At 32.7% G+C, this 57992-nt stretch overlaps 1 protein-coding gene across 1 annotated transcript; it reads right to left on the bottom strand.

Moving 5' to 3' along the window:
• Positions 1 to 20450: 20450 nt before the first annotated feature.
• On the bottom strand, positions 20451 to 45704 carry LOC124973032 (eukaryotic translation initiation factor 2 subunit 3, X-linked-like). The gene is made up of 12 exons (XM_047537245.1): positions 45608 to 45704; positions 44927 to 44990; positions 43814 to 43941; positions 43602 to 43723; positions 38477 to 38571; positions 36115 to 36273; positions 34995 to 35129; positions 34794 to 34888; positions 34322 to 34466; positions 31427 to 31596; positions 28690 to 28862; positions 20451 to 24671 (listed from the first exon to the last, which is right to left on the bottom strand). Exons 1-12 carry the CDS (start codon positions 45674 to 45676, stop codon positions 24608 to 24610), a joined length of 1419 nt encoding a protein of 472 aa, XP_047393201.1. The 5' UTR covers positions 45677 to 45704; the 3' UTR covers positions 20451 to 24607.
• Between the last annotated feature and the right edge of the window lie 12288 nt (positions 45705 to 57992).

Genomic DNA, 57992 nt, shown 5'->3' with positions numbered 1-57992 from the left:
GAAGTACAATCCATCCTAAAGCAAAATTAGTCTGCAGCAGTCAAACTGGAAAAAGTTGTTTCTAGGATGCAATGGCAGGACAGAGATATAATAGATGGATGTTCCCATTCCTAAAGGGAGCTATTAAGAAGAATGAATTCTCAAGTCTCATTACAGATCCAAAATCTAGCATAAAAATTAAGGCTCAAGTTTAATCTCTGATTCAATATTCTCTCCTATATTTGAACCACCTACCAGAAACTCAAAGATCTGCTTTATTTTTTCTTTTTGTGTGTGTGAGTCAATCCAAACTAGTAGTGTTTCTACTGCTTTCTATCTGGATCTATAAGTTAGAAGCCTTGTATGTTTAGCAAATTTGTAGCCAGTCACATCCTTGATATTATTTCCAGAACATACTTTCTCGCGTCTTAAAAAGTTTAGAATTTGCTTACATAAGCTGAGAATTTTCCAAATCTCAAAGTTCTAGGTCTTTAACAATTTTGACTTCATTTCACCTGCCTTCTCATATTTTACATTACACAGCAAAAAAACCTAGGCTGCAACTTCAAAATGTTTAAAAATTTGTCCAGCTTCTATCCAAGTACATCACATATCAATTCTAGCAGAAAACACTAGAATACAATTCAGTCAAGATCGTCACTAGTTTTCAACAAGATTTGCTTTTCTTCCAGTGCTGAACAACAGGTTCCTCATGGCCATGTAAGAAATTCACCAGAAGCACTTTTAATATCAACATTTCTACCAATAATCTCTTTAAGGTAATTTAGGGTTTTTCCTATTATATATGGAAGGATGAGTGTATAAAATATCTCTTACTATGAACAGAAGTCAAACTTTTGAAAGCAATTGGTGTATGCTGAGTTATGCTGTCTCTTTTATATAACCTTTGCTTTCCATCAATTATTTAATATTGGAACAAATTTTTAACTTATTTTTGTGTAGAAGACTTAATTGCATTGTTTATATAACAGGTTCTTTGTATTCATAGGTTCTACATTGACAGATTCAACCCATCAGACTGAAAATATCTGAAACAAAATTCTATCATGGCTTTTTTCTTGTCACTGTTTCCAAAATAACAAAGCATAACAACTGTTTAAATAGATTTACACAGTAGTAGGTATTCAAGTAATCTAGAGATGATTTAAAGAACACAGGACAGGATATATATTGATTTATGCAAGTTCTATATTGTTTTATATAATAGATTTGAACATCTCAACAGATTTGGGTATCCCCAGGGAACAAATCTGCTGACAGCCACTTTTCGTATCATTTTCTAATACTGCTTTCTCTGTATGCATTTCCAACTGTATTTTTATACAAGGACCTTTCTTTTCTATGTCTCTATCCTACTATACAACTAGTATTTCCCTATATAATGTAACTATGTTCTATTATAGCTTTAACTTATTTGGAAAATTTGATTGTTTCCAAAAATGCCTTGGTTATTCTTAGAAACTTACTAATTCTAAAACTAAATGCATAAATATTACAGGATATCCTAATGGAATCTGAACTGGAATAGTTCAGTGAATTTAAAGATACATTTGAATTAACTACTAACTTAATCCTTCCTATTGGGTCTGTTTCTCTGGAGAACAGTAATACAGATTTTGGTATAAAGAAATGAGGTCCAGTCAGGCATGGTAGCAAACTACTGTAATCCCAGCAGCTAGGCAGGTAAGACATGAGAATTTCAAATTAAAGCCAGCCTCTGCAAAAATGAGGCCCTAAGCAACTCAGTGAGACTCTTGTCTCTAAATAAAATACAAAATAGGGTTGGGGATGTGGCTCAGTAGCTGAGTGCCCCTGAGTTCAATCCCTAGTAACATCCTACCCCCTCCAAAAAAAAATGAGGTCCAGCCTTTAACAAATATTTAAAAAATGTAGAAGCAGCTTTGGAATTAGGTAAAGAATTGGAGTTTTAAAATGTTGATAGAAAAAGCACACATTACCTTAAAGAGGCACACTGGCAGAAATATGGATGTTTAAAGATGTTTCTGGTGAATTTTTGGATGTATCTGAGGAATATGTCATTGGGTAGTGAAGGAAAAATAAACCTGGTTAAAAACTAGAAAAGAACTGGTGAACTTGAAAACTTGGTTATCAGCTGAAGAGATTTGTGAACATTTTTAAAGCTATAGCCTAGGTTCTTTTTTGCTACTTATTGTAAGTGAAAAGACAAAGTCAAATCAGACAAAACTGTTAAACAAAAAGAACTTTTTGGCATATCAATAAATTCTGATTTTCTTATCTTTCAATAATGCTAGGATCTTCATAAAAATCACCAACATATTTAATTAGTTATATTACCCAATATAATTTTCCTTACATATTTTCTAGTAATTCTAGTCATTTAATGTACCAAAAATGTGAGAGCACTTGCCTTGCATTTGTGAGTCTTTGGTTCTATCCCAAAACATTTCAAAGAAATGAATTAGTTATTATTTCTGCATCTTTATTTATATTTTTCTATTTTGAGATACTTCCCCTGGTTTCCTGTAGTTTTTTTTTTTTTTTAATTGGATTTTTTTAGTTGTAGATGGATACAATTCTTTTATTTATGCGGAACTGAGGGTCAAACCCAGTACCTCACACATAAGGGGCAAGTGCTCTATCACTGAGCTACAACTCTAGCCCTTCCTTAATTTTTTTAAATAAATCTTTGAGCCTGTTTCACCAAAACACTTACTTAGCAAATTCAATGTCCTCTTCTTAAGGACAGGTATGTCAATTTGTCTATTTTTTGTGTGAATGAGGTACTTTTATTTCTTGGCATCTATCAGTCAAATTTTTGTTGCTGTGACAAATACCTAACAAAAATAATTTAGAAAAGGAAATATTTATTCTGGCTCTGTTTCAGAGTTTCAGTATATTCTTGGTTGGCTCATTTGCTCTGGACGTGAGGTGAGGCAAATCATGGTGGAAGAGCATAGTGGAAAAATGCTGCTCATGGCAGTAGGGAAACACAGGAAAATACAAAGTCCCCTAAAGCATGCTGCATGACATAGCATGACACATTTCCTTCATCCATGTTCTACCTGCCTACAGTTTCCACCATATTCCAGGAGTACATTCTTTTATCAATGGATTAGAGGAAAATAATAAATATTAAAGATTAGGCCAGGCACAGCAGCATATGCCAAGAGACTGAGGTACAGAGACTGAAGTATGAGGATCACCAGAGTCCTAAAGTTCTAGGGCAGCCTAGGCATCAGTCTTCTCAAATTAATATATAAATAAAACAGTGGAGATGTATAAAATAAAGACAATGAAATACAATTAAGGAAATGGAAAAGTAACTATTTTAAAAGAATATACAAAGTAAATTAACAGCTTACAGTACTAATAGAAGTAGGACTCAGACATATAAGGAATAACAGAACACAATAGAGATGATATAGACACAAAGATACAAAATCGATATTTTTAGTTTCTTTATAAAAAGTTTTTAAACTCACAGACTGGTCATTATAAAAATTAAAACAAAGTAAATCTGTTAAGTGGAATCAAGTAGAAACATAAGAAATTAAAAATCAAAAGGATGGGTATGATAGTTGATGGGATTACAGGCATGTAATTACATGCCTGTAATCCCATCAACTCTGTAGACTGAGACAAAAAGGTCAAATATCAAGGGTTACCTGGATAATTTTGAGACCTTGTCTCAAAATAAAAAATAAAAAAGGATGGGAATGTCTCTCAGTCTCTCATTCACAGAATGGCTTGGATTCAATTCCGCAGTACCAATTAAAAAAAAAAAAAAAAAAAAATCAAGCATAGGCCTGTGGTTTAGCTCTACATTAAATAAAAGCACCTGTTTTGCATATGCAAGGCTCTAGATTTGATTCCCAAGCACCATTTTAAAAAGACACACAAAAAACTTTAGCTTAAAACTGAGTATGCTAAATAATTCAATAAAAAGTCTGAGTTATCCTTGATGAGAACTAGATCTAGCATTCACATGAAAAAAAAAAAAAAGGAATTGTCATTTGTAAGCACATACAAACCACAAATTTGAACAAAATAATATAGCAACACATTACAGAATTATGACCAGGAAATTCATTATAAAGAAAATTAAACATAAGCATATAGGAGAAAGTCTATTATTATCTTAATTCAACATTCATACCTAATAAAACTTATTGTAAACTAGGAAAAGAGAAAACTTATCCTATAGTTATAAAAAATCTTAAAGGTAGCTCAGTGTCATAGCTTGTAAATTCAATCTTCAGTACCAAAAGAAAAAATAAAAATTACACACTAAAATCTACAAACTTTCGCTGAAGAAAAATTTTAAGGACTTATAAATGGGAAGCCATCTTATGCTTACAGGTTGAAAAACTAACATTAAGACAGTAATGCAAGCTAAGTATCCCTAATGTGAAAATCAGAAAAATCTGAAAGCTCTTCAGCACTGAAATGAAAATTGAAGTGTAAAATCCCACAACAGAACGCCCATGATGGTCCAAGTAAAAAAAAATGATGGACTGAAAATAATGTACATATACTTAATTACTTATAGGTCGTGTGTGTGTGTGTGTGTTTGTGTGTGCGTGTGTGTGTATGAAACAAATTCCAGGTCAAGACCTGACTCCCATCCCCAAGATATCATTATGAATATTCAACAAATTTCAAACTTTCGAAAAATATAAAACTTACTGTTCTAAGCACTTCAGATAAGGAATAATTGACAGGGAATTCCAACAGAAAACAGATTTGATACAATCTCTGTCAAATATTTTGCATACATGGAAAAGTGGATTCTAAAGTTTTATTAAATATTACAAGATTTAAAAAAGGTCAGTGTTTTTAAAAAGGAATACAAAATGCAGAAATCAAACTTCCCAATTTCAAGATTATAAACCATACTAATAAATGTGGCAAAAAATAATTCAGATAAAAACAGAACAGAAAATCTAAAATTAAACTTACTGTCAACCTATTTCTTATAACCACACCATAGTTAAATGGATGTAGTGGTGCATGCCTGTAAGACTTGGGAGCCTGAGGCAAGAGAATCATAAGTTCCCAGTCAGTCTCAATAACCTGAAAAGATCCTGTCTCAAAATAAAAAATAAAAAAAGGTCTGGGATGTAGCTCAAAGTAGAGCACCCTGGGTTCAATTTCCAGTACTGGGGTTTGGGGGCAGGGCGGGGGGAGGGAGGGAAGGAGAAACAAAAACACAGACTATCACATAAATATCCAATTGGGAAGGGTACTCATACTTTCAATAAATGATGCTGAGATGACAGGACACAGACATAAAAAAATATGAAGTTGCAGATGAAAAACTGACTTTAAAAGACAAAATTATCAAACAAGATTCAATAATCCTACTCTTGGACATCACTTAGATTGAACATTTAACTCCCAAAATTCATGTGTTAACATCTTAGTTCCCAAAGTCATATGTTAATGGTATTTGGAGGCAGAACTTTTGATACATAGTGTCTTAAGGACTCTGCTGTCATTAATATATTAATAGATTTTTATGTGAATTTGTTATAAATCAATTCCCTCTGGCTTGTTCTGGTTTGCTATGATTCCCTCTACCACGCTATGATATGGCAAGAAGGCTCTCACTACATGCTGAACTGATGCTTGCACCATAATCTTGGACTTCCTACTCTTTTCAAAACCAAGATCTAAATAAATCTCCATTCTCTACAGATTACTTGGCCTCAGAATTTTGCTACAGTAATTTAAAAAAAATGATTTTTCCAAAAACATGGAAAAGTGGAATACAGCGATATTTCCATCCTATGTCCACAGCAGCACTAGTCACAATAACCAAGAGTTGGAAACAACTTAAATTTGTCTCTTGACAGATGAAAGAAAATGTATTATTATATAAATATAATGAAATATTATTCACCCTTTAAAAGAAAGGTACCACAATCTGGAAAAATCTTGATGGGGTAGTAAGCAAAATATCCTATTTGTAAAAAAGATGTAATTTGTCAAATTCATAGAAACAAAAATAGAAAAGTGGTTACCAGGGAGGAAATGGAGACTGCGAAATGTGAGAAGAGGCAGATGAACTTGGAAATTCTGGGAACTGCATGATAGCAATGAAATGAACACTAGTAAATAACTGAAGTTGCCTTATTTATATACTAAGACTAACTGGAAAACTAGATTTCATTCCTTCTCTTATTCGATAAGCAAAGGGCTATTGGAGATACTCATCTTCTATCCTTCTACTCCATATGATGTAACACTTCCTTGCTTTAAGTTCCTTACTATCACCGGCTCTTTACACTGCCTGCAGTCCTTGCCTACAACAAAGCTTGCATCAACAGGAACAGAAAAAACCTACATCACCAAGACAGGGACACCATTACCAATTCAGGAGTAGCTGCACAGTGAAAAGCCACACCCACTGCTGTCAGCTCCACACTTGACTAAGCTACTAGATTTCTGTATTCTGAATACCACATAGAGACAGCGGGTGTCCTCAACTCCAACGTAATATGCACTCAGTCTTAATCATTAATTACAAAGAAACTATAAAAAAGCCCAAACTGGAACCAAAACCATCATTGCATAACTGAATTGACACCTCACATCTTCAGGAAAAAGATACTATAAAATGTTAATTTGGGAGCATAAGAAAGACGGAAAATAAATAATACTTCTAGAAGAACACAGTAACTTTCTAACAACATATTCCAAAGAAATCCATATGGGTGAAATGCCTGATAAAAAAGCTCAAAGAATGATTATGAAGAGCTCAATGAAATTCAAGAGAATACAGGAGAGTTAAATGAAAATAGGAAAACAATGCATAAGAAATTAAGCCAAGACAAGGGGATCCTGAAAAACAACTGAACAGAAAACTTGGAAATGAGCTCAGTGAGTCAATACAGCCAGAATGGAAAACCTCAATAACAGACTCAATCAAACAGAAGAAACATTTAAACTTGAAGATAAGACTTTTGAAGAATCCTAGTCAAATAATGAATGAATGATTGAATGAATGCCATCATTCAAGACCTTTAGGATACCATTAAATAAACAAGCAGTTCCATTCTTAGAATACACAAAGGAAATGCACACAGCATAGAAAAGCTGTTCAATGCATTAATAACTGAAATATTCTGCACTCTTGGGAAAGTTATGAACATCCAAGTATAAGAAGTTCCAAGATAAACCAGAAATTATCTTTATTATGGCATATTTCAGTTACACTGCCAAAAGTACAAGACAAAAGAAGAATTCTAAAACATGCAAGAGAAAAATGCCAAGTCACATTCAAGGAAACTCCCATTAAGCCAAAAATAAATATCTTAACAGAACCTGTACAAGACATAATCCAGTTCCTGAAGAAGGTTAATTACAAATCAGGAATGCTATTATCTAGCAAGGCTATCTTTCAAAATGAGTAATAAATACTGATTTTCCAAGCCAAGTGAAACACTAGGGGTATTTATCACTAACAGATGAGCTTTGTAAAGGAAGCTAAAAGGAATTCTATATTAAGAAATAAAACATAACTATCATTATAAAATTCTATGTCAGTATAAGTGCTTCTAGAGGAAGGAACATACTCACACACAAATCCCAGAAAAGAATCAATCTTCTCACAATAGTAAAATATCAAATCACAATGATGAGTAAGAAGGGAAGAACAAATATTTTAACCAATCAAAGGAAAATGAACAACATGACAGATTCAATAAATACCAATCAATAATAATCCTGAGTGTAAACAAACTAAATTCTCCAATTAAAAAATACAGATTGGCAGAAAGGTTAAAAACAAAACAAAATAAAAATACCAGTAACAACATCATTAGTAAAGATACCAATAGACTGAAAGGATGGAAAATTTATTCCAAGCAAAGAGAATCTGAAAGTCAGTAGGAGTAACATACTTTTGTGTATGACAAGATACTTTAAGACAAAAACTTAGAAAACAAAGAAGGTACATGTGTATAAACATGTATATAAATAAAATGCATCATTCTAATAAAAAATAGGTTTCTGAAAGGATAAAAATTGACAAATCCTTAGCTACAAAAACCAAGCAAACAGTCTGGGCTTAGTGGCACATGCCTATAATCCAGCAGTTTTGGAGGCCTAAGCAGGAGGATGGAGAGCCAGCCTCAACAATCTAGCAAGGGATTAAGCAACTTATGGAGACCCTATCTTTAAATAATATATTAAAAAGGCCTGGGGATGTGATTCAGTGCCCCTGGGTTCAATTCCCCAGCACCACAAAAACAAAACAAAACAAAACAACAAAACAAAGCAAATAAATAAGACCCAAATAAATAAAAGCAGAGATTAAAACATACACAAAAAAAAGACACCAAGGAAAGATAAAGATCATTAAGTATTATTTTGAATAACTGGGTTACCAAGTTGGAAAACCAAGAAAAAAGTGATAAATTTCTGGATACATGTGGTCTTCTACATACAACTGAATTAAAAACTTAATAGGCCAATAACAAGAAATTAGATAAATTAGTAATAAAAGACATTCAAGAAAAGCACTGGCTTTCCTACTGAATCTTACTAAACCTTTAAAGTAGGAAAAATGTCAAGTGTTTTCCAAGTATTCCAAAAGAAATGAAAGTAAGGAAATCCTTTTAAACTTATTTTCTGAGGTCAACATTTCCCTGATATAAAACCCAGACAAGGACAAACAAAGAGTACAGATCAACATGTTTTAAGAATACAGATGCAAAAGTTCTCAACAAAATACTAGTGAATCAAATTTGATGAGATTTCAAAAGATTATTTACCATGATCAAGCTGGTTTTATCCCAGAGTCGCAAAGATAATTCAGCAGTATTCAAAGTAATAAAAGAAATATAAGACGTCAACCAATGAGAGGAAACTGAGGGGAAAAAACCATATCACCTCAATGGATACAAAAGACCAGTTATTGGATTCAAAATTCCTTCATGAGTCATGCAAAGTGGTGTATATCTGTAAACCCAGTGCCTCAGGAGGCTGAGGCAGGAGGGTCCAAGTTCAAGGTCAACCTGGAAAACTTAAGTTCTCAACAACTCAGTCTATTTTGAGACTTTGTCTCAAAATAAAATACATTTAAAACGGCTAGAGATGTAGCCCAATGGTAAATTTCCAGTTAAAAAAAAATCCTTTCATAAAACACTTTATAAACAAATTAGATACAGAAGATCACATGTTAACATAAACATAATTAATAAAAGGTGATTTAAGAAAAACTCAGCCAACATTATACTGAATAGAGAAAAGTTTTTTCTCAGATGGGGTACAAAACAATTGTGTCCATTCTTACCACTCATATTCAGTAGGGTACTGCAAGGTTTAGCCTACACAATTAGGCAAGAGAAATAAATTAATGGCAACCAAGTAGAAAAGAAGGAAGTCAACTTGTTCTTATTTGCAGATGATATGACTCTATATAAATATAAACATAAAAACTGCACCAAAGACTATTTGAAAGAAAAACTAAAGTTGCACGATATGCAATCAATACACACACAACATTTGTTTTTGCTGGTTTTTGCAATGGGGACTTTCCATGCTGCTCAGGCTAGTTGTCCACTCTGGTCTAAAGAAATTCTTCTGCCTTGTCCTTCTAAGTAGCTTGAAATACAGTCAAGTACTACCACTCCCAGCTACTGAGATTTTTCATTCACCAATCAAAAACTTACTGAAAACAAGAAATCATGAAAGCAATTATATTCACCAAATAGCTACAAAATTGAATAGCTAAGGAATAAATTTAACCAAGGACATGAAGATCTCTACAATGAAGGTAACAAAACACTGACAAAAGAAACTGAAGAAGAAACAAAAAACAGAAAAGTTGGAAGAATTAGTATTGTTAATGGACATTCTATGAAAGTAATTTACAGCATAGTATCAGCTGACTCACAGATCAGTGGACCAAAACAGTCTTCTGAAATATGCCTATGCCTGTACAGCTGACTCTCAGTAAGGTGTAAAAGACATACATTGGAAAAAAGATAACCTCCACAATAAATGATGCTAGGAAAATTGATTATCCATATGCAGCAAATTGAAATATGATTCCCTATCCTTCACCCTATTCAAAAATCAACTCAAAATGGAACAAAGTATATACAATATGAAACTTTTAAAAAACTAGAAGAAAAGCATAGGGTAAACACTTTAAGACATTGGTACAGGCAAAGGTTTTCTGAAAAGGACCCCAAAAGTACAGGGAATAAAAGCAAAAACAGACAAACAGGATTATATCAAACTAAAAAACTGAACAGCAAAGGAAAAACTGAGTAAAGAGATAACCTATAAAATAGGAGAAAACAATTGCCAACTATTCATCTGCTCCAGTTAATATCCAGCATATATATAGAACTCTAATAAGGTAAGAACACATCTAGTAATTTCAAGGCAAATGATCTAGACACCTCTTAAAAGAAACACAAATATATGGAAAAATGCTCAATATTTCTATTCATCAGAGTAATTAAAATCAAAATGAGATATGATCTCACTAGTTAGAACAGCTATTCCTTTAAAAATTTACACACACACACACACACACACACATAAATATACACACATACATACATCTAAAAATAGAGCTATCATATGATATAACTACTCATCTCAGGTTATACATACATAGTAAATATAGTCATTCTACTAAAGGGATATACACATAGCTGTGTTGTGTTCATCAGTCTTGTCAAAATCATGTCAGGAACAAGAACAGTTTATTCTATTCTCAATGTTTCAGAGGTTTCTGTTCATGGTCGACTAAACCTACTTTGCTTTAAGTCTGTGGTAGCACTGAATCTAATGGCAGAAATGCATGGTAAAAAAGAAGTCTATTCACCTATGGCAGTCAAGAAGGAAAAAAACAATGGCGGGGGACAGCGAGCTGGGCAGGGGTGAAAGAAGGACCAGAGTCCTCGTATCCCCTCAAAAAAACACCCCCTAAAGACTGAACTTTTCCCTCGTTTTTACTTACTAAATGTTTCATCACTTGTCAGTAAGTGCCACAGGCTTTAGAACGAGCCTTCAATACATGGGTCTTTGGGGATTATCCAGATCCAAATTACAAGAACACCATTGTATATTATGTCAATATTCACAATAGATAAGATATGGAATCAGTCTATGTGTCCCTCAAAAGATGAACAGATACAGAAAATATGCTATATACACAAATTAAAGTATATTTCAACTGTAAAAAATGAAACTCTGCCATACACAGCAAAATGGATGGAAATGGAGAGCTTTATGTTAAGTGAAGTAAGTTAGACACAGTTTGACAAATATCACATTTGTGAAAATTAAAAAATCCAACCTGCATGTAGAGTGATTATTACAGGTTGGAAAGGGAAGGAGAGGTACATAGATAAGAAGTTGGATTTTATCAGTACATGTCAACTGATAATTTTAAAAAGTATAAACTCAATATTCTATACCAGCAATACTGTTCATTATGAATAAATGGGTCATTCTAATATACAATAAACAGAACTGTTGCCAATACCTCTACCATAAAAGGCTAAGGAAAAAATTCTTCAATCTGGAACCATGGTCCATCAGAAACTAACTAATTTCAAAAAAAGTAAAAGTTATTGACACTGACTCTTCCTTCTCTTTTTATGTTATTTTTAAAGAATAAAGTAAAATGATGAATTGGTGTGAATTTTTAAGTACTTAAACATATATTATAGAATATATGAAAGTGAAATTTCCATATTTTAAACAAATAATCACAGGAAAGAAGAGAAGGTAAAACAAAATTAGGAACAACAACAACAACAACAACAAAAAACAACACAGCAAACCAAGTGGTACACTTAGGTTCTAATAGATCAATGATTACATGATTACTATGATTACATATAACATATAAACTAAAAAATTCTGTAAAACAAGACAGATTGGCAGAATGGGTTAAGGATGAAGGCAAGTATATGACTCCATAAGTGGATTTCCATAACAAGAGCAAGTGGATGGAACTGGAGATTATCAAGTTAAGTAAAATAAGTCAGTCCCCAAAAGTCCAGAACTGACTGTTAGAGGCTAATTCAAAAATAAGGAGTAGGGAGGGATTAGAAAAAAACAAAATACAAAAACCAAAAAACAGAACAGCAAGCAAAAGGGAATAAAGAGAAGGAAATGTGAAGGAAAAAACAGTGATAGAAAACTAACCTAGCTTTCCAAAGTACATATGATTATACCACAGTGAATCTTATCAGTGTGTATATCAACAAGACATTAATTTAAAAAACCTGTAAGTAAACAGCACAAAGGTCAGGATAGTAGAGGGGAGGAGAAAGGGTGGGAGGAAGAGAGATAAAGGGAACATACTAAAGACTGAATTAAAACAAATTATATTCCATGCTTTTATAATCATGTCAAAATGAATCTTACTGTTATTTTACTATATGTTAAATATGATAAAAGAACCAATAAAAAAACACTTGTCTAAAAGATAACAATGTAAGTAGACTTAAAAGTAAAAGGATGGATTCTGTACAGAAGAAAGAGAAATAAGAAAAAGAGAGAAGGGTACATTATTAACATGCTTCCACATATTTACCTGCCTCCCATTAGCCTTCCCAACCTCTAGTAATCACCACACTACTTTCAAGTTGTCTTTTGTTTTAATTTTCATATATATCAAGCAGACAATAGGAGAAAATAGGAGTAGCATGTTAATATAAGACAGAACAAAATTAACAGAGATAAGGGACAACAAAAAATGATAAAGGTCAAGCCTCTAAATATGTATATACCAAACAAAAAATTTCCAAAGTTAGTTAAGAAAACAGCAAAAGGACAGGAAAAAGAAGTAGGCAAATAGTACTTTTAGGTGGAAAATAAGAAAGGAGTGTTCTAAATATTCTTTTTAGAAAGGTTAAAAATTGTAAACTTCATTGATATAAAATGGGCCCCTCCTGGTGACAACAACAAAGGGTGCAGCTACAGCGAGTGTTTAAGCCAGTATAAATATACAGTTGGGAGTGCAGGCCATGTAGCCCATCTCGTAGAGTACCTGCCTCTCATGCTGGAGGCCCAGGTTCGAGTCCCCAGCACTCTGCGGTTGTGGAAATTACAAACAAATAAATATACAGCTGGGACCTGAGCTAAAGTAAGCAGCCCCACATCCTCACTGAGAGGCAGAGAAAAGTTGAGCAACAAGTTATACAGGATAGAGAGGAAGGAGAGGTTCTGGGGGACAGAAAAGAAAGACAGAAGCTCAAGTATTACAGAAGATCATCAACATGAAAGTTAAAAAGACACAGGGAAAAGCCTTTAAGGAATGCCCTAACCATCATAAAGTAATTCTGAATTCATTACATAAATAGCAAAAACAGGACTGGTATACTAACATCCTGATTGTCAACAGATACCATAAGGTCCATAATTCTGTTCTAGTTGTTTGTAGTAAGATCTTCTGCAAATCCTTTCAAGAGTTAATACAGAAACATTTGGTGGGATTGATGCTGTTTGTTACTAAATAAGGCTTTTCTCATTTATTGAGTTCACAAGTATAGCAAAACTGATGACACAAAAAAATTGACAAAGGATATGCAGAAAGAAGGAGAGTTTCTACAAATACTAGGAGCTTTCAAATTTCTTTAAGTTAGGAGTTAAAGTTAATTCAGCTCAACTGAAGGAAAATACAGGAGAACTCCAAGTGCTGTATCAGAGGTCTTGTCTTCTAAGGACTTAAAACCTGTTGAAACTGAGGTGGAGACTGCTGAAGGCCCAACATAGAAAGAAGTAACAAAATGTTAGAAGTGGCTTTCTACCAAGCAGCAGAAAGCACAAGAACAGAAGGTCCTCTAGTGATTCCAATAGCACTGTTAATGGATATTACCAGTATGTACCTGTCAAGGTAATAGAAAAGGGCATCTGACCTCCTAAGAAAACAGATGGAAAAATATATGAAATCACACTCCACTGAAAGTTTCAAGTGTAAAATAATGATAAAATTATCTTCCAGACAGTGCATGGAATTAGGACCTGAACTGTTATGACCTTGAAGAAGTATAACCAGGAAGAAGCAAAGAAATGGGATAAAAAAAAGTCTAGGTGAATTCACCATAACTGACTGCAGAATAAACCCATCCACATCTGCTCCAGGACAGCTGAATACACCCATTCTATGAGTGAGCTTCCACAGTAAGGGAAAATGAATTATGAAGAAGTGGGTCCAATTCAGTCTGAAGAAAGAAATGAAGTATATGTAGAGAATCTGAATGCTGAATGGATAACTGACATTTTGGAAGTGGACTTACATTCATGTAATACTGAAAACATGAGCCAAAAATACAGTCTAGCTGCTGAGGCTACCAGGACAAAACAAACAAACAAACAAAAAATCATGATGTAGCTCAGGGTTCAGAGACCAAACCAACAGAATCACCAAACTTAAAAGGCAGGGAACAGGAACAGCTATGTATGTTTTGGAAAGAAATAAAGAATATATTTTTAAATTTAGATATTGGATTTTAAACTAATAGTAGACAATGTGAGTCTCCTTTAATCAATGGACAAATGGGCTAATTTTAAACTATTTCGTGAACTATTTTCCTCTTCCTCAGCCCACTTAGTATCATAGAAAAGGGAGATTTCCCATTATTGAAGTATACTCTGAGAAGTATACTTCCAGAAGCATAAACGGAATATATTCTTATTACATTTTCAATATGACTATATCTACTTTTATTGTGATAATGGGTCTCCCTGTTTTCATCCCAAGAACTTGTCCTTCCTTACATTTTTTCCCTTTTGTAAAACAAATGAAAAATCACTATAAAATGATGTTTTTACTTGGCTCTGCCTTTCTTTAATTTGATATTATTCTACCTACCCCATAGTTACAGATGCCAAAACAGGCAGAATGGTAATGGCAAAATTTTTCCAATGTTAAACACACACACACACACACACACACACACACACTTAACTAGCCTTTTCAAAACCGTTAAACTGTAAAACCTCTCTTTTTTTAGTAAGGTAGAATATAGACAATGATGTAATTTGCTTATACTGTCAACCACTAATTTTTTTCTTATCTTAGGCTGAGAAAATAGAGATACACATAATCAAGCAATATACTAAGTACAATTATATGGAATGATTTCTCTCATCCTTATTCTAAAAATCTTGTGATATACCACTGAAAGCCTAAAAATAAAAGTGCCTGCAGTAGCACACAACTGTAATCCAAGCTTCTTGACAGGCTGAAACAGTAAAACTAAAATTCAAGACCAGTCTTAACAATTTAGGAAAATTTTATCTCAAAATAAAAAGGAGGAAGAGAATTCAATATAAAAGGGTTCCTGGGTTCAATACCCGGTACAGGAAACAAAAACAGTATAAAGTACAGGTGCTTAACTGAGGATTTCAAAGTAGGTGTGCAAATATTTTAATCAGTATCTTGGGAAATAAAATATAACAACCACATAAAAGAAACATACTATTTTCTTTCCTTAAAAAACATTGGAAGTAGCATGTGCCACTGTGTCAGACTCAAACAGTCTTTGAAACAAACAAAATTTTACTAGAAATAAACAACACGTTTTATGATGAGGGATTAATTCATCAGAATGATAACACATACACTAAACAATAGAATATAAAAAGACATGAAGTAAAAAATTGAGTACTAAGGACAAATGAATCCAAAAGTAACAGGGACATTAATACTTTATTAGACAAAACTAGACATATCAACAATGACATAGAAGACTTCAGTAATACTATCAACCAACAAGAATTAACACTCCTAGAGAACATCATTTAAAAAAAAGAATAATCTTCTCATATGCATATTTAATATTCTCTAGGAAGACAATATGATAGTATATAAAGAAGTCTCAAAAAAATTAAAAGAAGAGAAATCAAACATATTCCTTTAAGTACAATGGAATGAGACTAAAAAGTAAAAACCAAAAAATTTTTTGAGAAGCAAATGGGTAAAAATTGAAAACACACAAAAAAGAAAAACACCCACAAAGTGGAAATCAAAAGGGAAATCAGAAAATATAGGCAAATAAAAAACAGGTCAAGACACACCAAAAATTAAGGAATGCTACTAAAATAAAGAGTGTTAGACAAAATATACAGCTTTAAATGCCTACATTAAGAAAAATGATCTAAACAGACACTTCACAGAAGACGATGTACAAGCAATCAACAAATGAAAAAATGTTCAACATCTCTAGTAATAAGAGAAATGCAAATCAAAACTACCATAAGATTCCATCGCACCTCAATTAGAATGGCGATTATCAAGAACACAAGCAACAACAGGTGTTGGCGAGGATGTGGGGAAAAAGGTACACTCATACACTGCTGGTGGGGTTGCAAATTAGTGCAGCCACTCTGGAAAGCAGTGTGGAGATTCCTCAGAAAGCTTGGAATGGAAACACCATTTGACCCAGCTATCCCACTCCTTGGCCTGTACCCAAAGGACTTAAAATCAGCATACTACAGAGATACAGCCACATCAATGTTCATTGCTGCTCAATTCACCATAGCCAGATTGTGGAACCAACCTAGATGCCCTTCAGTTGATGAATAGATAAAGAAACTGTGGCGTATATATACAATGGAATATTACTCAGCCATGAAGAATGATAAATTATGGCATTTGCAGGCAAATGGATGAAATTGGAGAATATCATGCTAAGTGAGATAAGCCAATCTCAAAAAACTAAAGGATGAATGATCTCGCTGATAAGCGGATGAGGACATATAATGGGAGGTGGGAGGGGTTAGCGTTAGGGTTAGGGTTAGGGTTAGGTTTAGGGTTAGGGTTAAGGAGGGTGGCAAGAATGGAGGAAGGAAGGACTGTATAGAGGGAAAAGAGGGGTGGGAAGGGTGGGGGGAAGGAAAAAAAAAACAGAATGAATCAAACAACATCACTCTATGTAAACTTATGACTACACAAATGGTATGCCTTGACTCCATGTACAGAGAAACAACATGTATCCCATTTGTTTACAATAAAAAAAAAGAAAGAAAAACGATCTTAAATTACATAAAACCATACATAAAGACGCTGGAATAAGAAAAGCAAGCTAAATTCAAGGCAAGCAGGAGGAAGAAAACAAAAATACTGCAGTGGATATAAATGATACAGTATAGAAAAACATGAAAAGAAAAATCAATGAAACCAAAAGCTGGTTGTAAATACCTCAAGAAAACTGACACACTTCTACTATACAAGAACATGACAAAAATTACTAGACTTGATGACAGAAGGGCCATTACTACCAACTCTAGAGAAATATAAATGAAACTAAATGAAATAGACAAGTTCCACAAAGTCATAATTACTACAGTGGGTTTAAGAAAAAATATAATATCTAAATACACCTAACTAGGGTGTTTTGCACCACCCATAAATAAATAGGTCAACTCTGTGGACCCCAAACGATGTTCAAAAATCCAATTTAAGTTTATCACTGTCAAATGCCTTAGGATTGTATATGCCCACTTCAGACACCAGTTTTAAGTCCAGAACCACTGTACTTTCTAACAGACTGGCCATAAATTAGTTTTCTAGAACTCCTCAAATCCAGTAATTTGCTAGAACAGCCAAATGAAAGAGACCCACAGAACAAAGTACTGCAGACCTGGGATTGGCAGAGGGTTTCCATTCCTATTTATGGCAATTTTGTTCTACCAGGCAGGCAGGAAGTTTTCCAGGCAAGTTCAGCAATCTTTACAAAACTGGAAGCTTTCAAGTTCATTGTTGAAGAGTTTTTATAGAGCTCAATCTCTATCTATTCTTCCAGTCCCAGAGATCAATGAGAGATGCTGAAAATTCAAGTCCTCTAAATTACTTGGTCCTTTCAGTAACTAACCTCATCCGAAGACTATCTAGAAGCCTCTGCCATCTCATTAACATAAATTTAGGAGAGACAAAAAGAGGCCTGTTATGAACAGCAAAAGAGCTCCATGTGGTGGCACAGGTCTGTAATCCCAGCAAATGAGAAGACTGAAGAAGGAAAACTACCAAATTTGAGGCCAGCTGGGACCAGGAAGACCGTGTCTCAAAAGAAAAAAATAGTAAAGGGTGCAGATATAGCTCCGTGGAGACCCATCCCTACAAACCCTTACTTACTATAGGCCCATCTTTAAAACATCAGTCTTTTAAAATGATTAAGTTAAAAAAGTTATTAGGGCATTCCTTTATCCAATTAGTGTACTTATAAGAAATCTGAACAAAGAAATAACAGGGATATACCCACACAGAAAAAGACCTGGTAATACAGCAAGTTGGCTATCTGCAAATCAAGAGGCCATATGAGAAACTTGACACCTTGTACTTTGTTGTGATATCACTAGCAAAATAATAAATCACAAATCAATTAATGTACATCTCATCAACATAATAAATATCAAAAGCCACACATTCATGTAAATACAAGTAGAAACATAAGGCAAAAGCTAACACCCACTCATGATTAAAAGCATACAAGAAAGCAAAATTCAATTAAGATAATACATAACGGGCAAAGACCAGGCATGTTCCCTCTAATATTAAATTAAGAAAAAGTCATTTATTCTTAAACTTCTTAAAGTGCTTTGGAAGTTCTAGGCAAGGAGGTGAAAAATAATCGAGTAGACGAAAGACAAATTTAAAAAATCCAGATTTGAAAGAATGAGGTAAACTATATTAGATAACAAAATCTTATATACAGAAGATCATAAGGAATCCACTAACATCCTTATCATAAACAATACCTAATAAACAAGTTCAGCAAAGCTTCAAAAATAAGAGATGAATACTAAAAAAAATTCAGGGTACTAAATGAAATGAGATATGCATGAATACAACATTTTAAATATGTTTAAAAATGATTAAACTGTGCAACTGAAAATGGTTAAGATGGGATCTGGAAATGTAGTTCAGCAAAAGAATACTTGCCAAGCATACATGAGGTCCTGGGTTCAATTCCCCAAACAACAACAACAACAAAGAAAGGTTAAAATAGCAAATATGTTACTTGAAATTTGCTACAATTAAAAAGGGGAAAAAGTATTTCTACGTATTAGCAATTACACGTGATTAAAACTAACCACATGATTTCACAAAAGTGCCGGAATAGAGCTCAGTCCTGAGGTTCAATCCCCAATACATTCCACCCCATCAGAGAAGGTGTATAAACCAATGTGTTGATGTTACATATCATTCTTAAGAAAAAACTTAAAAGATCCAAATAGCTGGAAAATATTTATCTTCATGGACACCAATACTAAATGACCTAACATATTAAACCACAATAATCTCTCACTGACTTCTGTGACAAAAATATTCTAAAATTTATAAGGAATTGCCAGGACTCAAATCTTGAAAAGAAAACAAAGGTGAATTAATACTCATGACTGTTCATTTGTAAAGGATTCTTAGATATTATAGCAAAATAATAATCAACAAAAATAGAAATAGGTAAGTTATACATATCCAAATCAAAAATCTTGTGCTTTAAAGGAAACTATCAAAAAGGTGCAACCAATTGACAGAATGGGAGAAGATTCTCTCAAATCATACAGCTAAAAAAGACTTTATCCAATACCATAAGACAAACATTTTAAACAGGCAATTGACTAGCAGTTTTTCCAAAGAAAACATACTGATAACCAAAAAGCATATTAAAAACGTGGTATCTTACATAAACAAAACAAAAAGACATTACTTTTTGTAATGCAAAGAAATGCAAACACATATGAGTTTATATATTCATACCCACAAAAAAACTTAAAGCAAAAGTAAAAGACAAATGTTGAAAAAAAATAAAAAGGAAATTGGAAATCTCATAAACTTCTGAGAGAAGTGTGAAACAGTACACTTGCTTTGCATGAGTCTGGTAATTCTTCAAACAAATAAAAGGACTTACCCATATGCCTGAACAATTTGCTTCAAAAAGCAAAAACAATCCGAATTTCCTTCAACTGAAGAATAAACAATGTGGTGTGTCTAAATAATGAAATATTATGTCGTTAAAAGAAAAAAGAAAATGCAAATTACTAAAATTAGGTCAATAATGAAGTGATGACAGCCTATGATATCAAAAGGGATAATGAAAGAATAAAATGAACAATTACACCAATTAATTCACAATTTACATCAAATGGACACATTTTTGGAAGATGCTAAATTAACTCAAATTATTTCCATAAAGAACAGAGAAGGATGGAGAGAACTAGGAAGGGAAGAATAAATAAAGAAAGAATAAACACAAATTACCAGACATAGATACCTTCTTAGGTAAATTTTTCCAAATACTTACCAAATTCTACAAGCTTATTCAAAATACTGAAAAGGAAAGAGTTGCTCAATACATATTACCAAGTCAGTGTAACTCTTATACCAAAACAAACTGAAGTCATAAAAACAGTGAACTACAGACTAGGTCCAACCCAAATTTTAGTAAATTAATGTTGAGAACATATAAAAATAAGATACACACTCAAGATGATATGCATTGAGGTTTATTCCAGGAATAAAATGCTATAACATTAAAAAGAATCAAAATTAATTTTAAAAAATCATGGTAGATTAAAAATTCAAAATAGCAAGAAAGCAAACCTAATTTAAATTCATTTAATTTACCAACATTATTACTGATCCATTTCTTCCAATATTTAACTCTGTATTTTTGGTCATTTTGGGTTTGTTTGTTACAAGGGATTGAACCCAGGGGCACCTAACCACTGAGCTACATCCTCAAAACTTTTTATTTTTTGAGACAGCCTCTTGCTAAATTGCTGAGGCTGGCTTTGAACTTGTGATACTTCTACCTCAGTCTCCTAGCCCACTACAGGCATGGGCTACCTCCTCACTAATGAGAAGGCCGACTTGTATTTTTGGTTTCTGCATCCAAACTGAACCAAGATTGTAGACACTTTAAAAAGAAATTACATATCTACTGAACACAGATTTATTTTGGTCATTATTCTCTAAATACAGCAATAATGACTATAAGCATTTCCATTGTATTATGTAATCAAGAGAAGATTTAAAAGTACAAAGGAGTGTGTACACTGGCTGTATATAAACTGTATGCTATATTGCATAAGTGAACATTATCACATTTTGTTATCTCTATGTGTATGTCAGGGGTGTGTATACCAGAACCAATTCTTTGAAGACAGCAGGAGGGAAAATGTACTTGAAATACTATGTGTAGATTTAGTCTTCCATTTACTAAATGTGTATTTTAGGCAGAAGATATTTGTAAGATTCCATTCTTTGGACAACTTAAGAAAAATTAACACGTTTTTACAAACCATAGTTTTGGATACAGCTGTCTTGTAGTTAGGTTTGTTAAAAAGAGCAGAAATATTAACTAGATTTTAGGTACACATAGCATATGAACAAGCATTTTTTAAATTGTAGTTCCTTAGTGTGGACAGAGGAAGGTTAAATATTTCTCATCTCTATAGTTATACTTCCCAGATCTAAAATCTATAGCACTTTGAGATTTATGTGTTTACAATGTTTAAACACATGGTCTTATTTGGTAAAATATTATTTTACAAACTAAGAATCAAATGATTCCTTTTTTTTTTTTTTTTTTTTTTTGCAGTAGTAGGGATTGAACCCAGGGCCTTGTGCTTGCAAGGCAAGCACTCTACCAATTGAGCTATAACCCCAGCCCTTCAAATAATTCTTTACCATCACCAATATTATCGATAGTGATATTCTTTACCTGTTATTTATTTTTCACTTCTGAGTTAAACGGCAGTCATTTTTTGGCTTCAGCTACTTTGCTTACTTCTACTTCAGTCTTAAACATTGGTTATTCCTATACCAGAAGTTGGTCACTAATGATGAAAAGGAATTACCTTCCAAACCATAGTTTTCACCATTTGCAAAAGGAATAAATAGAATTTAAAAAATGCCTATATTTTAACATTACTTTCTTCCAAATCACACCATTCCTTAAGACTTGAAACACAATCTGGTCATAAGCAATCACAGAATAATTTTATCTTCTGGACTCTTTTAAATCTCATTTCTATGAGTCTTTAAAACATATTTTTGTTGGTGTTGCAGTACTGGGGATGGAATCTGGGCACTACACATACTAGATTAGCATTTATCACTAAACTACACACCAAACCCCAGAAATAAGTTTTTTTAAAAAAAATTGTAATGAGATGTAGAGGGATATTTTAAAAGTTCTACCTGTTCACCTCATGAGTTCACTGAAATCTAAAAAAATAAATAAATAAAAACATTAATTAATAATATTGGGAAAAAATGAGTTTTTTTAGTCCAAATCCTACATGAAATATGGTACAAAACATGGCGGCAAATCTGTAAGCAGATTGTTGGTAAGGAACCAATAATACATCACAGGTTTTCCCCAATTATGCTGAAACAAAACTTCACAAAATGTTTTTTATCCATTACATCACAGGCATACATGAACGTATATTTTCTCTCATCTTCTGCAGAAATAAGAAATCATAAGAAGAGTACCTTGCCTCGTATGGACAAGACACTGGGTTCAATACCTAGCACACCCCCCCCCCAAAAAAAAGAAAGAAAGAAATTATAAGCCTGATATGCTATAGAAGTTACATAACACTGATTGTAAAAGGCCGAAGAATGAAAAAAACTATACATACTTTCAGCATTAGGGAGATGCTAACTAAAATTGGGCTAGTACAGCTATAGTCACAGCAGATAAATTAATACTAACCCAAAACAGTATTACATAGACATTTACTTCATGAAAAGACAGTGTGCCAGTTTATTTTTACTTACTCTCAAGGTATCTAAAGACTGAGACAATAAAAAAAAAAAATACAGATTACACCTCCATCATAAAGGAATATGCTCAATAATAAAACTCTGCAGGAAAAAAAAAAAGAAAGGTGGTTCAGCAGTACAAAAATCTAGATCTATGTATTTTTAGGAAAAATGTTAACTTTATGGTTAAAGCTGATTGCCTAGGTTTGAATTATAGCTCTCTTATTAATGAGGTGGAGCAAACTTCCTTTCTTATTTGTGTCTCAGTTTCTTCAGAGTATATGTAGGAAATTATGCCTCACCTGCTGGGTTTTTGGGACAAATTACTATACATAGATAACTCAGTGCCAAACATAAAAATACTCAGTTTATTTAACAGCAGTGATAGTATTTTGGGGGAGATTGGATTATATGAGTTATTTATTAAAGTATAATTGATAAGTGAAAACTATATTTGTGGTATAAAATATGAGGCTTTGATGCAATTGTACATCATAAAATGATTCAATGATAAGAATTCTCTGTATGGTGTTTTGTGTGTGTAAGTAGTACAGTGAATTGAAACCAGGGAAAATTCTACCACTGAGTATATCCCTAGCTCTTTTTTATCAAGTTTTTGTTTTTTTGTTTTAAGACAAGGCCTCAAACTTGTGATCATGTCGCTGCAGACTACTGAGTTGCTGGGTTTACAGTAATGTACCACCATGCCCATTTTAAAAGAATTCTTACTATGAGTTTTATGCAAAGACTCCTATAGCTATAAAGTCAGTGAAATCATATGAAAAAGAATTCGAATGCACTTTTCTATTGTCCTTAAGACTTCTTTTCATAATATAATCAATACTGCAAAATATTTCTGTAACCCATTATGTCTACAATATCACAAGCACAAGTTTTCTAAGTAGTTATTATAGACTGGTTGGCCAACCAATGAACTTTTAAGTTAAAAAATGGAATTAACAGCACACTTGGAATATTTAAAATATCAACATTGTGCCTTCTTTATGCCCCCTTTTCCCCAAACTTCATTAATTTAAAAAGGTTATACCAAAAAAAAAAAAAAAAAAAAAAAAAAAATCCTTCTTATTAGCACAAACATTCTAAGCATATCAAGTTAGTATGATTATGACATTTTATATTATGGTTACATATAAACTTATTATGTAGAAGCTTTTGGTGTAATAGTATTTCCAACAGGGAAGAACAGCTAGGGTTTAGTAGTAATGAATAAAAAATAAGTACAGGGCATCAAGAAAGAAAATGAATAGAGCTGTCTTCAGTTTCCTTAAAACAGTCAGAGGGGAGTTCCAGAAAGCTTTGCCAATGTAAATAAGATCTCATGCTCAAAGGGTCAATTTTATTTGAAAGAATTAATTTTCATTTCATCTTAAAATTTAAAGATAAAGCAAATCTAATGGAGATAAAAATGGAGTCAGCCTTCAAGGACACTTGTCTTTTTAAATTTTTACTGATGCAACAGTCCTTGAATCCTGGTTATATTCAAAAATGAATCATGAGAAATTAAGAAGAAAAACTTTATTTCAAGTTTACTGACACGATACAGGAAAACCTGGTTGTAATTACCAATTTCATTTCAAAGCTGTATTAATATATAAACCTAAAATGTTTAGCAATAATCAACATCTACTAAAATGTAGATTAAGTCCATTAACATGCCAATTTTTATATTAATTAGAGACCCTGCTATTTAAATGGCACACATTAAGATTTCCTAACAATAATGAAAATAAACTGACAGCTTTTAAGCTAATGAGATGTGAAATTAATTTACTAGTTTTGCTTTAAAATGTACCCCTATGTTGTTTAGAAAATTCTTAATTCATCAAACTGTATTATTAAAACTGTGATTCTTCATTCATCATCTATTGTTGGCTTGATGGTCACTCCTCTTCTTATTTGACCCCAACCAATTAAACTGCAAAATGAAAATAAAAGAAATCACAAATCTTAAAATTAATTTTATCAGCACTATCATATAATTATGACCTAACTGATTTTATTTGTCTAATTCTAAGTTTAAACATGTTCTTATAAAATGCTTCTCCTAAAGAAACACTTATCTTATTTCCTTAAGTTCTTAAGAGCATTACGAATGGGTCTGGTCAGCATGGAAAAGAAAAACAAGAAGTTTCTGCAACATCTATGCTAAAACAACATGCCCACTTATTCAGACTAGCAAATAAACACTTGAAGTATCCTTAAGATATGTCAATGTCCTTCTTGAAATACAATGTTCTTCTTGAAATACACCAAAGTGCTTTGATACCATCTCAAAATATTCTAATGATTTTAAAGGAAAAAGAACTAGAAAATCATAAAGACCTTAAATGTATTATTCTTAATAGCAAAGGAACCTCCACAGCCTATTCTAAACTATGCTGGTCTATTTTAGCACAATCAGTCATGGGTTAAAAGCTGTAATTCTAAAAACTAAGAGGAAAGAAAGTCAGCAAATTGGGAGACTTGAAGGCTCCAGGACCTAGTTTCCCTAATACAAATACCAAATAAACAATGATTAAAGTACTCCATAGAAAATCTATAAAAATCTCTAGAAATGAAGAAAATGATCAACTATGAGGTGGGGGGACACATAAAATAGGAAATCTTATGGTATTTTATTAACCTCTGTACAACCACTTTCCAGATACAGTGCTGAGCAGTTAAAGTCAATCAATTCCCAATTCCTATCATAGGGTGGAAGAAAAAGAGCAGAACTTATTTTCAAAGGACTAGTTTCTGTCCTGTCTTGGAGTTCTCACAGAAACTGTGGCAAAGTATGAATATAAGATGGAGGCTTTTCAAACAGGTGGTAGAGCTGTCAGCTCCAGGCCTGGAGGCAAAGATTACAGGCACAGAAATCTGTTACTACAGCTAAATCCAAAGGAGCAACAGAGTCAGAGTCTGGTGGAAAACAAAAACATTTGTGGGCCATATAACTGGCAATGTGGTGCATACCTGCAATCCCAACTATTTGGGAAGCTTGGGATAGGTCAACAGCAAGTTCAAGGTCACCCTGGGCAATGCAAGCTCTGTATCCAAAAAAAAAATAAAAATAAAAAAAAAAGGGGCTGGCTAAAATTGATACCTCAGTGGCAGAACACTTGCCCAGCATGCATTAGCCCTGTTTTGTATCCCTAGCACCACCAATAAAAATTTTAAAAAGCAAAATTAGGAAACAAAGTATACATACAGGCCCAGGGAAGACATACGTTTAAAAAAAAAATGAAAAGACCTTTAGTCTGCCTTTTTGGCTGATTAGTGAAGCTCACTCTAGGTATAGAGTCAGTCTACAAAGATTAGAAGAGATAGTTGTTTATTCAAATGCCTACTTTATAAAGATCTCAAGGCATACAAAGAAACAAGACCCATTCCAATGAACAGAATGCATCTCCAAAAACAAAACCCAAAGACTACAGGTCTCACTTGAACCAAACAAAAGAAACTTGAAGCAATATATGAATAAAATGTCATTATAAAAAGACAGACATTACAAAGAACTAGAAGATATTCCACAGATAAAAATATGACTAAATTGAAATATTTATTACAAGAACTCAGTGATAAATCTCAATAGAAAGAATCAAAAGCTTGAAGATAGGTCATCTGAAATGATCCAAGAGCACAGATGGAAAAAAAAAATAAAGACAAGTTGAACAAAGTCTAAAGGACCCATGGCTACATCAAGCAATCAGCATTACAGGAGGGAAAAGAGAAAGGAGTAGAAATCATTTCAATAAATAATCTTCAAATGCACCCAACATAAAGATATGGACACACAAAAAAGGTCAAAGAATTCTATGTATGGAAAAACTCATCAGACTCAGAGAGAAACAAATGATTATTACTGTGCACATTTATAGACAAGAAAAGATTAAAAACAGGAGAAATATTAATTCATCATATAAAAGAGATCCTCAATAAGTTTATCATTGGATTTCTCAGAATAAACTATTAGTATATAATATGTACATGTAAAGAAAAATTAAGAATTCCATATTTAATAAAAAGGACCTTCAAAAATGAAGGTTAAATCTTTTTCAGATAAAAACACTAGATCTGCCCTACAAAAAATGTTTAATGGGAGTCCTTCAGAATGAAACAAAAGATGTCAGAATAACTTGAAGTTATATAAATTAAATTAAATTCACTGATAAAAGAATTTTTATGCAGTATAAAAGTTAGTATTATTAAGATCTTGGTTCTCAACATTTAAAAAAATTAATAGGGTTTTAAAATCCAAAGTATAATCCTAAGTTTATGTTAACAGATGAACTGTATAAAAGATTTAAAATTAAAGGTATCAGTAACACAAGGGGGTAGGGGCAAACTAGTGTACACTCAAAAAGGGAATGTAAGAGTAAATTGAAATGTGTTCACTAAAACAACAAAAAGACAATGAAAATGAAAATGAAAAAAAAAAAGCTGAAAAACAGAATTTCAGCATTTCTCTAAGTTCTATGTATTAAAACAAAAGAACTGTTTGAATGGATTAAAAAACAGAAATCTATATACTTTCTATGAAAGACTCAGGTTAGGTCTAAAAAAACAGGTTATAGGTTAAAATGGAAAGAACAGAAATGAGTACTTCCTACAAACAGTAATCCAAAAAGAACAAAGGTAATTATTCTTGTATCAGACAAAATATATTTTTAAAACAAAAAACTATTTATAAACATCAAAGAAGGATTTTATCTAATCACAAAGTGTTAATTTAAAACAAAGATAAAACAATTATAAGCATAATTGTACCCAATAACCAAACATTACAGTTCTTAAATATATGATGGAAACACTGACAGAAGAAATAGCTCTAAAATAATACAAAATTTCCATAACTAATTTTCAAAATGGATAGAACAATCAGAAAACTAAGAAAACAGAAAACCCAAGCAACATTAGAACAAGTAGACCTAACAGGTATAAATACTAAACACTCGACTGGACCACAGATACCTATGGCACATATCATGTGTTAGGACTATGTGTTAGGCAAAAAAAATCAAGTCTTAATAAATTTAAAATAATTAAAATCAGATAATTTCCAATTCTATTTTCTATTACATTCTAATGAAACAATTCAATAGCACGGAGTAACTAGAAAACCCACAAATATATAAAAATTAACTTTAAAAAACAAATCAATGGATGAAAGAAAAGATTATCAAAAAAATTGGAGAGACAAAGGAAAAATGAAAACACAACATTCCAAAACTTACAGGCAACTTCTAATGAAAATGGTATGTAGTTCTTCAAAAAATTAAAAACTGAATTACCATACAATTTAGTTATTTCACTCCTGGATGGACAGACAGCACAAGAGCTTCAAGCATAGTCTTGGAAGAAATACTTATACAATACATTTATAGAAGTACAATTTATGACAGCCTTAAAAGGAAGCAACTCTAGTGTTTGCTGACACAAATGAACAGACAAAATATATACATATAATAAATTATTATTCAGTTTTAAAAAGAGAAGAAATTCTGACCTATGCTACAACATTAGTAAACTCAGAGGACACTAGTCTAAGAGAAATAAGTCAGCCATTAAAATATAAATACTACATGACTTTGTAGTACATAATTAATGCACTCAAATTAATACACAGACAATAGGGGTTGCCAGAGTCAGGGATGGGTAAAGTAAAGTGACTTTAATGAACAGATTTTCACTTCTGAAAAATTTAAAAACAGTTTTGAAGATAGATGTTGATAGAATACACAATATAAATGAAATTATTACCAATGAAATATATAATTAAAAATAGTTAAAACACAATTATCTAGTACATATCCAAATATGTAGCTAAAAGTTAAATGTGATAAGAACTGCTCAATATCAGGAAAAGTGTGTATGACCAATATTAAGAACCAAGTCCCATAAGAAAATATGCTGTTTTCTATAACTAAACAGTTGCAAACTGATAAACTTACCGCCAGTGTTTCTCAACTCTTCGGCTAAGGGCAATTTTTTCTCCTACTTCTGTGCACACAGGATTAGTGAGAACTATTTTACCCAAATCAGCCTTGACTGCACTAACTCTTCCTCCTGTAGACAGAGATCCTATGTTCACCATAAGCACTTCATTCCTGGATAGCTTCTGTACCTAAGAAGCAAAAGGAAAAAAAGTCATCATATTAGTAAAGGAAAATAGAGTAAATTTTGAACAAATTTCATTATAATGAGATTTGAAGTTCATGAATTGTACCATATCAAAACACAGTTTTATGCAAAATTCAATGAATTTACAAAAGATACACCTGTAAAACAAGCTATTAAAAAATAATCTAAGTTGGGTGAGGTGACTTAGACCTGTGTGATCCCAGCAGCTGCAGGGGCCCAGGCAGGAGGATCATGAGTTCAAAGCCAGATTCAGCAAAAGCAAGTAGCTAAGCAACTGAGCCAGAAATACAAAAAGGGCCAGGGATGTGGCTCAGTGGTCAAGTGAGTTCAATACCCAGTATCCCATCTCCCCCGCAAAAAGAGAATAAAGAATTTAATAAAATTCTAAAGAAATCATATGACAGGGGTTAACAAAATTTCCTGACATAGTATGATAAGATTAAGATAATAGTTAAGTGAATTCTAGAAGTTAATTCCACTCATGTAATCTAAACTACTTAAATTTTTCTAAGTCTCTATAAAATTCGTTAACAACTATAGCATTTAGGTAAAATATCAACTGCTATTCTAATAGCTTTGCTTACATTGACAATCTAATCCCTGAGTTCAGATCAATTTTCTTTTTTTTTTTATCATTTTATTAGCTTTTTAGTTACACCTAAATTTTAGGATTCACTTGATATTATAAAAGCATGAAATATTATTATTTTAATTCAGTCCCTGGCACTTCCCCTTTCCTTCCCTCTATTTTACTGGTCTTTCTGCTATTTGCTTGTTTTTTGTTTTTCTTAATCTCATGGATGTATAAGATGATGAGATTCACTGTGTAGTATTACTTATATAAGTACATAGGAAAGTTAGATTAGATTCATTCCAATGTTCTTCCCTTATCCAATCTCACCTCTCTTCTCCATAAATTCCCTTCATCAACTCCATTGATTTTTCTTTTATGTTAATGAATTCCCCCTCCCTTTTTTTCTTTTCTATATCTCTTTTTTATCCTTATTTTTATTTTTCTTCTCTTTTTTTCTCTTGTTTTGGATTAGTTTTTGCAAATCAGAGAAATCACTAACTTTTGGCTTTTTTAAAACGATGGCAAATTTCATAATTTCATACTTCTTTACAGTCAGGTAATATTCCATTATGAACATATTCTACACATATATTGCACTGCTATAAATGAACATTGACACGGTTGCATCACTGCAGTACGCTGATTTTAAAACTCTGGATATATACCATGGAGTGGGAAAGCTGGATCTTATAATGGTTCCATTCCTAGATTTTTGAGGAATTCCACTTTTTAGAGTGGTTGCACTAATGTGCAGATCCACCAACAATGTCTGAATGGACCTTTCCCTCTGTGACATCACCAATACTTAGTTATTATTTGTATTCTTGACAACTGCTGCTCTTACTGAGGTAAGATACTAATATAGTTTTTTGATTTTCATTTTTCTAACTGCTGAAGACATTGAACATTTTTTCATATATTTGTTGGCCATACAGATCAATGTTTTTAATGTCTTTACATTTCATTAGAAGTTAGGCACCGAGGATGGTTTAGTAGTAAAGCACATAATTCTTAGTATGACTGAGTTCAATCTTCAGGACAAATAATCAAACCAAAAATTACACAATGAAAATAAGTCTTTACTAAGAAAAATGAAGAAAAATTTAAAATATGTTTTTATGTTCATATAATTCACAGTGATATCAAAATTCTGCCTTTCCATAATCGTAACCTTCCCTTAATATGCAAAGAATTTAATAACCATTTTATGTACAGAATTTCTAGTACTATAAAGGGAAAAGTACATTCATTCTTAGGTTTCCAAAATTCAAAAAGATAAAATTTTAAGTATCTGGTCAAATGTTAGTATGTCAAAGGGGAAAAAAGACAGTGAAATCTGATGATGGTAATTAGACAGAAGAAAATTTACTTTTACTACTATAAAAAGTTTGGTATTGAGATTGGACATATACCTCAATAGGTAGAATAACTGCCTAGCATTCATAAGACCTAACACCTCAAGGGGAAAAAAAAGTCTAATATTAAAAAAGGAAATAGAGAATTCAATGTTGATCTTTACTCACTTGATTCTCTACTCAAGAATATTGTATACATTCTCAAAAGTTTATACAATTGCTTACTTCCTTGTACCCTTACCGACAGGGTAATAATAATATTCTCTCTATGAACTATCTTAGGGTACAAGTTGTAACAAATAATTTCTCTCTTTTAGAAGACTTCACTTGAAGTCAGGTGTAGCAGCACACATCTATAATCCTAGCAATTTAGGAGACTGAGGTGGCAGGAGGATCACAAGTTGAAGGTCAGCCTCAGCAACTTAGCAAGACCTGTCTCAAATTAAAACAGGATGTACTATAGAAGGTTCAATTCCCAGTAGCACAAATGCAAACAAATTAATTAAAATTTTTTACTTGATTTAAAACTGATTACCTTACAGAATTTAATCAGTTTAAAAAACTGATTGTAACACCATGCTTTCTGTTTTTGGAATAGAAATTATAAAAAGTATTCACCTTTGCTGCTTTTTTGTCTCCTTCCGTACGTACACCTAGTAGCCGTCTAAGTAGAAAGTAGGAAATTTCCAGTTCTGTGAATATCTCAGGTAATGCTCCAACTGCACCAAGTACCTGACCCACCATTCTGTCAGCTCGGCACAAGGTTGGGTCAATTTTGGTTCCAACTCCTAATAAAGATTTAAGATGTACATATTCCTAAACTTTATTTATTAAGATACCTCCAAAGTTAAAGTTAGTCAAACCCAGACAGTACAGATTACACATATTAACAGTTATATTTTGCTTATACCATCTAAAGGCTGAACAATTAAATTTCTGCCCTATCTAAAGAATCAGAGTATTAACAAGAATTTCCTGACTATGTAATAACAAAGATTCTTTTGATTTCAATTTGAAGTAAATAATACCTGGCTAATCAAGATAAATTTTACCTAGTAAAAGATATTCAGTAAAGACTAAGGTAAGTTCATAAAGACTAATTTGCAGAAATACAATTTTTAACACTGGTAGATATGCAAGGATTATCACTGTGCGGTTTTAGTTGTGTATTTATTATACCTTTTAGTAAAAGTGAATTAGATAACAAAACTCTGAGAACTTCTACACAAAATAAAAATTAAGAAATAATTTAACCATTAATAAACATACACAGGGAACTCTTCTATAAGGATAAAACAGAGAAATTAAACATCCAGGAAAGAAAGGTCAGCAAAATGGCAAAAAAAAAACAAACCCAGAAATTCTCTGCATTTACTATGAAACCAGCAGACTTGTCAGCCACCAAAGGAGCCAAAAAGGGCTGTAGCTTCTTTAAAGTCTCATTTCAAGTGTTTCTCTAAGACATTCCACTTTTAAAGTTGTCCATTAACTGGCTGCAGTGGTGCAAGCCTGTAAACCCAGCAGCTAGGAAAGCTAAGGCAGGAGGATCACAAGTTCAAATCAAACTTAGTAATTCAGCAAGGGTGTAAGGACTTAGCAAAACCTTGCCTCAAAATAGAACATAAGAAAAGGGCCATAAATATTAATTACCTCTGGGTTTAATCCCTGGTATAACAAAAACAATAAAATACAGCTGTCTATATGACCACTGTGAATGGTCTTTTCCTAGATAAAACTTATTAAAAACAACCCAGAGAAAACTCTTTAAAACTGAAAGATAACAGGTGGGAAGAACACATTAATCAAAAAGTTTAAAAGGAAAAGTAAGTCTGCATTAAGACATCCATAAGGGTTTTGAAAAACTGGCACTATTCCTGCAAACCTAGAAGGTCAAGTGAGTAAGTAAGAATGTTGTATGATCAGGAATAAAATGAGCAGACTTTAAGCCCTCATCAAGAGCTAACCTTAAGATTGTGACAAGTTGAAAATAAAATCTAAGACATATGTGAACTGCCTGGCTTACTTTTGCAAGCATGTTCCAATGTTCACAGAAAACCCTTTAACAAGGACTGAGAAACTCATTAGTTCCAGGCATTAGGAAATCTGTTTAATTATTAGCTGACCACTAATCTAACCAAGCATATTAAACCACACATGAAAACAATACAGGTGAGTTCAAAGAATCATTAAATAAGCTAAAACAAAATGCAGCAACAATAAACTCCCAGAAGGAGGCAGAATCTAATATCAGCCACTGCACTGTATCATTTAAAGTATTTTCAATAGAAAATTAAGAGACCTGCAAAGCAGGAAATATGGTACACACAATTTTAAAATAAACTGTCCATGAATATCTACAGATGTCAGAATCACTAGACAGATTTTAAGTCAACATTTTAAAACATACTTGAGGAACTTATTTGAAAAACCAAAGTATGAGGATGATGTCTCACCAAATACAGAACATTAAGAGACAAAAAGTAAAAGAGAACCAAATAGGTATTCTAGAACTGAAGAGTATAAAAAAAGAAAAACAAAAAATTTCCAGAGTAACTCAATAGCAGATATAATAAATAGTAATAAGAATTATCAAACTTAAACATAGTAAGTTATACAGTATTGGAAACAGAAAAAGAAAAATGAACACAGCCTCAGAGATCTATCAAATATCCCAGAACGTTAAATGAGTCACAGACGAAGAAAGCAGTGACAAAAATATTAAGAATACATAAAATATTTCAGAGTACAAGAAGGAAAATAATCTACACAGTAAGCTCAACAAACCCTAAGCAGAATCAACTCAGAGATTCACAATAAGACATATAATGATGGAAACGCTGAAAGCAGGAGAATGGGAATGTTTATGCACAAAGGGTTCTGTAAGATTAACAGTTAATTTCTCAAGAGAAAACACAGAAACCAAAATACCACCATGAAAAGCCTCCAGTCAGGTGCTCACAAAATCATATAACTAAAACATCTATAATCAGAACCAAACTCCTTTTCATTTACCATTTCTTTCTTTAATTCAAAGATAAAAGACAATAAAAACTCTCAGAAAATCTTGCCTTTCCTAGATAATGTTAGTGCTCTAAAGAGAAAAAAACTAAAAACTCCCTAAATTGTTCTCTTCTACAAAACAGATGTTATCCCTTACAGCTCCAGCTAAATGACTTCATACAATACATATTATTTCTGCCTTACTATTTGTAAGAATATGCACAAGTGACTAAAACTGAAGAAGTAAAATTTTAAATGCTAAATCATTTAGTTTTATTATGCTGAAAAACTGTCCTGCACATAAAACAAATATGTACTTTTTATGAATGCATATTTAAAAAGCATATAATATACAATTTAAAATTAACAATTTAAATAGTGCATACCTGCCCATTCCACTTTCTCATACTGAGTTAAAATTTCTAAAATACACGAATGACATATCTTGGATAATTTGTTTCCAAGAAAAAATAACACAAAGCCAAAATTTATGGATGAGAGAAAAGTTCTTACCAATAAGACCCCCTGGAGCAGCATACTGAAGATCATTGTGTTCTGCAAAAAGTGACACAATTTTGGAAAAGATTGGCTTACACATGAGTTTTCCTTCGCTATCCTTGGAAACAATACCAGGTCTGACTTCTATCTCCTGACCCACCTGAAACATAAGTAATTGACATATTTGGGTAACAAAATTACTATTTAAATATACAGTCCCAATAGGTAGATTACTAAACTAAAAGACTCTTATTTGCAAGAATGTTTTCAAATACAAAAAGAAATACAATAGATTTTTAAAGCTACAACCACCCAATTGCACTAATTACCTACATGAAATCTATAAGTTAAACATAAGACTTGCTATATTCAAGAAACAATAGTAAATAACATTTTTCTGTGAAGAAAAAAAAGAAAATTTTCATTTCCTTTTACTAGAATTTTTTTATTGGTTAAGAAGAAACCAAGAGTTTAAAATTCAGTTTACCTTTAACACTCCTTTTAAAATACTACCACCAGCTACACCCCCTTTAAGGTCATCAACCTCACAGCCAGGTTTATTAACATCAAAAGACCTAATTACTGGGGAAGAGAGAAAGAAAAACTATAAAGTTCATTCTTCACATAAAAAAGTCACTAATGTAGAAAAACCAAGTCCAAAATTAAAGGACAAGAGATAAACCCTTACCAATAAGTCGAGGGTCTGAGGTAAAGTCTCTTGGAGGTACTGGAATTTTCTTTACTATATACTCACAGACAACTTCAATATTATATTTCAGCTGAGCAGAAATTGGAATAATAGGAGCTCCTTCAGCTACTGTACCTGTATGACAAAAGTAGATCAAAGGTAGGTCAAAAGTTTCAATTTAAGAGAAGTTGTTCTACATTATCTATTATACAAAGTAACTATTAAGTTTATAAAAATAAATATCCCAACATCACATATATAAGCTAGCAATAGAAATAATTAAACTGTTTAGAAAATCTGCAACATTGTTTTTCCATCTGGAAAAAAAATCATAGAAGAGAAAAATTACCAAGTTCTAGCTAGATATATAAGCAGACAGTGATTAAAAGAATATGGCTACTACCAGCAAAGAAATGTAGCCCGTTGAAAAATATCCAAGACATTTGGCTTCTCCCAAAACAGATCTGACCTGTGCCTTGTGCTTCCTGAACATAATCATGATGCTATCTCTGAGAGAACTATCTTTATTTACTCCTGGAGCTGACCACACCAGACTTTGTAGCTTATCCTCCGGTAAAGACCAAAATTACAAATTCTCTGTTTATCAGATTGCTGGCAGATACAAAATGTGTCTCTTACTAATTAAACCTCAAACAGGATAGTAAATGGAAGGGATAGTACATGAGATTTAGAAACATAACAAAGTATTTTATTTGCCACATAACAGGGTAAGAGACTTTTCTCATAAATAACAAGAATAAGAAATCAAATGTCAAAAAGATCATATGGACCCCGAGTTAGAGAGAGAGACAGAGAAAGGAACACTATAACAATTAGAGAAATCAGTCAATTCCAGTTCTGAAGCAGATACTCAATGAAAACAAATAATGTGATACGCACCAGAAAGCAAACCAATAAACAAGAAAGTTTCACTGTACTAACAATGGGCAAATTTGGTTCCTTTTTAAAATCTGATAGAGAAAGTCTCTATAACTTTATTTCTATCTAAAAATCACGTTTCTATAAGCCACCAAGGTTTTAAGTACTAAGAAGAGAAAACACATTTTACAACCATTAAATAACTGGATAATCCATTTTACTACAATATTAGGATTCTTACCTTGAATAAATGCAAGGATCTGTTCACATTGTTCTTTAGCCTGACTTTCTTTCACCAAATCAATTTTATTTTGCAGAATCAAAATATGCTTCAGCTTCATAATTTCTATGGCAGCTAGGTGTTCCGAAGTCTGAGGTTGAGGACAAGATTCATTACCAGCTAAATTGATGACAAAAAAATTTTAAACAAAGACAGACAGGATGAATACTAAGAATTAAATGGCATCTAACAGACTTTCAGTTATTCAACTCAAGGCCTACACTTTGATACTACCAACATGTTTTGATATGGTGCTGAAATTCCTTGCCTTATTTCTTCTGATCTTCCCAGTCTTTTAACTCCCATTTCTAGTAATGACTGCAATCCTAGCCTCAGTACTTCTTAGGGTCTACTTCTTCTACTTAGGGTCTACTCACAGTTTTTGCTCAGTCATTTCTGACTTTCAGTATTTGGAATATTGAGATCCACTCTACCACAGAGCAGATGACAATTACTATTACCAGTTCAAACCTTGTGAAATCTGTTTCTTTAAATATGAGAGATCAAAACAACTTCTTTTTTATGGGGGAGGGCACCAGGGACTGAACTCAGAGACACTCCACCACTGAGTCACATTTTGTATTTTAGAGACAGGATCTCACTGAGTTGTTTAGCTCCTTGCTTTTGCTGAGGGTGGCTAAGAACTCATGATCCACCCACCTCCTCCTCTAGAGCCACTGGGATTACAGGCATGTGCCACCATGACCAGCTCAAAATAACTTTTAACCAAGACACTATTACAAAAGTAATGGGATTTCACTTCTAAATTAGTTACAAAGGCTCTGACTTCTGACTCAAACTAGAAGCTATCACACTATTAGGATAGTCAGGAAAATAAGGAAAAACCCAACATGAGAAACAAAAGTCCAAGTAAACAACGCAGTTTCTTCAGTTCTAGATAAGTCTTGATATCTCTGAAAACCTCACTGACATACACTCCTTAGCCATAGAAACTGAATAGCTATTTTTGGTTCCAAACAACACAACATGAGACATTTTGTTACAGGGTAACAGCAGACACAACTATTTATTAACAAAAATGGAAAGGAGACAAAATATTTTCAAAAACAGTCAACAATAATTTGTAATAAAATAGTTTTGTTTTGTAGGCTAAAGATCATCTTCCCCACATAGCTATGTTCATTTTCTTGGTACAATACATAAGATGATGTTTCTGGTAGTCTATTCTCATCATTAAAACATTTGATTTCTCCCAAAACAGCCCTGACCTCTGCTTCTGCTTCTTCAAGATACTCAAAATGTTATGTCTAACACAATGTTTTCTCTTCTTAGTACTTAAAACCTTTGTGGCTTATAGCAAACTGATTTTTAGATAGAAATAAAGTTACAGAGACATTCTCAATCAGATTTTATTTTATTGGGGATTGAATCCAGGGCCTTGTACTTGCAAGGCAAGAACTCTACCAACTGAGCTACATCCCCAGCCTTGAGTTTTCTTATTTATTGGATTGAACATACCAAATTTTAGGCTGTGGCTTCCCATGTGAACGCTGGCCATGCCAGAAAAACCAACTATGTGATTTAAGCATGAAGACTTAGTATTAGAAGTGATTAACCACAAGATCAGTTATTTCTAAAATAGAGTCCCACAAAATATCTAATCAGATAAAGTACATCAGGTTGGCAGTATTTTCAAAAAAGAAAACCACAAAAGCCTCAATTGTGGAGCCCTTCTATACTCTACCTTATGCATCTCTTTCCTTGGTTGAATCCTTCCCCTCTAATAAATCAAAACTGGGTAAAACTGTCAGTGACTCTTCTATCAAACTTAAGGGGTTTTAAGAACTCCCTCAATTTACAGGTAATGTCAGAAGTGAAAGCAATCTTAGGTGGAACACCAGAGTGTATTCTAACTTTACATGAAGCTAAACTTCACATGGCCTCAACAACTCTCACAGAGAAAGCACATCCTGCCTTGAAAATGTGTCTTGACAGGCTTTGTCTTTAGCATTTCACATGAATAAGAGACTGGCATCTAAATAAAACCACTATTCAATATTGAACTAGACAGCACACAGATTGAGACAAACAAAGAAACATGTACTTTAAAAAAATACATAAAAAAATGCACCACTGATTTTAATTTTTTTTCCCTTTTACATATAACTATATGAATTCTCCCAAGCCATTAGCCCCAACTAAACCATGCCTAGTATTTTTGACTGGCATAATGATAATTTTGAAAAAGTAGCTATAAAATTTCTATTTTTGTCATCTTAAGTTCTTCAAGTCCTCAAGTTTTCCTTCCTCAGGTTGACCACATGGCACAATGACTTGTCCGAATTAATTCTGATATATTTACCTATCAACAGAAGAGCTGCATCCATCACTGCTGCACCATTCAGCATAGTAGCCATCAAAATATCATGACCAGGACAGTCAACAAAGGAAACATGCCTAACATTTGAGAAACAGTAAATAGTTTTTAGACAATTAAGAAAGGGAGGTGGGGATATGAAAAATGGTGGAATAAAATAGACATCATTACCCTGTGTACATGTATGATTACATGAATGGTATTAATCTACATGTGTGCAACATAGAAGTGAAATGATGTACCCCATTTATGTACATTAATCAAAATGCAGTCTAAAAAATAAAAGAATAACAATTAAAGAAAAACATAAATCAGATGTTTTAGATTTACTTTGCTTCAAAGAGGTAAAAAACTTGGTATTTACAAAAGATTACAGATGAAATTAAACTGAGGTTCACTAGGGCAGATACAACTATATGCACATATAACTTTTTCAAAAACCAGGTTCTGATATACACAGGAAAATTCTCAAGTTCAAAAAGAACAGGACAGTTCCATGTATCCTCTACTTCCTTACTAGACATGTAATTTACAATTATTATGGAGGTGGTAATTGTCTTTTGATCTTAAGCAAGATCTTTTATTTAAACTCTTTTTAATGGGGTATCTATAAAAAGCAATTTTTCATTTTACTTTTTTGAATTTTTTTAGTTGTTAATGGACTTTTATTCTTATATGAGGTATTGAGAATTGAACCAGTGCCTCACACATGCCAGGCAAATGCTCTACCACTGAGCCACAATCCCAGTTCCAATTTTAATTTTTGATAAAATGCATCTAATACTCTTTTGTGGAGCACAGCCTACAAACCTCTCACCAAGCCCTAAGACTGTCTGTTATCCTTTCTCTTAAAACTTTTAGGTATGTCTAACCCATTTGAGTAAGCACTCAGAAGAATGCACATTTTGAGATTAAGTCATTGCTCCTTTGTATGCACAAAGACTTGTCCAGGACCTAGATTCATCCCTGTAAAATACCAAAACTGATATACAATGGAGTAGTTTTTGAATATAAACTCCATGTATCCTCTCACATATACTAAATAATCTCCAGATCACTTACAATACCTCACGCAATGTAAATGTTATGTAAATAGTTATCACACTGTACTTTTTAACAAGAAGGAAGTCTGTATATGTTACCTAATTATTTTCCCTTGGAAGTTTTTATCTGCAGTTGATTTGAAAAAATGTAAAACCCTTAGATATTCAGGAACGGTGGTACTCAAAATATGAACAGAAGTGTTGAGTATATACAAAGTATATATATCTTTTGAGCATTAAGTATAAAAAGTTCAAAATTACATCCTTTTTTGTTATAAACATACTTTTTAAAAATCTATCCTCCACTTAAGTATTTTTGTACCTCTTTCAAAAATTAATTAAACAACTGTGTGGTCTCTTTGTACCTTCTAAGTTTTGTTCTACCAATCCCCTCCTTAAGTACCACAATGTTGAATACTACAGTTACATTACATCAGGAAGACAATTCTCCCTATTTTATTCTTATTCATATTTATTTTAACTATTCTAGTTCATTTCCCTTTCAAGGTAAAGTTTAGAACACTCTTGAGAAAAAGTTTGATGAAATTCTGACAAGAATCACACAAACTCTGCATATTAATTTGAATACCATCAGCACTTTTCTAATCTTAACCAACTCATGAATACAATCTGACTATTTATGTGGCATGTAATTCTTTCATATGTTGTATGATTTTGAGTGCTAATATCAACTAAAGAATTTTTTAGTCTATATGCACAACAACAGTAGGTGATTATTTCTTTTTATTTTGACCATGTTAGATGATACTGGCTTCTGAATAAAAGTTGGTTAAGTGTTCTCTCTTCTTATTAAAGAGCTTTTAATTATTTCTTTTGGAGTTAATTTTATAGTTCATGTTCTCTGTGTTCCACAACTCCATTTTTTTCATGTTTTTGAGATTTTTAAAAGGAATCTTTCAAATATGTTGCTAATAAACATAAAAGCAAATTTTTATTGATCTTGTTTTTATAATCTTTTAAAAGTTTCTGTGGCATATCCCTTTTAATTTTCTATGTAATCATGTCATCTGGAAAGTTTTTTTTTCATCTGCATGCTCTAGATTTTCTTTGCTTGCCTTATGCAAAACTTAAAGCACTATGTATAACACAATTAAAGCAGAGATTCTTATTTCCTAAATCAGAAAACATTCAGAATTTCAACATTTGAAGTCACCTATGATTTTTGCTGCAGAGGTTATAAAGTTGAAGAAATTCCTCCTTATTCCTAATTATCAGCTTGTTTTATATAAATGACTAAATAAACGCCTTATTATGCAACTCAAATGAAAATAAGATGTTTCTTTTATTTTTCTTTTTTGGACTGAGGATTAAACACAGGGACCCTTTTCCACTAAGATGCAGCTCAAGCCCTTTTTTATTCTGAGCCAAGAACTTCATTAAGTTACTGAAGCTGGCCTTGAACTTGCAATCCTCCTGCCATCCAAGTTGCTAGGATTACAGGCGCGTGTCACCAGACCAAAGGAGATGGTTCTTTGGTCTACTGTCATGCTAAATTAACACTCAATGATTTTCAGACACTGAATCAATCCTGCATATCTGTAATACACTATCACTTGGTCATGTTAAAAACTTTTTATATGATATAATTTTATGAGCTAACAGCTATAAATTTTTGTGTTGATATGCATGGAGGATACATGGGCAGCTGCTCTTTCATCTTTTTTTGAGAAGGGTATCTTGGTTTGGCCGTTTTCAAAGTCACAGTGGTTTCTCCAAAGTAAATGTGTTCTACCACGCTTTAGGTTGAGAAAGAATGAGTTCATTCACCTATGCTAATTAACTGTGCAGATCTATTCATAGTGGTCCCTGTTTTCCTTTATATATTAGCTAATGTTTCAAGATTCAAAACAGTTAAATTATTTTTCCATTGTCATTTTCTTTTGGGAAAAAAAAAACACTTTTTAGTTTTATTAACATTCTCCAATGTTTCCCATTTGCCCCACTGTCCCAGTTATTACAAGCTAAATATATTTTAAAATATAAGATTACATAAGAATATAGCTATGTTAATATTAATTAATAAGTTCCATATTATGGTTTTCCAGTATATTGGGGTGCATGTTTGTTAACTTAGTTGAAATATTTTCAGAACCAAAAAACCTGGAACTTAATGGGTTAATATTATTGTATTTTTTTCTGCTTGCTTCATGTTAACTTGCTTTTCTTTTTCTAAACTCGTTCTTTCAGGATGTGAGACCAGATTATAAATTTTAGGTTTTAACTTTTCTAAGTTTTTAAATTTCCTTCTGTGCACCACAAACTCTCATATTCTGTATCTTCATTTTCATTTAGTTCAATATCACTGATCACTAGGAAAATGCAAATTAAGATGACAGTGAGGTATCAATAATCAAAAATAATTTCACTCCCAATATTGCTGGTAGCAGTGTAAATGATACAGATATCCAGAAAAGTAATGAGGCACATTTTCCAAAAATTAAACATATACTAATCATACAATATTACACATGTAGGCACATGTCCTAGAGAAATAAAATCTTACATCCCTATAAAAACTAGTATCCCATTATTCTAAGCAATTTGAATTGTTTGGGACGGTATACAGATTCTGTTCATGTTTTCCCAAAATTTTAAACTTTAATAGATCAGCACATTATATTCCATTTAATAAGGCAATTTACTGCCTAAATTGCAGCAGACATTTGTGCAAGTAATAAATCCTATAAACCCCTGACCCCAAAAAAGCGTAAAACTGGAAACAACCAAAAAGATCTACAATAGTTCAGATACATGTGCTTGGCAGAATACTAATTTAATAAGAACTAATAAAATAGTGATAAATGACAGCAATGAGGGTAGGCCTCCAAGATATTACGCAGAATGAAATGAAAAAAAAGGCAATTTCAAAAAAGGTAACAACTATACAATATATGTAACATTTTTGAAACAACAAATGCATAACTAAATAACACATTAGTGGTGTGAAGGAGTATGGACAGCAAGGGAGAATTATATTACTACATAACAAGTAATATAAGAGACCTTCTTGATGGCAGAATAGTTCGGTATGTGAAAGTAGTGGTGATTATAAGTATGTACATGGTGATAACATTATGCCAATGTCAAGACTTTGATATTTGACTGCATTGTACTATACAGAGCTCATGAGAATAATGGGATAAGAATTTTCAACTCTACAACTTCGTGTAAACTTTAATAATTTCAATTTTAAAACTATAAAGCAGAGTTCCTCCTTAGAAAGTTTTATATGTTCAAAGATATATAATTTTAGGTGTATATACTTTTATAATAAAAAACACATTATGCAACATATTAAAAAATATGCAGATTTAGAGCAATTTTGGTTCAGTTCTTGGAATTTATCTGAAAAAGTTTAAAACAATAAAACTGTATTAACAGAATGAGAAAAGTAGTCAAAAAATTTATTTGGTAAAGGATCTCCAGTACCTTGAAAATTTAATGAATTGTGAAAACAACAGAGAACAACACAGAAGTTAAAAATAAAATAAAATAAACAAAAAAAAAAACCCTACACTGTGCACTCAGAACTTGTCATTTTAAAAACTGTTTATTTGTATAGTCACAATCCAACTTTCCTAAGAGTGAACTTACACTTACACCACTTGTGAACTTCAATGTCCTCTTATGAAGAATGAGGACAGGGTATGTATACAATTACAAACCCCAAAAGGAGAGAAAAGCAAACCATAGTATTAAAAAGAAATAGGACTTGGGGATGTAGTTCAGTGTTAGAATACTTGCCTAACATATGCAAGTTCTCCCCACCCCAAGAAAGAAAGAAAATAAGAGGGAGGAAGGGAAGAAAAGTAGGAAAAGAAAAGAAAGATAACAAGGAAGGAAAGAAGGAAGAAATGTATATTCTATTTGTTGGCCAAAAAATGTTGTTCAAGATTTCTTACCTACATTTTGTCATTTGCCTCTTCATAAGATTAATTTTCAGTAGTTGCTTAAATGCTTCATTATTTCAGTAAGCACAGGCAAAAAAAAAAAAAAAAAAAAAACAACAACAAAAAAAATAACATGTTTAACATAAAAATGATCACCTGACTAGTTTGAAGTTCCCTTTGGTCCCTGGGATGTCTGTAGGAAACTCATCAGGTGTACTACTTCCACAAGATCTGTAACATTCTGGTCGAAGACAATTTGAGTCATCAAGTTTATAAATCTGAAAGTTTCAGAGAAAATAGTGAAATTTGTCAACTGTAAAATTAACAACTAAAGTAAAATGTTTCTACTTCCACAACATACTATATACCTTGGCATTAGCATATCCAAGCTTGATGGTAATATTCCTTTCCAGTTCATTTTTGAACCTCACAGTGTGAACACCAGAAATAGCTTTTACAACTGTGGATTTCCCATGAGCAACATGACCAATTGTTCCTAAATAAAACCAAAAATTAATTAATACATATCCAGTTACACCAAAATTTCAATAGGATATCAAAGGTATAACAATGTAAATATGCAAATCTATAATCATTACTGATGTCACTTTTTCCTCCCACATATTCTTTTCTTCACAAATCTTGTTTTGAAACATGGCTAGGAAACTTATTTATCTGAACATTTGTTTTAAAGACCATACCCATATGGTTATTTATAAGCCATTTAATTTCTTAATTTATGAAAGGTTACCCTCCATTAAAATACTCAATGAAATTTATACAAAATTTTAAACACCAAGAAATCTTGCAGCATTTCTAAACTGTAGTAATTAATAAGTACAATTGTCCTGGATAAAAAAGTTCAGATCCATGAAAACAGAAAACAACCTGTTTAATAACAAACAATGCTGCTAACAGTAGTATATTTGTCTCATAATATAATGTCTTCCTAATAATTACAAGTCTTACACCTGGTTTTCACTCAACTTCTCTTATAAAACACTGAGGATATCATTAAGATAAGCACTACTGAATGTAACAGCCTATTCATTAAGTAATACTTTTGCAAACACTATTTTAATGATATTGTGTAGCAAATATTCTCACTTCTTTCTTAAACAGCTCCTATGTAAGTGTGGCATACTGCTTTAACATGTACCCATGTGTGTTCCATGATAGGTAATGAGGTTGTTTTTCTTGTTCAGTGAGGGGTTAATGAAGATTGAACCCAGGGCCTCAGCATGCCAGTCAAGCACTCTTACACTGAGCTGTGACTCCTTAATTCAAATGTGCAAGACAAGAATGGAGGGCATTTTTTCCATTTTTCCAAGTCAAAGATACTTTGTCTCAAAGGCTCCAACGTACTCCTTAAATATCTGAATCATCCAACAAATATTCGATCAGAGTCTAAATTTTCTTATCAGAAAGCAGTCAAGTCAGGACTCCTGAACTCTAGTACTTATGTTATCAATTGATCTTACCTATATTGATTGTGGCTTGTCGGCTGATAACTTCATGTGAAAGCGGAGTCAATTTGGTAACGTCCTAAAATAAAATATGTTAACCCAATACCCAGAAAGAATCCAAGACTTTTTTTTAAACTTCACGTATGGTTTCTTCAACACTATTTCACTCTGTACTGTCAAAAAAAACCAAAAAAAAAAAAAAAAAAAAAAAAAAAAACAACAAAAAAAACCCAGCCTTTCCTGTAAAAGCAGTCTTTATATCAGAGAAGGAATTTAGGACGAGGGAGATAAAGTTCTTCCCATTTACGAGAGACAATGCAAACTTTCACTATAGAACTTGAAGTCGCAAACTTTAGATGAAAGTGGTACTGAAAAAAAAAACTCCTTTTACCTATCTTTTTGAAGGTGAAGGGCTTAATATGTTTAATACACCATTCATCCCCAAACCTTCGGAGCTCAAAATTCGAAACCCAAAGTCTCAACCGAATACTTCAGAATTTCGAAGTCTCATAATTCATATACTAAACCAGACTCTTCAGACTACTCAAAGCGCATCAGAACGCGCCATCACGGCCTATGGCGCACGGCTGCATGGCTACATCGCTCCCTCCAAAGCATGCTCCCAACAGGCCGACAGTGCCCCAACTCCTTTCTCACTTCCGAGCCCCTTTGAATTCCCGCAAAAAGAAACCTCACCAAGGTAGCAAGATTCTGCAGAGAAAGATGCGGCTGCCCCACGATCACTCCAACCTCGTCACCCGCCATTTTGCCCCGAAAAAAAGGAAGTGGCTCTGGCTGCCGCCTGACAGTAGGCAGGCCCCTGTTGGGCGGTGCGGGGAAGTGGAAGTGGAGAGGTCTAGACTTGAAAAAAGAATGACAGGTTCAAGTGCGGCCTCGCTACCCAGACTTCTTCTTGCTTGTAATTACCCATCACCTACCAGCAGGTTTTTTAAAAAAACAATATGCAAAGATTCGGGATCTATTCGTTAAAGACCTGTTAGATATTTGTAAAGGCAACACTGAGGGCAGCCTCACAAAGGCCCCCTGCGAGGCGGGTAACGCAACTGGACATGCGCGCTGGTAAGGGAAAAAGCTCTTTCGGTTTACTGTGGAGTCTCCCCGGAACCATGCAATCTTAGTTGGGGTATGAGAGCATAAAGGAATGCCCTTACAACTACATTTGCCTATTTGATGAGTTTCTATAATTTAATAAGGCAAAACGGCCTCCAGGACGCGGTATGCTGAGCTATCCACGGTCACGTCGCCCTCCCCTTGTTCCTGACCTGCGTTGGGGAAGGCGCTCTAGTGCGGAGGTTTCTTGAAGAGTAAGCTGCGAAGCTGGCAAAATCCAATTTCCTATTTTGTTTCCAGGAAGCCGGAAAGCCAGAGACCTTGGTTGTAAGGATCCATGGGACTGCTACACAGTGCTTTTAAGTGGACTTGCTATAAATAGTGTTAAAACCTTATATTACCACAACTCTCCTCAATTCTAGGACACCACCCACAGTATGTACCTGTATAGACATGCATATCTTCACACACCTGTGCTTGAATGCTTTATTTTATAGTATAATATTGCCTTTAATTTCAGAGAGCTCATATCATTTTATTATTATTTTGTTTAAAAATAGTTACATCATTTTAAAGTAAAAATAACCAGTTTGGAACATTGGTTTATTCGTTAACTGAGAGTTGATGTTTAGTAATGTACGGGATCTTTCTGAGTTCTAAAGTACATTGACCTATATTTCCCTTAATTACTACTTAATCTTCTCATTTCATTTATTTTCTTTAGTAATATCAATAGTAGTCTACAGTCTAATGAATCCCAAATGTTCACATCTCCAACCCCAATCTTTTTTTTTTATTAGAACATTGTAATTATACATGGTCGTCTTCTCCTCTTGAATAGAACGGGATTTATTTTGATAAGATCTAACGTGAGTGTTTTCTGTTTTCATGAGTCAAGGCACAAATGTTTTATTACAGTGTACAACATTATTCACATCTCCTGCTTACTTTCTAGGAGTTCTGTTGTTTCAAGTTTTATATTTTGGTTATCTAACCAATTTTGAATTTAGAGAAATGTGTAAGATCTGTATCTAAATTATAACCCTTTTTTGGTATATGGATATCCAATTGTTTCAGCACCATTTAAATTTTTTTATTCTAGCATCTGCTCCATTTTAAGAGATATTTTATGTGGATCCATTTTGGAATTCTCTCTTCTCATTCATTGCTCAATTTGTAATACTTTTTGCCAATTCTCCATATCTAGATTACTACAGTTTTAGTATACATCTTAAGTCAGGCAGGACCAGTTCTCCAACTTATTTCCTTTTCAGTAATGTGCTGGCTACTTCTGAGTCTTTGCTTCTCAAAATAAATTTGAGAATAATTGCCAGTATCCACAGTACAACCATCTGGGATTCTTTTTTTTTTTTTTTAATTTTTTTAATTTGTTCTAATTTGTTGGGATTCTTATTAGGATGGATTGAATACATAGAACAAGTTGAGGCAATCTTACGTCTTGATTACTTTGTGTTTTCATAATAGATGCACATATGACATCACTAAAATAATTGTAACTTTATATATTAGTGATTTTTTGTTCTCATACAAACCTTGTGCATATTTTGACTGACATCTAAATATTTGAATTTGAGGTGTTAATACAAATGTTGTTAAGGAAGTAAAATCGAGAATCCAAATAAATGGACTGTCTTCAATTTAAAAAAAAATCTTGTGAGCAGTAATGAAATTAATTAATTAGTAATTTAGGAGTGTGAAAAGTCTACAGCATGGGAGAAAATCAGGTATTTCCCCCTGTTTTCCTTAAATTTCTTTGCATTTCTCAACAAAAGATGAAAAGATGGACCTTAAATGTTAAACATGTTTTTCCCATAAGCTCTCTGGTAAAAATTATCTTACTCAGCTGCAGTCTCTTGAAGAGACTGGCTTTATATTCACAGGGAGTTTGCAGAACATCACATCAGAGATACCACAGTGCTCACAATTCTGGATCTTGAAAAAATCCTCAAATTACTAATTTTTTTCTTAGAAGAGCTTCATTGTTTTCTAGTAAAGTAAAAAGTGTATTATCATTTTACAAGCATAAAGTTTCAATCCAAGCTTTCAGTTCATTTTTCTTTGCATCCTGAAGTTTAACTGTGCTGTAATAAGATTATCATATTTAAAAGTTTTTGTTATTTTTCCCAGATATTTTCAAAAGTGTTTATTTAGAATTAAGATATTAAGAAGCAAAAATCAATTATTTTTTAAAAAGAAGCCAATCTGAGCCATGGAATATGCATCTTACTGTTTTCATATGCTTGCATCTTTTTTCTTTTGTAGCATTCATTTTATTTACACCATTAATTAGCATATTCTTCATACTCAAATTAGGTTATGATAAAATCAGTGGCTATTTTCAATGAAAAATGGTTATGTCATTTTGTTAAAAAGTTGCAAAAATTAATACAATATAAAAGTTTGATTAAAAAACAAATTTAAAGTGTCAGAGTCAAAGCAAAGTGAAAAAGATTGGCACAGTGATTTGACTTAGATGAACCTGGAGAAGCATAGGAATGTGGAAAAGGTACCTGTAGTTGAGAGATACGGTCAATGGTTAGGGAAAGAAATATGTTAGCATGACTAGGGATGTGTTTGTAAACAGGGTGTTCTCCTTGGGAGATTTGCCTTTCTGATTCATTCCATATTCTCTGCTTTCCCCTTCAGTCTCTACCACCTTCTTGATGATTCTTCAGCTTAAATGTTTGTTTTTTTCTGCATTTTTATTTGTGAATTATAGTTGTACAAATTAAAGAGATTTGTTGTTACATATTTGTACATGGACACAGTATAACAACATAATTTGGCCAATATCACTCCCTAGAACTCCCCTTACTCTCCACAAACCCCTGCAGCCTTGGTCCCTTTCCTCTACTAAAACCCCACTAATTTTTAGGAGATCCACTCCATCATTCTTTTCCTTTTTATTCTTTAGCTTTCACATATGAGAAAATATGACTGTTAACATTCTGAGTTTAACTTATTTCACTTAATATGATTATCTCTCTAGTTTCATCCATTTTCCTGCAAATGACATAATTTTTCTTCATGGTTAAATAAAACTCCATTGTGGATATATACCACATTTTCTTCATCCAGGCATCCTTTGATGGACACCTAATCTGGTTACAGGCTATTGTCAATTGTACTGCAGTACACTTGGATGTGCATGTATCAAGAATTGGTATAGGCTATATGGTGGTACCCTGCCTAAATCTTTTGAGAAGACTCCATACTGATTTTCATAGTGGTTGTATTAATTTTACAGTCCTACCAGCATTTATTATTATTTGTATTCTTGATGTCTGCTATTCTGAGTAGTAAGAGATAAAAATCTCAATATAGTTATGATTTGCATCTTCCTAATTGTTAGTGATGGAGAACATTTTTCATTTTTGTTAGCCTTTTGTATTTCTTTTCTGAGAAGTCTCTGCTTAGTTCATTTGCACATTTATTGAGCAAATAAATTGAGTTATTTGATTTTTTGGTATAAAGTTTTTTGAGTTTATATATCTAGATATTGATCCTCTGTTAGAAAAATAGCTAGCAAAGATATTCTCTCATTTTGTGGATTCTCCCTTGACATACCTAATTGTTTCCTTTTCTGTGCAGAAGATTTTAATTTGATGCTGTCCTATTTATTAAGTCTTGGCATAATTTCCTGAGTTTTATGGATCCTGTTCAGAAGTCATTGTGCCTAAAAGCTATCTTGTTGACCCTTTATTGTCTTCTAGGAGTTGCATCGTTTCTGGTCTAATGCCATAACTTTTTTTTTTTTTTTTTTTTTTTTTTTTTGACAAGGCAGTAATATCTAGAATATCTGTAAGAATTTAAAGAAACTTTAACACTAAAAAAAAAAAAAACCGTAATCAATAAATCATGATTGTTTTTTAGTTTTTAAAAATATTCTGGATATTAACTGTCACATGAATAACCAGCCAAGATTTTCTCCCATTCTGTAGCCTTTATCTTCAATTTGTTGATTGTTTCCTTTGCTATGCAGAAGCTTTTTAATGTGATGTAATCCCATTTGTTAATTATTGATATTACTTCCTGAAACATTGGAGACACATTCAGGAAATTTTTGACTACACTAATATCTACAAATATTTCTTCTATATTCTTCTCTAATAGTTTTAAAGTTTAATATATGTCCAATTTCATTTTCTACATTTGGATATGATTTTCTCAGCACCATTTGTTGAATAGGCTGTCTTCCACAAGATATGTGCTGGTTCCTTTGTAAAGCATCAAGTGGTTGTATATGTGGGAGTCTGTTCCTAGGTCCAAAATGCTATTCCATTGGTCTTTCTGTTTTTATGCCAATATTATGCTGTTTTTATTATAGTGGCACTGTAGTATATTTTTAAATAAACATATTTTTAATCACTTTCAGTGAAATGGCCATTTTGAATATACTAATTCTCCCAACCTGTAACATGAGAGGCATTTCCATTTTCTAATTTCTTTAATTTTTTTTCAATGTATTATAATTTTCTTTGGAGGGGTGTTTCTCCTCTTTAGTAAGGTTTATTACTGGTGTTTTATTTTTTGATGGTATAGAAAATTTCACTTTATAAAAATTTTTCTTTCTCAATGAGTTCATTTTTGGTCTATAGGAGAGCTTACTGATACCATGTATTAATTTTATGTCCTATTTCTTTGCTGAACTTATCATTTTAACAGAATTTTGGTGGACTATTTAGTGTTTCAAGTTATAGATAATTTGATTTCCTCTTTTTCTGTTTGTATCCTGTTTTTTCTTTTTCCTACCTGATCTTTCTAAGGCTTCCAGGACTTTATTGAATAAGCAGTGACAGTGGGCATTTGTCTCATTCCTAATATTATAAGGTTTCCATTTTTTCCCCTTTCAGTATGATGTTGGTGGTTGGTCAGTTGTGTATCACCTGTTATGTTGTTACATATATGTCTGTATTATGTTTTTACATGATACTTCCATCTGTAATTCAGGATTTTTATAATTCAGGAATGTTGAAATTTGTCCAAAGCATTTTCTGCATAATTGATATGATTGTGATTTTTTTCTGGATTATAGTTATATGGTGTATTATAGTGGTTTATTTGCACATGTTGAACAAAACTTGCATTCCTAGAATGAAACCAGTTTGATTATGACATACGATGTTTTGATCATGTTAATTTTGATTAGCTACTATTTTATTGACAATTTTTACAATTATCTTCCCAAGGATATTAATCTCAAGTTTCTTCTAATGTTGTCTCCTTATCTCTTTTGAATAGCAGTGTAACATGAGCTGAGTAGAATGAGTCTGAAGTAGTCCCTTCCCTATCGTTTTATGGGTTATTTTGATGGACCCTATTTTTCTTTAGAAGCCTGGTAAAATTTATCAGTGACTCCCTATGCTCCTGGGCTTTTCTTTGTTAGGAGATACTTTATTACTATTTATTCTCCTTACTTGATATTGATCTATTTACATTTTTAATAACTTCTTGGCCCAATTTTGGTTAAGTCATATGTATCTAGAAATTACATTTCTTCCTATAATTTCTGGACATATGCTTTTGCAGAATACTTCCTAATTATCCCCTTGATTTCACTGTCATATTTGGTAATATCCTCCTTTTTTATCTCTGGTTTTTACTGTTTCTCTTTTTTGTGGGGATTAAACCCAGAGTTGCTTAAACACTGAACCAAATTCCCTGTTCTTCTAATTTTATTTTGAGACAGGGTCTTGCTAAGTTGTTTAGGGCTTAGAAAAGTTGCTGAGGCTGGCTTTAATCTTGAGATCCTGAGACAAGAGGTTGTCTCAGTCTCTGAAGTTGCTTATTTCCTTTTTCTAGGTTAGTTTGGATAAGGGTTCTTCAGTGTTTCTCTCTTCAAAGAACTGTTTCTCTGGTCGGGATTGTGCATGCCTGTAATCCCAGTAGCTTGGTAGGCTGAGAAAGGAGAATCCAGAGTTCAAATCCAGCCTCAGCAAAAACAGCCTGGAGCTAAACAACTCAGTGACATCTTGTCTCTAAATAAAATATAAAACCGGACTGGGGATGTTGCTCAGTGGTGGAGTGCTCCTGAGTTAAATCCCTGGTAACAAAAACAAAAACAAAAAACCCCTGCTGTTTCATAGATGCTTTGTGTTGATTTTTTAGTCTCCTTTTATTTCCTGATCCTTATTGCCTTTTTCCCTCTTTTCACTTTGGTTTGTCCTTGTTTTTCTAAGGTCTTGAGATGCATCATTAAGTTGTTTATGCAAGATCTTTCAGTTTTTCAATGTAGAGACATCTAGCTATAAACTTTTGCCTTATAACTGCTTTTGCTGTGCCCCACAGTTTGTAGTAGGTTGTTTTCATTTTCCTTTGATCGGAGGAATTTTTAAATCTCCAATTCTTTAATAATCCATGTCCATTCAGAAGCGTGTTTAATCTCATTGTGTTTATTTCCTGTGGCTTGTCTTGCTGTTCATTTTAGATTTATTTTATTATGATCTTATAAGACATATGAAATTATTCCAGGTTTTTTTGGGGTGGTGTATTTTTAAAGAACTTTTTATGGCCTAAAATGTGATTTATTTTGGAGAAAATTCCATGTGCTAATGAAAAGAATTAATATTCTGCAGGTTTGGGGTGAAATATATCGATGTCAGTTAATTCTATTTGATCTGTAGTGCAATTTAACTCTGGTGTGTTTGGAATATCTATTGTGGATGTTGAAGTTACCCACTATTATTTTATTGGGGTCTATTTCTCCTTTTGTGTCCAGTAGTGTTTGTTTTATAAAATGAGTGTACAAATGTTCAGTGCATGTATATGCACAGTCATTTTATCTTTTGATGCTTTGTTCCTTTTATGAATATGCAGGGACGCTCATTCTTTATTTGGATCAGTTTTGTCTTGGTGTCTCTTTTGTTGGATAGGAGGATAAGTACTTCAACTTGCTGTAGATTCCATTTAATATTCCACAATAGTAATTGGAATATTGTTCTCTGTGTTTTCACTTTCAGTATGTGTATGTCTTTGTCATTGAGGAGAATTTCTTGCAGAGTTTAATTTTTTTTTTTCAATATGAGTCATTTAGTCTATGTCTTAATAGGACAATTTAGACCACTTGTATGCAGTTACTTTGAAAATGTATGTACTAGGTTCCTGTCATTTTGTTTTTATCTTCTGGTTGTTCTAAATGATCTGTCTGCTTATTTCTCCCTTATTTGCCTTACCAGTTTAATGGTTTACTGAATTATGTTTAATTCTTTCCTTGTTCTCATTTGTCTACTGTTTAAGTAAGATCCATTCTATTCCATACTCACGTGATTGCTTGTCTTTATTCCTCTTCCATTACAGGATTTCTTTAATATCTTCTGGAGTGCTGGTTTAGTGATATTACATTTCTTTAGTTTAGATTTATCCTAGTAGGTCTTTTTTAACTATGAACGATTACTTTGCTGGATATAGTAATGTAATTGGCAAGTATTTTTCCCGTTACTTAAAATACATCATTCTAACCCTTCTTTCCTTTAGATAAGAAATATTTCTGGTCTTGGTTACTTAGGGTTCTAGATACACCCTGTACTTAAATATTCAATTATCTCAAGATTTGGAAACTTCCTTTTATTATTTAACTGAATTTTGTTATCTAGACCATTAACCTGTAGCTCTACTTACTCCTCTAAACCTATGAATTGTACATTTTTGTCTTTTAATTTAAAAACTTAAATAAAATACACAGGAGCTCTGGGACACCTATGTTCTATTCAAGTTTTTAAATTATTTTGGAATGTGCTAGTTGATTCACCTTATTTTAAAACCCTGATAACCTTTCTCCTACTTAACCTAGTCTATTGGTGAGACTGTAAATTGAAATTTTTATTTGACTTGTTGAACTTTTCATTTTCAGCATCACTGTAGATTGCTGCTTTTTTCATAATCCCTTTTGGTGAACAACTCTTTCATGTCCTGCATTGTCTTTCCTAAATTTATTCAACTGTTTACTTGTATCCTTTTGAAGTTACCATTTTAACAGGGTTCCATATGCTTTGAAGTCAACTTTCAGAGAGTTAATTAATTATTTAATGGGATAAGCCCATTAACCTTTTTCATATATCTACTGCTTCCCTATTGATGATTGTGCATCTACAGGAATTAATATTCATGTGAGTCTTTTTAGGGAGCATTTTTTTTTAATGGCTAGCCCCCTAGTTCTTGTTTCTGGCATCAATTTTCCCACCCTTCTTGGGATTGGTATTAGAGTTGCAAAATGATTCATATTCTCTGAGTTGCCTTTCTGCTTTTCTATATTTTTTTTTAGCTTTCCAACTATCTTTTTTTGATTCTTGGAGTTTGGTGTTGATTTTTCTCATTCCAAAGGCATAAGAATCCCTATTCTTATATTTTATGTCTTATCTGAAAGTTCAGTGTTGTTATTTTTTTTAAGGATTTATAAATATTTTGTTGGTGATTTTACTTAATGCTGAAAGCAGAGATTATAAAGAAATTGGAACTTAAAAGGAAACATTAATCTTTAAAAAACTTGATATCTTTACATATATTGACCAGTTTCATATGTTTAGATTTACAAATAGAAAACTAATTCTAAAACTTTCATTCTGAAAATACTGTGAATTTTAAAAAATATTTTTAAAGATTTTATTTGTTCTAATGAGTTGCCAAGACAGTAGAAGGCATTGATGCATTTTGATAGATCATACATAAATGAAGTGTCATCTCATCTTTCTGATTGTCGGTGTGGCAGGATCACATGGGTCATGCAGTCACACATGCACATGAGTCATCATGTCTGCTCACTCTACTGTCCTTCCTGCCCCACACCCTTCCCTCCCTTCACTTCCTCTACCTAATCTAATGTGACTCTATTCTTCCCTATCCCCCTGCGTCACTGTAGTATGCTGATTAAGTTCTTTGGGTATAAACCTAGGAGTGGGATAGCTGGGTCAAATGGTTTGAGGGTTTTTCTTTTTTCCTGTAGTTATACCAAGTATGATTAATTTTGTTTTTATCTAACCTGAAAGCAAGACTCAGCAAGCTGATTCTGAAACAAATGGTATATCAGAAATTTTAAAACAGCTCTTTAAGGGAGGCTTGAAGCCACATGAAAGAAAAAAACCTCAATAGCAGATAAAGGAGGAAATATAAAGCAAAAAGACTCATAGAAGTACCAACTCCACTGTTATTTCTAATTCTACCAACAATTCAATTAGTAGTAGCTTAAATGCTGTTGTTCTAGAAAATAAAAACATTCTTTCACTACAATTTTCAGACTTCAATGAAAAACTATTAAGCATTCATATTCTTTTGTAATAACCTAAGAAATGATCTATATAGACAGAAACATTAATAAAAGAGGTCTTCAAACAACTACTGAAAACTATACTATAGTTTGGGGGCTAGATTTCTATGTATATAATGTTATCAATCACAGAAAGTTTGACATTCAGTACAGTATGACTCAGGGCTGTTGACAAGGAGCATCATCTACCCATTCCTACCATCATGGAATTTCTGATGTGAATGGGACTGCAATGTAATGTCTGGACAGGTATCTAAACAGGACTGCACATTAAATAATTATGATAAAACTGTGACAACTGTTAGCTTATCGAACTGACATTCTCACTGTAATAGCACTACAGAATTCTAGCAAAAGTTATTTTTCCCGGCTAACTATTTAGCAGAAAAAGTTTTCTGGCTGCATTTTTGAACAAGTGGATTCCTCTAAAATATATACAAGGAAAAATTAGAAAGTGAGCAAAGTGAACTCATTAAGCTGATTTTTCAGATACTAAGAAGCAAAGCAATTTATAATAAATCAGCATTGTCCTACAGAAAAGATTAAATCAATCAGTTTTGAAGAAAATATAGTTCATTCCAAAAGTTTTTTGTTGTTTTTAATTTCATGTTATATCTATGTTTTCTGATGGGAAAAAGTGATCTAATCTTTTAAATAACCTGTATCATGCTTCCTTGTTGTATTGCATTATTGGTTCCAGAATTTTTTTTTAACTTTTTGCTAATTCCAGTATGATACTGAAAAGCAGATGGTAAAGGGAAAGTCCTTGCCCTGTCCCTGAGCTTAGAATGAAAGCTTTGAATTTCTTACCAAGAAGTGTAATGCTAGTTTAGAACTTTTAAAAATTGGAAGTTCTTTAGTAAGTTGAGGAAATTATTCTTTAACATTAAGAATTTTTTCATAAAAAGGTGAATAAAACGTTTATTTATTGACTTTAATCTGTTAGTGTGATAGATTATATTGAACTTGAATAAAATGGGATGAATATAAGTTATTTTAGTACATTGTTGAATTTGGTTTGCTAATGAGTATTGCTTTTATCAGTATTCATGAGTTGTTGATCTGTAATTTCCTTTTATGAACATTTTCTAATTATTGCAGTCTGTATGATTTTTACAATATAATTACCAGAATTACCATATGTAAAAACCACTCACAGTGACCAACTATTTCTCATGCTTTTATTCTAGGAAGGGGATCATACAGATTATAGATATCTCACAGTTTCTTTATCAGTTCATCAATTGAAGGGCATCTAGGCTGGTTCCACAATCTAGCTATTGGAATGTTGATGTGGCTGCATCACTATAATATGCTGATTTTAAGTCCTTTGGGTATAAACTGAGGAGTGGGATAGCTGGGTCCAATCGTGGGTCCATTCCAAGTTTTCTGAGGAATCTCTATTCTGCTTTCCTTCTTATTTGACCTATGCATTATTTGGAAGTATTTTACCTTGTTCATAATTATTTAGGATCTTGATTTCTGGTTTAATTCCATTGTGAGTAAGAGGAGATACAGTATACCTTCTATTTTAAAAAAATTGTCAGTGTAGTTTTTAGGGGCCAAATATGGTTATCTTGATTAATATTTTCTGAAATTGAGAGGAATGTGTATTTATTGTAGGATGAAATGGCATAAAGATGTTGCTATGGCTTGTATATGCTCCTATGTTAAAGTAGAAATATTCAGAGGTAAAATGATTGGATTACAATACCTAAATTAATCAGTATATCCTAGCTTAAAATGTACTAATTGTTAACTGTCTGAAAATTAGACATGACTGGAGGAGGTGGGTCATAGGGGGTGTGGCCTGAAATGATTTCCTGATGCCCCTTTTTCACTTTCTACTACTGTATATATAGCAACACTTCTCTACTACACCCTTCCACTATGATCATCTAACTCACATCAGATCCAGAACAATGGTTTGAATTCTGAAGCTAGAAATCAAAATAAACTTCCCCTGTAAATTTTTTTTTATCAGATACGTTGGGACAGTAACCTAACACAGTTGTCAGTTCAGTTAACTGCTGGAACTCGGTTATGTCCTCACTGATTTTCTGCTCTTGGAGTCTACTCATTTTTGATGGAGCAGTGTTAATGTCTTCAGGTATAATAATAGAGCAATCTATTTTTTGTAGCAATTCTGTCCACTTTTACCTCATATTTAGGGGCTTTGTTAGGTTCATGCACATGGATTTTTTTATGTCTTCTGAATTATACACCTCTTTTATCATCATGTTATGTCTCTTCATCATCAGATACTTTCCTTAAAGTCTCCTCTATCTAAAATTATTATAATCATTCCAACTGTTTTGATTTCTGGTAGCAAGATTTATCTTTCTTCATTCCTTTACATCTACATGTGTCTTGGTATTTCAAGTAAATTACTGGTAGTCTTTGATGTGTTTAGGTTGCTTACCTTTGAAGAGATTACTAAGTTTAATAGTATTCAATTTTTTAATTATTTTCAATTTGTTGTACTATGTTCCTATTTTTTCTTCCATGTTTTTCTGCATTGTGTGATTTTGATCATTTTACAATTTCATTTTCTTTTCTTTCTTACCATTCTTATTTTTTAGAGAAGCATTTTAGTGGTAGCCATAGACTTTGCAATGTAAATTTACAACTATCCTAAAAACAAACAAATAAGCTTTCAAATAACACCACATAACTTCATAGATAACACAGTTGTTGTGCATGTTGTTTGCAGAGTGGGGACCAAATCCA

The sequence above is a fragment of the Sciurus carolinensis genome, chromosome Y, assembly GCF_902686445.1.
Source record: "Sciurus carolinensis chromosome Y, mSciCar1.2, whole genome shotgun sequence".
In the NCBI taxonomy this organism is placed as follows: Eukaryota; Metazoa; Chordata; class Mammalia; order Rodentia; family Sciuridae; genus Sciurus; species Sciurus carolinensis.
Note: the sequence above shows the minus strand (reverse complement) of the source record. Positions and strands in the feature narration are given on the sequence as shown.

Bases quoted from the DNA above. Each gene is read 5' to 3' on its own strand.
- LOC124973032 (XM_047537245.1), bottom strand. From the start codon at position 45,676: ATGGCGGGTGACGAGGTTGGAGTGATCGTGGGGCAGCCGCATCTTTCT. The intron at 34,467-34,793 runs GTAAACTGAATT...CTTATGTTTCAG, and splicing joins TTTTAAAAGGAGTGTTAAAG to GTGGGTCAGGAGATAGAAGT. The intron at 28,863-31,426 runs GTGAATACTTTT...TTTGCTTCTTAG, and splicing joins GAGACAAAAAAGCAGCAAAG to GTACAGAAGCTATCCAGGAA.